Source organism: Marmota flaviventris, chromosome X (assembly GCF_047511675.1).
Source record: "Marmota flaviventris isolate mMarFla1 chromosome X, mMarFla1.hap1, whole genome shotgun sequence".
Classification (NCBI taxonomy): domain Eukaryota; kingdom Metazoa; phylum Chordata; class Mammalia; order Rodentia; family Sciuridae; genus Marmota; species Marmota flaviventris.
In genome coordinates this window covers 102,649,760-102,710,707 of record NC_092518.1, presented here as the reverse complement: position 1 = coordinate 102,710,707, position 60,948 = coordinate 102,649,760, and the positions used below count along the sequence as shown (strand labels likewise).

At 40.2% G+C, this 60,948-nt stretch overlaps 1 protein-coding gene across 2 annotated transcripts; it reads right to left on the bottom strand.

The window, feature by feature from the left end:
* Positions 1-6,094: 6,094 nt before the first annotated feature.
* On the bottom strand, positions 6,095-50,361 carry Slc25a43 (solute carrier family 25 member 43). Of its 2 annotated transcripts, XM_071606467.1 has the most exons (5): positions 50,029-50,361; positions 42,387-42,628; positions 39,765-39,937; positions 8,048-8,182; positions 6,095-7,361 (listed from the first exon to the last, which is right to left on the bottom strand). In XM_071606467.1, the coding sequence occupies exons 1-5, from the start codon at positions 50,301-50,303 to the stop codon at positions 7,161-7,163; spliced, it is 1,026 nt and encodes a 341-aa protein (XP_071462568.1). In that variant the 5' UTR covers positions 50,304-50,361; the 3' UTR covers positions 6,095-7,160. The 2 variants fall into 2 exon arrangements, with proteins under 2 accessions (XP_071462568.1, XP_071462569.1); XM_071606468.1 differs by lacking the exon at positions 8,048-8,182.
* Positions 50,362-60,948: the final 10,587 nt, after the last annotated feature.

Sequence of the window (60,948 nt, the reverse complement as noted above, 5' to 3'; positions counted from 1 at the left end):
CCTACGTGTACTTTGGCAACCCTATCAGAGGCCAAAGGATTTGAATTTCTAAGAGGCGCTCAGAAAAAGTGCTCTCAGTTCTTTCAGACCTGGCTTATGCTTCCAGTGTGGAAGATTAATTCATAATGTAATTACTGGGGAAAAATCCATGTATATAATTTGTGGATCATTCTTTTTGTGTCTAGTCTCTCACTGCTTCAGCTTCTGGAATGTTCCTGCCATGCCCACTTTTTATCACATCAACTGTTACTCAAGAACCTAATGGCTCCCTTTTGCTTACTGGATCAAACCTAAACTCCTCAGCATAGTCTTGGAAGCACGTTTTTCTTTTCCCCTCAGTGCTTAGAGGGACTTTATTTCTGGCAGGCTTAGAAAGCATTTACAGATTTCAGCCCTGGGGTAAAGGTTTAGAAGAAACAAAATAAATCTTACTGAGGTATAATTGTCATGCAAGTAGCTGGGGCCCTGGTGCATGCATATAATCCCAGGGGCTGAGGCAGGAGGACTGCAAGTTCAAAGCCAGCCTCAGAAACTTAGTGAGGCCCTAAGCAACTTAGTGGGACCCTGTCTCAAAATAAAAAAAATTAAAAAGGGCTGGGGATGTGACTCAGTGGTTAAGCACCCTTGAGTTCAATCCCCAGAACTGCCCCTCCTAAATAATTGTCATGCAAAAGAATTGTACATATTTGAAGTATACACTTTGATAATGTTTTTACATATGTGTATACCTGCAAAATTATCATAGCAGTGAACATAGTGAACCTGTCCATCAACCCCTACAAATTGAACATGCCCCTTGGTAATCCCTCTACCCCAACACAACCATTGTTCAGCTTTCTGTCATTCTAGATTAGTTTGCATTTTCTAGAATTTCATATAAATGGAATCATACGGTTTCATTTTATATTAATCATACAGTTTTTGTGGTCTCACTTCTCTTGTTATTATTTTAAAATTATTATTTTTATTTTAAAATTCATCCATGTCATTGTATGTATTAACAGTTCTTTCCTTTTGCTAAGCAGTATTGCATTATAGGGATATACCATATTTTATCTGTTCATCAGTTGATGGACATTGGGTTATTTCTACTTTTTGCCTATCATGAGTGATGCTGCTATAAACATTCCTATGTAAGTTTTTGTGTGAACATAGGTTTTCATTTCTGGGCTACAAACCTAAGAGTGGAATTGCTAGGTCATATGGTAACTCTATATTGAACCAGTTGAGGAACTTTCCATTTTTTCCAGAGTGATTGTATCATTTTACATTCCCAACAGTAGGGTACAATTGTTCTATTTCTTCCACATCTGGAGGCCTTTCTTTAGCTGCCATCCCTTCCATGTCATTTCTTGTTTCTTTCTTTGAGTTTCTTCCCATCTATTCCTTTGATGGTTTCATTCAGTCCCTCCACTTTAAATGCCATCTATCTGCTGATGACACCCAAATTTCTATTTCCAACCATCACTTTTACCTGAACTACAGACTTCTCCTATTTTGAAATAATTATCAACAATGTTCTGGTATATTAGTTTCCTATTGCTTCTTTAACAAAATTATCACTAACTCCATGGCTTAAACAACACAGATTTGCTATTTTATCATTTTGTAAGTCATAAGTCTGACATGGGTCTCACTGGGTCAGAATCAAGGTTTTGGCTGGGCTGTGTTCCTTTCCTTTCTGGAAGATCCACATGAAAATCCATTTCCTACCTCATTCGGCTTATTGACTGGATTCAGTTCTTTGTGGTCATGGGACTGAAGTCCTCCTTTCCCTACTGGCTGTCAGCTGAGGTTCATTCTCATCTTCTAGAGTCCTTCTCCATTCTTTGGTTCCCAGGTACCTTTGTCTTCAAGGCCAGCAGTGAGTTGAGTCCTGGTCATGCCTCATTTCTCTCATCTTTACTGCATCTCTGACTCACTCTTCTGCCTTCCTACACCACTTTTAAGGACTCCTGTGATTAGACTGGGCCCATATTAACAATCCAGAATAATCTCTCTGTCTCAGTGTCTAAGTGTAATTTCCTCTGCCAGATCTCTCTCTCTTTTCTTTTTTTTTATTGGTATGGGGATTGAACTCAGGGGCACTCTACCACTGAGCCACATCCCCAGCCCTATTTTGTATTTTATTTAGAGACAGGGGCTCACTGAGTTGCTTAGTGCCTCACTATTGCCGAGGCTGGTTTTGAATTTATGATCTTCCTGCCTCAGCTTCCCGGTCTCTGGGATTACAAGTGTGCATCACCATGCCTGACTTCTTGATTTCTATGTGTCCTGGGCATTTTGAATTTTACATGTCCAACATACAACATTTAATTCTTTACCTATCAAAACTCTGCCCCCTAATCTTTCCCACATCAGCAAATAGCAATATCATCTACCTTGTTAACTCAAATAAAAACCTAAAAACTGGGCTGGGGCTGTAGCTCAGTGGCAAAGCACTTGCCTAGCATGTGTGAGGCACTGGGTTCGATCCTCAGCACCACATAAAAGTTAACAAATAAAATAAAAGCATTCTGTCCATCTGCAATACAAAAAAAAATTTTTAAATAGAGCCAAAAACCTAGGTGCTATGTTTAATTCTTTCCTTTTACTCCCTACATTCAATTGTTCAGCAAATCCTGCTGAGTCCAATTCCAAAATAGATCTACCTTTATTGACACCATTGTACTTCAAGCCTTCATTTCTTGCTTGGACTTCTGAAATCACCTCTTAATTGGTTTTCCCACTGCCAGACTTGCTTGCCTCCACTCCATTCTCTACATAGCAACCAGAATGATCTTTAAAAAATGAAAATCATATTGCTTTTCTGCTTAAACACCTTCAATACTTCCCACTATATTTAGGATAAAATCAAACTTCTATCTCTGGCCTATGTGGCCACATAAGATCTGGCTCTTAGGATCTGGAGCTGTCGTTCAGGGCTAGAGCATGTGCCTAGCTTGGGCAAAGTCCTGGATTCAATCCCCAGTGCCATAAACAAATGAAACAGATCTGGTTCTTTAATTCAACCTCATCTCACAGTACTTTCCCACTTGCTCACTGCACTCTGGCTACACTCCCCAAACCTTTTCTCACAACCAGATTTTTATACTGTTCTTCCCTCTGCCAGAAGTTTCTTCTTATTTCTTTCTATGGTTGGCTCATTCTTATCCTTTGGGTTTTATCTCAAATGTTTCCCTCGGAGTGGGCTTCATTGGCTCCTTGATTTAAACCGGTTCCTTCTTTACCTCATAATCCTTTAATAAAGAACTGTTTATTACCCTCATAGTGTAACCAAAAGCTCAGTTCTTGTCCCTGATGCCAATTCAATAAGGAGGACACAGGAAAAAACTTTTATTGCTATACTAGCAAAGGAGAAACACTAGGGACTCCTGTCCCAGAGGCTGTGATTCTACCCATCCGGGAAAATGGAGGGCTTTTAAAGGAGCTATTCAAAAGCCACATTCCAGGTGTGCTCTGCAAGGGGGGTCCTAGGGCGCCCTCCTGGTGTGTTAGGATTTACTTGTTAATTTGGGAGATAAACACTTCCTAGATTCTCTGCCCGACAACTCCTCCCTATGGAGCACAGATAATTCAAGGTAATCTTATTCCCTGCCCTCAGGTTAGGAGGGGGAGAGGGAGAAAAGGAAAAGGAAAACGTGTCCTTTTTAAAAATAAGCCTCAGAACTATATTCAAAAGATCAAATGGACCACTGTTACAATAGCATAGCATTACAATGTATAATTACCTAACTTATCTATTAGCTTACATGTTTATTGACTGCACCCAATGAGTGTAAAGCTCATGGGGGCAAGAACCTTATGTGTCTTTCATACCATTGTGTCCATACTACCTAGCAGTTATTGCGTGCATGAAATGTCTTCTCACTCTATCCCAAACACTCCTTCCTTGCTATGACATTGCTTACACCCAGCCTTCAAGCTGCAATGGCTTTCTATTCTTGACCAATTAGTATTTCAGGGCTTAGTTCAAGACTCAATACCTCCAAGAGCCCTCGTTCTTTATTAGCCCACCCCCCTGTAATGATCCCTTTAATAATTTATTCAGTTAGTATATATTGAGCTCCTTGGCAGTCTTGCCAACAGTTGAAACTACATCATCAAGACTTTTCTTGTATTTGCTTTATAATCATGGTCATGTCATGCATGTATGTATGTTTTATTTCTGAAGACTGTAAGTTACTCCTGGGTCAATATTTCATCACACCTCTTTATAATCCTCATGAAGTACTTAATCTTGTGTGGTGCACACTGGAAATGATAAAATAGAGCAGGAAGACAGAACACTTCCTCATACCTTTGAGAGCTACATCCCCAGTCCTTTTTTTGTTTTTTGACAGGGTCTTGCTAAGTTGCTGAGGCTGGCCTTGAACTTGTGATCCTCCTGACTCAGTCTCCTGAATTACTGGGAATGCAAGCATGCAGTCACCAAAGAGTTGTTAGGGGGTAGGGCTGGGGTTGTACCTCAGAGGTGGAGTGCTTGTCTAGCATGTGTGAGGCACTGGGTTTGATCCTCAGCATCACATAAAAAATAAATAAATAAATAAATAAATAAATAAATAGAAAGGTGTGTTCATCTACAACTCAAAAAAAATTTAAAAAAAGAGCTGTTCGGAAATGAGAAAAACGAGGCACATTCTTTTTCCTCATTTAAATTTATTGAAAAAAATCAAAACTGCAGTTTAGGAAACATTTCTGTGATAAGTAGTAAGAGTTTAGCTATTTTATAGTTGTAGAAGAATATATAGCAGGGCCTGGGGCTCTAGCTCAGTAGTAAGAGTGCTTGCCGAGTTTGATCCTCAGCACCACATAAAAATAAATAAAATAAAGGAAAGGCATGCTGTTCATCTACAACTACAAAAAAAAAGGCATCTATAGTGTAATGACAGATTCGTGGGACCCCAATAGACCTCCAGGAGCTGAATCCGATACAATCACACAAAAGTCTTTATTGCAAGCTCAAGCCTGGACTCACAACCATTTCAGACACAGCTGTCCCAGGGAGTGAGCCCTGGTCCTTTGTTCAGTGAGATTTTATAGGTTTTGGAGGGATACTCTATGTGTCACAACATCACACAGCAAATCATTCCATACTGCGGGAAAGTCAAACAACAACTCTTAACATTGATTAGCACATTCACTTGTGGGAACAAGTTGGGTAGGGGTGATTGGTTAGTACAAGAGGGGGATTGTTTGAACTGATTGGTTTAGGCCACGAGGGGGTATACGTGCTAAACTACATGGTTTCCCAACATGTTATCAACCACCATAAACTACTGGGGGGGGGGGTCATCTGGCATCCCAGGTATTTTCCCTGTCTCATGCTGATTGGTGGTTGCTAGGGGGTTGCTATGGGTCCTCACCTAGCCTAACTGAGTCAGGGACACCTGGTGCTGTAGATCTCTCCTGTTATTTGCAGACAAACAACTCAGCAGGGTGGGTATGTGCTTAGGAGTGCTCTGTGGGTTTTTCCCAGGACAAGGGTCACGCCCCCTTCCTTAGGATAGGCCTTGAGGTAGAAGCTGGTTTCTCAAAAATGGAGTCACATCAGTATCTCAATAGCAGATATACTATCAAGTATATAACCTGAGGTTAGGATTTTTAGATTTTGTACAAAACTGTTTTTGAGGCTTTTAGAGCTTTTTGAAAGGTTGTTTGCTTCAAGGGAAAGAAAGAATGACAAATATGAACTATTCACTGGGTTAGGAATTTGCCACCCTCCAAACTCTTTAACAGATTGGGCTACAGATAAAATTGTTAACCACCATTCCTTGTAAAACTGTTAAGGTCTAATCTATATACTGTAGTGTGTGCTCTCAGAAGTTAGCAAAGGTTATGAATTCAGGAACAACTGGTATAGGTTCAGGTGAAATGAATAAAACTAGGCCAGCAGTTTGTGTGCTCTAGCAGTTGGAAAATGAGTTATTTTCATGTATCTATATAGGACAACATTCTAAGAGTTTAATATTTTTAATATAAGTTCAAGGCCAGCCTCAGCAACTTAGCAAAATATTATTTAAGTGTTTAACCATAGTTTTAAAACTCTGATTAGTAACAAATGACCAACACAACATTTTTTTCCTTTGGAAAATAAATTTAATAGCAAAAATACTTTTAACATACTGAAAAACCTTAGTGTGCGTGTGTGCATGAATTAACAACTTAATGTTAGATATTAATGTATTTTAAATGAGTAGACAGGCACTATTTGAAAGGGTATAGTTATATGAATTTTACATGAAATCTTCAATGTGGAACAATCATGCAATTTGACTTTTAAAAATTCAGTACAGATTATTAGCCTAAAGTGCTTTTATTCTGTTACATTTTTAGGGGGACTGTGTCAAATGTTCCTTTTGATTCTTCCTAGGCAACTAGGACATCTTGTGAGAATAACATGATTAAATAATTTATTTTCAGGGTAGGCTTGCAAAGCAAGTGAAAAAGGCAGAGAATTCAGGCCATTTGAACTATACATGATTTTAGTCAGAAGATCTGTGGGGCATAATTATGCAGTCATGGTAAAAACTGCCTTCCTGAAGCACAGATTCTAAGCCTAGGATGCTTCATATTTCAATAGAGGTTGGTTCTACTATGGTGTGGCTAACTTTAAAAAAGTTAAATGTTTTCATTTGGTTTCTGTTAAGGTCTAATCTATATTATAGAGTGTGCTCTCAGAAGTTAGCAAAAGTTATGAATTCAAGTACAACTGGTATGGGTTCAGGTGAAATGACCAAAACTAGGCCAGCAGTTTGTGTGAGCTTTGCATCAACTGTGAGTAACCCTGTGGCTGAGTTTGTGACATAGATTCTACTTGATCATTTCATCTACTTGTTACTTGAGCTGTCGTGGCAATGCCCTTTCGTGTTGTGTTTCTATTCAGAAGGTAAATTGCACATTTTGTCACTGCTATGTGTTGGTTATAAAATCTGGTAGGAGGCTGTCAAGACATAGTAGTGTTGAGAAACTTCATGGCACATGTGTTCACAGGGACATTAGTATGGGGCTCTAAGGACATATGTGGCCAAATTGTGTAATTTCCAAAAATGGCAACCAGAAATACCCTCTTATTACTCTTCAAGAGGATAATTATGAGACTACATTTATCTCCAATTTCAACATGTGTTTTGCTAGTGCACTTCTAGTTCCATTCAGTTCTACAGTGTTGGTTTTTTAGACTTCAGTTTTCCAGTTTTGAAGAACTTCCTTAATTCCCTTAATTCTTGGGGCTTCAAACTCTGGTCCACTCCTGGGGTCAATTTATAGCTCAAAGGAGACACGATGTAACCGTTTTGATAAAGACAGATTCTCTTGCAGAACTCAAAAGTGCTAAACATAACTCCAAAATATGGAACTACCTGTTAAAACAGAAAATGAAAATTGTGTTAAAGTCTTCAAATATCAATGTATCTGCATCAAGACAAATCAGGACAAATTGACAATAGCTGTGGGCAATACAACATGGTAATTGTTTTTGAAATTGGGGAAAGGGCAGAAAGAAGGCTGGCACAGTATGGATGGGGGGAGAGGGATGACAGCAATTGAAGGGCATGCTCTGAGCAAACAGTGGGCCTGGATTAATACGTTATGTAGACACCTGACACTGCCTGTCAATATGTATGCTGGCCTTGATTGGAATCATTTATATATCAGCTAGTGCAAAGTTAATTCAGAGTTCTTAACCTTAACTTCTGGATCATGGAGTTCTTTGGGAATATGATACACACATGCACACACACACAAAACACAGTTTTGCAGACAATTTTAGGATGAGATTAGGTTCCCCTAAGTGGTCCATGAACCCCAATATTAGGAACCTGTAGACTAAATGCTCTTCTCATCTAGGGTGGGAGAGAAGATGATCCACCACTGCACAGGGTCTCCTCTCTTTAGGGTTGACAACCAGCCTGCATCTATGGGCCTTATGCTACCATCAGTGCTAGTTGGTGTGTTTCCATGTATACTGTATGGGTGGGCAAGGTGACAAAGAAAGGGGGTAGAACTGGAAGAGGCAGAGAGGCAATGGACTGGTCACCCTTCTCACCTTCAATAAGTTGGCTGTCAATCCATTCCAGAGCCCCAGTACCCCTTGGGCCTTCACTATCTGCCGGAAGCAGTCCACTGCTCCTGAGAAATGGACATCTACACCTCCATAGTAGGGAAGATAGGGGCTCTGAGCCTGGCAAGAAATAGAAGGTGGGATGAAATTATTTAAATGCCAGGAAATAAATGTCCTAGTCAAAGAAGCCAGGGTCGCTGGACTCTGAATGTATGCTCCTGGCCAAGATGACGGCAAAGAATGGCTACCACAGGGACTTGCTCCATAGACTTAGAATGAATATTAACATGGAATAAAACCATGATGCTCTGTTCATATGCTTATGGTTTATTTCACTTGGAAGGAAGCTGGCATTTGGGACAGAATTGATTTTATGCTTACATTCCCTCTCAGCCTATGCCCTCTGGAAATGATAACAATTTTAGTGGGGATGGGGTGTACTGGGGATTAAACTCAGAGGCACTCGGCAATTGAGTCACTTTCCCAGCCCTATTTTGTATTTCACTTAGAGACAGGGTCTCACTGAGTTGCTTAGTGCCTCACTTTTGCTGAGGCTGGCTTTGAACTCAAGATCCTCCTGTCTCAGCCTCCCAAGCTGCTGGGATTACAGGCATGTGCCACTGCACCCAGCTTGGATATGATAGCATTTTAGAGTTTATTTTTCTGGTTTTGAAGAACTTCTTTAATTTTCATTAATTGTTGGGCCTTCAAAATCTGGTTCAACCCTGGGTTCAATTTATAGCTCAGGGGAGACAAAATGTAACCATTTTGATAAAGGCAGATTCTCCTATAGAACTCAAAGGTGCTAAACATAACTCAAAATATGGAAGTAGATGTTAAAACAGAAAATGAAAGTTATGTTAAACTCTTAAAACATCAATGCATCTGTAATGAAGACAGATCAGGGTAAACTGACACTTAACCTTTTTAGTGCCTTCCTGAAACTTTGTCATAACTAACCTGTCTCCTGGGAATCTATAAAGTGGGGGCTGCTTACTTATTTCCCTATATCACAGTTGTCACAAGGTGGGGAACAGAGTGATAGTGGTGTTTTTGTAGCTCCCTGTTGCTGTTCGTAGACTCTTACTCCTTCATTCTCACGCCAAAGTGTTCATCTGGGGCTCATGTTTCTTAACTGCATTTGTTGTCCTGCTATCATCTACTGACCTCCTGGCTACTTTTCCACATTCACTGAAGACTGTATGACACCTGATGGCTCACCCTCACCTAGCCTCACCATCAACTTAGATAACTTTTTTTAAAAAAAATATTTGTTATATATGACAACAGAATGCATTACAATTCATATTACACATACAGAGCACAATTTTTGTATTTCTGGTTGTACACACACTAGAGTCACAGCCTTTGTGTCTTCATACATGTACTTAGGGTAATGATGACTATTGCATTCCACCATCTTTCCTACCCCTATACCCCCTGCCTTCCCCTCCCTCCCCTTTTCCCCTTCGCCCTATCTAGAGTTCATTTAATCTGCCCCCACACACAGCATATTATGGATTGGCATTCTTAAATCAGAGAAATAATCTGGCATTGGTTTTTTGGGATTGGCTAACCTCCCTTAGCATTATCTTCTCCAACGTCATCCATTTACCTGCAAATGCCATGATTTTATTCTCTTTTATTGCTGAGTAATGTTCCATTGTGTATATATGCCACATTTTTTTATCCATTCATCTACTGAAGGGCATCTAGGTTGGTTCCACAGTTTAGCTACTGTGAACTGTGCTGCTATAAACATTGATGTGGCTGTGTCCCTATTACTATGCTGTTTTTAAGTCCTTTGGGTATAGTCCGAGGAGTGGGATAGCTGGATCAAGTGGTAGTTCCATTTCCAGTTTTTCAAGGAATCTCCATACTGCTTTCCATATCGGCTGCACCAATTTGCAATCCCACCAGCAATGTGTGAGTGTGCCTTTTCCCCCCACATCCTTGCCAACACTTATTGTTGTTTGTATTCTTAATAGCTGCCATTCTGACTGGAATGAGATGAAATCTTAAAGACCTTTGTTTTGATTTGCATTTCTCTAATTGCTAGAGATGTTGAACACTTTTTCACATATTTGTTGATTGATTGTATATCTTCTTCTGAGAGGTGTCTGTTCAGTTCCTTGGCCCATTTATTGATTGAGTTATTAGGTTTTTTGGTGTTAAGATTTTTGAGTTCTTTATATATTCTAGAGATTAGTGCTCTATGTGATGTGTGTGTGGTAAGAATTTGTTCCCAATTAGTCGGCTCTCTATTCACCTCACTGATTGTTTCTTTTCCTGACAAGAAGATTTTTAGTTTGAATCCATCCCATTTATTGATTCTTGATATTAATTCTTATGCTATAGGAGTCTTATTAATGAAGTTGGGGCCTAATCCGACAGGATGGAGATTTGGGCCTACTTTCTCTTCTAAAAGACTCAGTGTCTCTGGTTTAATTCCTAGGACCTTGATCCATGTTAAGTTTTGTGCATGGTGAGAGATAGGGGTTTAATTTCATTTTGATGCATATGGATTTCTAATTTTCCCAGCACCATTTGTTGAAAGGCTATCTTTTCTCCAATGTACATTTTTGATACCTTTGTCAAATATAAGATAACTATAATTATGAGGGTTAGTCTCTGTGTCCTCTATTCTGTACAATTGTCTACATGTCTATTTTGGTGTCAACACCATGCTGTTTTTGTTACTATTGCTCTGTAGTATAGTTTAACTTCAGGTATTGTGAAGCCACCTGCTTCACTCTTCTAGCTAAGGATTGCTTTAGCTATTCTGGTTCTCTTATTTTTCCAGACGAATTTCATGACTGTTTTTTTTTTTCTATTTCTATGAGGAATGTCATTGGAATTTTGATTAGAATTGCATTAAATCTGTATAGTGCTATTGGTAGTATGATCATTTTGACAATATTAATTCTGCCTATCCAAGAACAAGGGAGATCTTTTCATCTTCTAAGGTCTTCTTTAATTTCTTTCTTTAGTGTTCTGTTGTTTTCATTGTAGGGTCTTTCACCTCTTTCATTAAGTTGACTCCCAAGTATTTTACTTTAAAAATATTTATTTATTTAGTTTAGTTTTAGGTAGACACAATATCTTTATTTTACATTTATGTGGTGCTGAGAATCGAACGCAGTGCCTCACGCATGCTAGGCGAGTGCACTACTGGCATCAGCTATGGCTTTAAACACCATCTACAGGGACATGACTCCCAATTCTTTATTTTCAGCATTGATTTCTGCCCCTGAGCTCCAAAACCAAGCACTCAACTGCCTACTGGACCTCTCCACCTGGACAGCACTCAAAGCCTTGACACACCAAGAACTATTATTGGCTGTCTTCTTCCTGGGGTCAACTTTATTTCTTTTCTTTTTTTTTTTTTTTCTTTCTGGTGGTGTTTAGAGATGGATCCCAGATCCTTGTGCATATTAAGCAAAGCAAGCACTTGGCATTGAGATACACCCCCACACCCTTTTGTAATTCTTATTTCAGTAAATAGCCTCACCATTCAACCAGCTGCCCTGAGGCAGAAACCTGAGAGTCCTTTATTTCATTCACTCTTACTGCCCTCTCCAGTCAATCATTAAATCCTAGCATTTTTTTCTTCTAAATCTAGTATTTTTCAGATCCATCTCTTCCTCTACATCCTCACACCTTCCTTAGTTCGTGCTACCTACACCTCATGCACACATTACTGTGATCCGATCTTAACACTGTAGCCAGAATGTGCTTCTATCATTTCAATTTGTATCACTGACTCCGTCCCTGACTTTCTGCCACCTAAAGGATGCAACTCAAGCTTCTTAGAATGACATACAAAGTCCTTAAGGACAACTTTTCCAGTATTAAAAGCATTCTTCACCACAACCATACTAATTGTGTTTCTTAGCTCTTTTTTTTTGCACTCCCATTCTCTCCTCTGAAGGCTTTGTTATTACAATATTTATTGAAGGGCTAGGGGCACAGCTCAGAGGCAAAGCACATGCATAGCTTGCAGGAGGCCCTAGGTTCCATCCCCAGCACAACAAAATAGGGCTGGGGATGTGGCTCAGTGGTCTAGTGCCCTGGAGTTCAATCCCTTGTATTCCATACCCAAAATGTCACTGGTATTTTGATGGGAATTGTATTGATTCTGTAGATCACTTTTGGCCATATGGCCATTTAAGGATATTAATTCTGCCTATCTATGAACACAGGAGCTCTTTCCATCTTCTAGTGTCTTCTTCAAATTACTTTTTTGAACATTTTGCTTGTAGAGGTTTTTCACCTCCTTGGTTAGATTTATTTCTAGGTATTTTATTTTTTTGAAGCTGTTGTGAATGGAATTATTTTCCTGAGTTTCTCAATGGGTTCATTATTGGTATATAGAAAAGCTATTGATTTTTTTCCTTTAATTGGTTCTTTTTATTTACACATGAGTATTCATTTTGGTATAATTATAAAGTATGGAAAATAATTTGTTCTAACTCAGTCCCCTGTACTTCCCCTTTCCCTCCTCTCCTTCCTCCCCTGTACCTGAGAAACTGATGTGACTCCATTTTTGAGAAACCAGCTTCTACCTCAAGGCCTATCCTAAGGAAGGGGGTGTGACCCTTGTCCTGGGAAAAACCCACAGAGCACTCCTAAGCACATACCCACCCTGCTGAGTTGTTTGTCTGCAAATAACAGGAGAGATCTACAGCACCAGGTGTCCCTGACTCAGTTAGGCTAGGTGAGGACCCATAGCAACCCCCTAGCAACCACCAATCAGCATGAGACAGGGAAAATACCTGGGATGCCAGATGACCCCCCCCCCCCAGTAGTTTATGGTGGTTGATAACATGTTGGGAAACCATGTAGTTTAGCACGTATACCCCCTCGTGGCCTAAACCAATCAGTTCAAACAATCCCCCTCTTGTACTAACCAATCACCCCTACCCAACTTGTTCCCACAAGTGAATGTGCTAATCAATGTTAAGAGTTGTTGTTTGACTTTCCCGAGGTATGGAATGATTTGCTGTGTGATGTTGTGACGCATAGAGTATCCCCAAGAAACCTATAAAATCTCACTGAACAAAGGAACGGGACTCACTCCCTGGGACTGCTGCGTCTGAAATGTTTGTGAGTCCAGGCTTGAGCTTGCAATAAAGACTCTTGTGTGATTGCATTGGATTCGGCTCCTGGAGGTCTATTGGGGTCCACGAATCTGGCATAACATACCCTTCCCTCTACTTTACTGATCTTTCTGCTATATACTTATGGGTTTTTTTAATATTTATTTTTTAGTTTTCAGCGGACACAACATCTTTGTTTGTATGTGGTGCTGAGGATTGAACCCGGGACGCATGCATGCCAGGCAAGCGCGCTACCGCTTGAGCCACATCCCCAGCCCCTATACTTAAGTTTTTAAATTAGTGTCTTGTGCACTTAACTTTCTTATATGCATATATGAATATGCCACAGTGAATCTCACCATCACATACATCCATAAGCTATTGATTTTTATGTTGATTTTGTATCCTACTACTTTGCTGAATTTATTTATCAGAAGTCTTTGGGTAAAGCCTTTGGGATCTTCTAAGGATAGGATCATATCATCTGCAGGGAAATTTGACTTTTTCCCTTACTATTTGCTTCCCTTTTATTTCTTCCTTTTGCCTAATTTCTCTGGCTAAAATTTCAAGTATTATATTGAATAGGAGTGGTAAAAATAGACATCCTTGTCATATTCCTAATTTTATAGTAAATTCTTTCCAGTTTTTTTCCATTCAATATGATGCTGGCTTGTCATATATAGCCTTTATTAAATTGAGGCAAGTTCCTTCTACCCCTAGTTTCTTCAGCATTTTTAATCATGATGAGATTTTGTCAAAGGGTTTTTCTGCATCTATTGAGATGACCATGTGATTTTTTTTACCTTGATTCTATTTATGTGATATATTACATTTATTGATTTTGCAAAAGTTAAAACATCCTTGCATCCTGGGATGAAATTTACTGGATCATGATGTAAGATCTTTTTAATATGTTGTTGAATTCAATTTGTAAGTATTTTTATTAAAGATTTGTGCATCTATGTTTATCAAGGATATTGCTCTGTAATTTTCTCTACTTGATGTGTCCTTTTCTGGTTTGTGTATCAGGGTGATACTGGCTTTGTGGAATGAGTTTAGAAGTGTTCCTTGCCTTTTATTTCATGGAATAACTTGAGGAACATTGATGTTAGATATCCTTTAAAGATGGTAAAATTCAACTGAGAATCCATCTGGTCTTGGGTCTTCTTTGTTTCCTCATTCTTTATTTATTTATTTATTTATTTATTTTTTGGTGCTGGAGATTGAACCCAGGACCTTGTGCATGCGAGATAAGCACCCTACCAACTAAGCCATATCCCCAGCCCTGAGCTCTTCTTTGTTGGAAGGCTTTTCATTACTGCTTCAATCTCATTGCTTATTATCGGTCTATTTAGGTTTTTTATATCCTGTTGGTAGGTCATATGTGTTTAAAGATCTTTTACAATTAAATATTCTTTTTCTTAAAAATTGTGTTTTAGTTGTAGTTGGACACAATATCTTTATTTTGTTTATTTTATTTTTATGTGGTTCTGAGGCTGAAACCTAGTGCCTCATGCATGCTAGGCAAGCTCTCTACCTCTAAGCCACTACCTCAGCCCCAATTAAATATTGTTTGTGAGTACACAATACAAAATCCAAAAGTTGCCATAAGTGTACATTAAAAACTAATACTCCCCACCCTTTGTTCCTTAGCCACCCAGTTCTTCCCAGAGACAACATTGTTGTTACCAGTTTCTGATCTGTATCTTTCCAAACTTAGTCCATGCAAAGATCTGCATAAACATGCACATTTATGTTCTTTTGGGGGGCGGTAATCAGCAGCATACTACATATACATTTATGCACCTGTTTTTTTAACCTAAAACTGTATCTTGGAGATGACACCATATCAGTCCAGATGGATCTCTCACATATTTTTTTTAACTTGGTTATATACCTTTATTTATTTATTTATATGTGGTGCTGAGAATCGAACGCAGTGCCTCACACATGCCAGGCAAGTGCTCTACCACTGAGCCCCAGCCGTCTCTCATATTTAAAAAAAAAAATATTTATTTTTTTAGTTGTAGTTGGACACAATAGCTTTGTTTTATTTATTTATTTTTATGTGGTACTGAGGGTCAAACCCAGGGCCTCACACTAACTAGGTGAGCGCTTTACTGTTGAGCCACAACCCCAGCCTGTTCCCACATATTTTTAAATTGTGACATAGTAATCCCTAATATAATACCCTGTTTCTTTACTCCCATTTGTGGACATTAGATTATGTCCAATCTTTTATTATTACTAAACATGCTATAAGAAATATGCTTGTAATATACATCATTTCCCACATATGCAGTATATCTATAGAATAAATTCTTCTAAGTAGGATTACTTTGATCAAAGGGTATATGTGTTTTATACCTTTATACATATTGTTTAAGCTTGGCATGGTGGCTCATACTTGTAATCCCAGAAACTTGGGAGGCTGAGGTAGGAGGATGGCAAGTTCCAGACCAGCCTGGGCAACTGAATGAGACTCTGTCTCAAGATGAAAAATCAAAAGGAGTAGGAATATGGCTCAGTGGTAAAGCACCTCTGAGTTCAATCCCCAGAACCAAAAACTAAATTAACAAATTATTAATTAAATTATTTCAGTATTCATGGAAAGAATGGTAACCAAAATGTTACCTCTGTTGGAAGGCCTTTATGAAGTTTATCACAGAAATGTTCAAGTGATTTGAAGTATTTGTTCTTCATTTTCATCTCCTATAAGTTTGTTCCTTCTTTCCTTCTATATATATTAAGCACATACTATGTGCCAGGCATGTTAGTAGGCTTTAGGGATAAAACCATGGACAAGACAGAAGCTCATCACTGCCCTCATGGTATTTGTAGTTAGAGGTGGGGCAACGGGGGTAGAGACACATGAAAGGAATAATTGCACAATAGATCATTACAAACTGTGTTAAGTGTCCTGACGAAGAAATACAGGGTGACCAAAAGTGTTCAAGAGGCTCCTGACTTAGTCTGGGGATCTGAGACTACTTTCCAGAGAAAGGGCTATTTATTCTGATCAATAAAACTGATTAGCTGCTGGGTGTGGTGGTGCATACCTGTAATCCCAGTGGCTAGGGAGGCCAAGGCAGGAAGATCGCATGTTCAAAGCCAACCTCAGCAAAAGTGAGGTGCTAAGCAACTCAGTGAGACCCTGTCTCTAAATAAAATACAAAATAGGGCTAGAGATGTGGCTCAGTGGTTGAGTTCAATCCCCCATACCCCAAAACAAAAAAAAGACAGATTAGCAAGGCAGAGGAAATGGCAGAGCTGAAGTCTTAGAGGCAGGAAGGAACATGGAATCAGACTAACAGTAAAGAGTATGAGCTGAAAGGGTCTTCAAGATAATTTCATTTTAATCTCCTCTCTTGACAAATGAGGCTACAAAGGTTTAAAGAGGTAAAAGACTTGGCCAAGGTTACACAAACAGTGACAGAGCCAGGCCTGGCTCCCTTAATTTTTTTCAGCCTGCAGAATCCAGTATTCTCCTGAGAGCTATGGATCTGAACTAGACAGCTACATTTTATTAGCCTGGATAGTTGCCTGGGTTTGTATAGAAGGAGGAATTAAGTACAGGTCCTTGTGACAAGCAGCCTGATGTGCTGTTTCTTTTTACTAGCAAGATACGGTTTGGGCAAATGGAGATCTAGCATTCCAGTCTAGCAGGTTGGTTTGGTCTTTAGCATACTTGTCTCTTCTCCAAGTTTAGCTAATTATAATAATGACCTTAATAAGAGTGTTTACTTATTTAGTGCTTGCTATATGTCAAATACAGTTCTAAAGACTTTGCATGTATTAAATAATTTAATATGGACAACAATCTGACAAGGTAGGTGTTATTATTACCCCACTTTACAGATGAGGAAATTAGGGTTCAGAAAGGCCAAGGTATTCGCTAAAGGCCCCAAAGCTAGTAAGTCACTCCAGGATGTCTAGCTTTCCCCAAGTACTCTTAGTGATTTTAGCAGGCCAATGGTCTGAGCCCTGAGCTGCATGTGCTGTGGAAGGCCCACACCAATGGGTGTCAACTTGGATACATATCAGAATCACCTGGAGAGCTTGTAAAAATGCTAATGTCCAAGACTCACCCTAAGTCAGTTATATGGCAATCACTAGGGGGTGGATCCCAGCCATTGATGATTTATAAAACTTCAGCCCTGGTTAGGCTTAACATGAACCTAAGGGTTGAAAAGCACTGGTATTGGACTGCGATTGTAGCTCAGTGGTAGAGCTCTTGCCTAGTGCATGTGAGGCACTGGGTTTGATCCTCAGCACCATATAAAAATAAATAAATAAAATAAAGGCATAAAAAATACAGTAACATTAAAAAACTGTTTAAAAAAAGAAAAAAGAAAAGCATTGGTATTTAGCCTAATCATCCCTTCATCCTTTGGGGGTGACCAGTAATATATGCTTGCCTTTATGTTCTGGATACCCATTAATATAACACTTGTAGAGGCACTTATCCATACCATGCCAAAAGCTCCAGTCTTCGAATAAAGAATCCATTCAACAAGGCATGATGACATACATCTGTAATCCCAGCAACTTGGGAGGCAGGAGAATTGGGAGTTCAAAGCCAGGCATAGCAACTCAGTGATATATTTAGCAACTCAGCAAGACCCTGTCTCTAAATAAAACATTTTTAAAAAGAGCTGAGATGTGGCTCAGTAGTTGAGCACCCCTGGGTTCAATCCTCAGTACCACAAAAAAGGGGCGGGGAGCACAAGGTAGGGAGAGAAACCCAACTCAAAGCTAGAAAACAATTCTAAGGGCCTGGGGGTATAGTTCAGGGATAGAATGCTTACCTATCATGTGCAAAACCCTGGGTTCTATTCCCAGCACTGCAAAAACAAAAACAAAAAGGACAAAAGGAAGAAAAAGAAAGCAATTATAAAATAATTGAAGAAATGTGACCACTAACTGGATACAATGATGATATTGAGGAGTTATAATTTTTTTTTGGTACCACACATTGAACCCAGGGGTGCTTAAGCACTGAGCCATATATTCAGCCCTTTTTAAATATTTTATTTATAGACAGGGTCTTAAGTGAGGCTTATATTTTATTTAGGGCTTTGCTCAGTTGCTAAAGCTGGCTTTGAACTCGCAATCCACCTGCCTCAGCCTCCCAAGCCACTGGGAAGGAATTATAAATTTTTAGGTGTGATAATGGTAATCTATACAGAATATATATATATATATATATATATATATATATATATATACACACACACACACACACACACACACACACATATATATATATACATATATATATGTATGTTATATATATTGTATATAGATAGGTAGGTAGATAGATATATTCCCTCTAAGGAGCCATTATAACTTAAAGAAACATAACTACATATTCACAGTCAAATTGAAATGCTATCTGTGGGAGTAGAGATGAAAACAGATTGGCCATGTATTGCTAATTGCTAAAGCTAGGCATTGGAACTTTGTATTCATTTCATTAGCCTACTTTTGTATATGTTTGAATTTTCCACAGTACAGGTTGGGTGACTAGTATTTTGCCCATCTGAAAAAAGTATTCATACTGTTCAGGAGATGTGTGAAAAGTGTGCATGGATATAAGGTTCCTGGGGTATGAATATGTATTGGGGTTCTCCAGAAAAACAGAACCCATGAGATATGTATGTAAAGAAAAAGATTTAATTTTTTTTTTTTTTTTAGTTGTTGATGGACCCTTATTTTATTTATTTGTATGTGGTGCTGTGAATCAAACCCAGTGCCTCACACATGCTGGGCAAGTGTAGAGATTTTTATTTTAAGGAATTGGCCCACATGATTGTAGGGAATGGAATGCTGGAAATCTCCTGGATGGACTGACAGGCTGGAGACCCAGGGAAGACTTATTTTGTAGTTCAAAGCCAAAAGCAGTTGGCTGGCTGAATACCTTCTTCCTGAAGGGACTTTAGGCTTTTTTCTTTTAAGTCATTCAATTGATTGGATAAGGCCCACTCACATTATGGAGGATCATTTGTTTTATTCTAAGTCTACTGATTTAAATTTTACTCACCTAAATAAAAAACACCTTCACAGCAATATTATCCAGACTGGTGTTTAACCAAATATCTGGGCACTATGTCCTAACAAGTTGACACAGAAGATTAGTCGTTACAGGGTTGTAGTGGGAAGTGATGCTGGAAAAACAGGAGGGGGCCATATTATGAAGGGTTTTGAATTCTGTTAAATTTCTCTTTAGAAAACTCCTTTGGAGCCAGGCATGATGGTGTGTGCCTGTAATCTCAGTGGCTCATGAAGCTGAGGCAGGAGGATCCCAAGTTCAAAACCAGCCTCAGCAATTTATCAAGACCGTAAGCAACTCAGTGAGACCCTGACTCTAAATAAAAAACAAAATGGGGGGGCTGGAGTTGTGGCTCAGTGGTAGGGCATTTGCCTAGCACATGGGAGGCACTGGGTTTGATCCTCAGCACCACATAAAAATCAATCAATCAATAAAGGTATTGTGTCTGTCTACAACTAAAAAATATTTTTTTAAATAAAGAACTTAGCCTTTATTTTATTTATTTATTTTTTATGTGGTGCTGAGGATTGAACCCAGTGCCTCACCTGTGCTAGGCAAGCGCTCTACCGCTGAGCCACAACCCCAGCCCCCCACATTTAAAAAAAAAATACAAAATAGGGCTGGGGAGTGGCTCAGTGGTTGAATGCCCTTGAGTTCAATCTGTGGTACCAAAAAAAAAAAAAAAAAAAAAACAACCAAAATAACAAACAAACAACAACAAAGGAAAAAAACCTGAAGAACTGACAAGATTGGAGTAGAGTAAAATAGAGTTCTGATTCGTCATATTATATTATTACATGATATAATTTGATCAAATTGTGTTATGTGTTTGTACAAACATGGCATAATGAATCCCACTATTATGTATAATTGTAATGCACCCCAAAATTAATGTCTGTTTGCAGCATTGGTGAGAAAAGAACCAGGGAAGAAGATAAGCATGAAAACAGGAACAAGCTACAAACTTTCTTTTTATTTTTAATTTTTTGTATATATGTATGTGTGCTGGGGATTGAATTCAGGAGCACTCTACTACTGAATTACATTTACAGGCCTTTTTATTTTTTATTTTGAGACAGGGTCTAAGTTGCCTAGGCTGACCTTGAACTTTCATCCTCTTTCCTCAGGCTCCTGATTTGGTGGAATTGTAGTAGTGCACCACTGTGCCCAGATCCCTAACTTCTTTTTTAGGTGTCATAAATTGCAGGATTCTTTTTGTTGCATTTTATGAGAAAATAGAGACTTCATGTTAAGAAATTAGCTTATATATTTAAACCTCATTAAGATTTATTGAAAGTTATGCATTAAAGAGGATATAATTCATTAGTTTTTAAAATTACCTAATGTACTTCTAATAAATGAAATTTAAATAATTAAATTTTATTTTTAGCAGCACAAAATCATGAAGTAGGCATTTGAGGATGTTTTATTGTAAAAATCTCTGATATATGTAACAAATATATACTCTTCCCTAAAAACAATTAAAAAAAGAGTTCTGATTGGGACAAAAAGTGTTGGAGATATTTATTAGACTTCTGAATGCAGGTGTCAAGAAGATAGTTGCATGATCCTGTGGCTCAGAGAGATAGGAACAGCAGGGTAGAAATCTGGAAATCATAAGGCAGAGAATAGAAAGCAGGCCAGTGCAGTGCAAATGTTAGTACATGAACAAAAGAATGATAAAGTTGCAAAGATGGGCAGGGCACATCATGTAAGGCCTAGTAGCCTACAAGCAGGGTGCTAAAGCCAGCTCCTGCTGGCTTAAGGGAGCTAATACTTAACTTCAGGAAATTTGGGAGCTGGTTGACCTAACATTCAGTACTCTGAAATCAGCCATGGTAGAAATATTTACGCTTCAACTCAAGAGATTTTATTCCCTCTAAGAGACCCAGTTGGTAAACATTTACCACCATGTTGCCACTATAGCTTGAAGGCAATAAGAAATATAGATTTCCTTCAAAGTTGGGTATAAGTCATTAAAATATTTGAAGCAGATGAGTCAAAGGATCTGATTTTTTAAATCATCACAGAGAATGGTCTAGAGAGTTGGAAGGCAAGGAGACCACTAAGGAAGTTGAAGTGGTGGCCCAAGTGAATAAGGATGTTAGCTTGGAAGTGGAGGGGGAGTAAAATAAAGACATTTAGAGGAGTGTTAAAGTCTTATCCTGAATATAGATGGCCCTGGATTTATCACAAATTGATTATAATTGACCCATTATATAATTCATGTAGGGGCTGGGGCTATAGCTCAGTGGTAGAGTGCTTGCCTAGCACATGTGAGGCCCTGGGTTCAATCCTCAGCACCACATACAAATGAATAAATAGAATAAAGGTATTTAAAAATAAATAATTCATGTAGCTTAGCATCTTTTAGTTGTGGTGGTGGGGTAACAGGTTACAAAATAATTACTTTGCCTCAAGAGTTGGACCTTTTGCAGTTCTTACTAGAAACTAGCAGAAGACAAATATTATTTCCTAGGAAGTCAGGTTACTTTTCTACACAAACATCATTTCCTCTTTTCAGTATTTCAGTCACATGGTAGCAGGAGGGACTCGAAGTCTTGTGATTCTTTCTAAGGGAAAAAGAGGCTTAATATCTATTTGACAATAGCTGTCTACTGATAGAAGATGATGGGATGGAGGCCAAATCTGAACAGTGTTAAGGGAAACACTGTATGACATTTACCAAAGACCCCTGACCATTTTGGCTACTGAAACTTCAGACCAGGAGACTCAACTTGTCCATTTCATGTTCTAGTTCTCATAATCTGGCCTGTGATTGGTTGTCATTGTACCTTAAAGGAAAGGCCAAATTCAGAATTGTCACCCTTCACCTTGATGGAAAGCTCTGTATTTTTAAAGTACAGAATGTTGATCCTTTAAGCTAGATTAATGAGGAAAGATATGATAGTCATTTAATAGAAGATAAAGAACTGGGAAATCTCATTAACTTGCATGCCACTAACCTAAAAATTTTAATAACCCAGGGCATTTTAAGCAAGTGAATCATATAAACAGCATAATTACCAGAATATTAAACTCTCCCAAAAGAAACTGCTTATAAAGCCTATTGAAATACTATTTAATATTAGTAATGGCTAATTATCATTGAACACTCATAATGTTACTGGAACTCTTCTTCATTGTCTCATTTAATTTGCACATTTGAAATGAGGACAGTGAAGCTCAGAGATATTAAGGAACTTACTAAGATCAAATAGCTAGGGCTGGGGCTGTGGCGCAGCAGTAATACACTTGCCTGGCATGTGTGAGGCACTGGGTTCGATTCTCAGCACCACATATAAATAAATAAAATAAATGTCTATCAACAACTAAAGAAAAAAAAGATCAAATAGCTAGTGAGTGGAATGGAAGAGACAGTGGTTCAAACAGGTCCGTGTGATGCTAAAGCCCACAGGTAGAAGGCTGGTGCTCTACTTAGGCTTCCACAAACCACTCAACTACCTATGAAAGTAGGGCCTGAAAAGTTTCTCCACTAGGTTACTCTTCATTAATCTAGTTCTAGTCATAAATAATAAAATAGAACATTTTCCCAAATTTTTATAATTTATACTCACTCCCCTTTACACATATGCACTAGTTGGAATTAGTGGTAGTTTACTGTATGGTTTATTGAATGTCCTTATAGCGGGGGCTCATGAGCTAATGTTTAACTTAGGCAAGATGATGGCTGTCATTTCTGGGATTATGCAGCAACAGGAACTGGGGTGGGGTGTCCTACAAGGGCACGAGATAGGTAGCTGTCAGGTGTAGCCCAAGTTGTGGTTTTAAGCCTTAGAGCCTGGAAGCCAAGGTCAGAGAGCCACTGGAAGTAGGATTCTATAAAGCAGATTGGAGTAGACCAAGAGACAGAGCATCTGGCTTCTAGTCTGGCCCCTACTGCACAATAAATCGAGTTTTGAGTTAAATTACTCTTCCTCTCAAGGTTTTAGGTTTTCATCTGTAAAATGAAATAATTAGCCTGGAAGATCTTAAGGTCTTTTTCAATTTGAAACTGTGATTTGGGGATTCTGGGCTTATAGACCTTACAGTAATCACTGCTTTGAAGATCTAGGACTCAGAAAGAGAGCAAGAAAGAGTCAGATTTCGGTGATCACAGGCAACAAAAATCAAAAAGCCAAAAGGTTTGGTTTGAATCATTACAACTGAGTTTTAGCACTACTCTGAATGTAATTATAATTTTTCCTCCAGTCTAGAGATTTTTATGGAAGAGAGAGGAGAGAGAGGCTAAGTAAAATATGGTCCTAGCCATCACTGATCTCACAGTATCCTAGGAAAATGGGACATGAAGCAACTTACTATAATACAAAACAGAATAAAATGTGCTAGTAACTAGCTATGTGGATCTTGGTCAAATTGCTTAGCCTGTTCTTAAGCCTCAGTTTCTTCAACTGTAATAGGCACATTAGAAGTCAATAAAGGTTGGTAGCTATTATTAATGGCAGTAGCATTATTATGGACTACATATGTAATATTTTGTATTATGTTGTTGCATCTTAGTAAAACAGAACTATCTACAAAGTGTTGTGAAGAAAAAAAAAACAAATTTTAAAATTTATTTTCTAAGGATTCTGCATTACATTGTATAGATCTGTCATTTTTTAAAAAATATTTTTAGTTGTAGATGGACACAATGCTTTGTTTATTTAGTTTTATGTGGTGCTGGGGATTGAACCCAGTCCCTCACACATGCTAGGCAAGTGCTCTAAAACCAGCCCCTTTGTCTATCATTTTTATAATTCATGCATAAAATTATGTTAAATGCTTTGAAAATTCCAGTCTGTTCCTATCCTGAGCATTTTATTCATTCATTCAGCAAACCATTCAATGAGTACTGGAAATGTGTCAGCTTTTGGTTAAGGCACTAGAGATACAGAAATAATCTCTGTTTCCTGGTTGCCATCTCTGAGCTGGTTTTCTCCACCATACCCTTCTGCTATGATGCTCTGCCTTACCTCATGCCCAGAGCTATGGAGTCAGCCAACCATGGACTGAACCTCTAAAACCATGAGCCAAAATAAAATTTTCCTCCTTAGGAAAGAGAGACATAGACAGAAATTAATAAGACCTAGTACTTAGAGTACTCAGCCATGTTAGTTAGCTTTCTGTTGCTATAACAAAATACTTGAGCTAATCAACTTAGAAAGAGGAAAAAGTTGTATTTCACATCGGAGTTTTGGAAGTTTTGGTCATGGCTGTTTGGCCCTATTGCTTTGGAGCCTGAATCAAGGTCACATCATGGTGGGGAGTGCACAGCAGAACAAAGCCATTCACCTTATACCCAAGAAGCAAAAGATAGAGGAAAAGACTGGGATCCCACAGTCCTTTTCAAGAGCATACCCCCAGTGACCTGAATACCTCCCACCAGGATCCACCTCCTAATGGTTCCATCATTTCCCAGTAGCACTATGCTGAGGGACCAAGCCATCAACACATGGTCCTTCAGAGATATTCCAGATCCAAACTATAGCAACAGCCTACTGGGACAAACAGCCATGTAAGTCAGACATGATTAAAATACACCTGCGAAAGAGTTGTCCATATTCACTGTGTCTAATCTTTCTATTCTCATTCTCTCTTTTATTAGGGGCGGGGTGGGTACCAGGGATTGAACTCAGGGGCACTTGACCACTGAACCACATCCCCAGCCCTATTTTGAAGCTGGCTTTGAATTCGTGATCCCCCTGCCTCAACCTGCCTAGCTGCTGGGATTATAGGCGAGTGCTACTGCATCCAGCCCATTCTCTCTTGAATATATTCCAGTTAGGCTTTTGCCCCACACCACTCAATAGAAAATTCTCTTCTTATGATAACCAGTATAACCTTCATGTCTCTAAATCCAACAACCAATTCCCAGTCCTCATCTTATCTGGCCATCAACTGCTGACCACTCCCTCCTTCTTGATACATTGCCTTCACTTAGCTTCCTGGACACCACACTTTCCTGGTTTTCTTTCTACCTTACTGCTCTTTCTCAGTCTTCTTTGCTAGTTTTCCTCTTCCTCTGACATCTAAATGTTGGCGTATACTTGGGCTGAGGCCCTACTCTGTCTCTTGGCTTTAAACACCATATGTGTGATTTTTTTTTTTCTTTTGGTACTGGGGATTGAACCCAGGGATTCTCCATTGAGCCACATCCCCAGTGCTTTTTATTTATTTTTATTTTTTTAGAATTTTGAGACAGGGTCTTGCTAAGTTGCTCAGAGCCTTGCTAAATTGCTGAGACTGGCTTTGAACTCAGGGTCCTCCTGCCTCAGCCTCCTGGGATTACAGGCATGTGCTGCCATGCCCAGTGCTAAGATTCACTTTTATTTTTATTTATTTTTTTTTAAATCTATTTTTAAATTTTAGGTGGACATAATATCTTTATTTTTATGTGGTACTGAGGATCAAACCCAGGTTCTCATACATTCTAGGTAAGCACTCTACCACTGAGCCACAACCACAGCCCCTAGGATTCACTTTTAAAGGCTTCTATACACATTGAGTTTTATTCAAAACTTTTCTCCAGAGTCATGTCAGTTTGTAAACATCAAAGCCACAATAACCTACTTTGATGGTTGAAATGTTTTGCTTCAGGAGTAAAGAATATGTTTTTTTGAAAAATGCTTACATTAAATAATACAATTATTATTTTTAATTTCTTTTGGTGGTGGTGTTGGGGATTGAACCCAGGGCCTCGTGCATGCGAGGCAAGCAGTCTACCAACTGAGCTAAATTCCCAGCCCCAATTATTATTTTTAAAAAGAATATTCTGCTGTCATGTATACCTAAATAGAACAGATAAGAAAAAAAGAACTTTAAGAAGTAGAAATAAAGTCAGGCACAGTAGTGTATACCTGTAGCCCCAGCTATTTGGGAGGCTGAAGCAAAAGGATCACTTGAATACAGGAGTATGAGGTGAGCCTGGGCAATATAGCAAGACCCTATTCTGAGGGGGATGTGGGGAGAGGCAGGCAGGCAGAGATAGACAAAAGAAAGGAAAAACAAAATTAAGAGTCTGCTAGCTCGAGCAAAGAGGAGGTCAGAACCTTTCAATTTGTCATTTGGAAGTGATCTTTATCTTCTGTAGATGTGCAAGATTCAACATGAAGACAAAGCTGTCTACTTTCAAAACCATCTGAGATGTATATATGTGGAAGGCAGTTGTGATAGGCTTGAATCTCTTGGCAAATCCCCAATAATCAAACAAAAAAAGCCAATTGAATTGGAGCAAACAGACCCTTCTATCCTGTGAGCCACATGACCCATATTTCTCTTGGCATAGCCATGACCCAACTAGATGTCATTCTACTGCTGGAAAGTCCCTAGTCTGCAGTGGGGATATTCACACAAGTGGCTTTAGGCTGCTGCCCTTCCAGCACAGCATGCTTACAAGATTATTTCCAGTCCCTCCAGAGTGAATGTCTTCCATTTCAGCAGCAGGCCAGAGTGATGATTAGCTGATCACTAAGCCTGCCATCACCATGGGGGGAGTGGGCAAATGACGGCAGGTTAGTATTCTGCTTGGGCAGAGAAAAGAAACAGTAGGTTCCTGTGTGGCCACTGGGGTAGAGGTTGGGGAAGTCTAAAGGGCCCACCCAGGCCTGCTCGGAGAAAGCAAGTTAGATGCAGATGAACAGAACATGCTGCAGCTGAGGCCCAGGATGAGGCAGCCCCATGCAGAACAGCCATGGCCAACTTTTAGAAGATCCAACTTTGAGAGTGTCATCTTGACTGAGGGCGAGAATGTGTAGGACCAGCAAAGAAAAAGATTTGGAAGATGACAGTTTTTAGAAGGCTGGGAATATCCAGATATACTCAGGACTTGTTTATGGTGGCCTCTCAGTAAATGCCTATTAAACTAACCAAACAAAAGAAAACGAATTCTCTTACCATCCCTGCTCATCATTAGCTATAGAAACTGAGGTTTTATGATCTTGGCTCGTGTGTGGGTTTAGAGTAAACACAGGAAATAAACACACCTGGACTGGCTTTTATAGTTCAAATCAGGCCTTCCATGCTATGCATAGATTCTGAAGAGATGCTGCAAGCTCATAAAAATACCATTGATTATGTGCCTGGCTCTGGATCTGCAATAACCAAATTCAATCTTTTCTGTATGTATATGAGGTAGGCACACTTCTCACTCCCATGTTTTACAAATGAGAAAGATTAGGCTAAGAGAAATTGTGTGGCTCACCTGCAAGAGTAAGGGGCAGGCTGGGATCCAGAGTCCACACTGTGACCCATTGAGCTTGTGTGTCCATTAGAGCCTTATTGTGAACACAGACACTAAAAACAAATAATTGGCAGCTATGTGGAAAAAAGGACATGAAATTGGTGCTTCATTTCCAAAGCTGGCTGGAAGCCAGTGCAAAAGTCAGCAAACTTCAGTCTCCCTATCCTCCTCAGAGCAGGGGCTTTCTATGCATGCTCATGGCTAGAAGCGGGGCTTAGCTGGTTGACAACAGGCATTTTTTTGGACCCTTTTTCTTTTGGGGGGGGGCTACCAGGGATTAAACTCAGAGGCATTCAACCACTGAGCCACATTCCCAGCCCTATTTTATATTTTATTTAGAGACAGAGTCTCACCGAGTTGCTTAGCACTTCACTATTGCTGAGGCTGGCTTTGAACTCATGATTCTCCTGTCTCAGCTTTCTGAGCCACTGGGATTACAGGCATGCACCACTGCACCCAGCTGGACCCTTTCTTTCACTTTCCCCTACCACTGTCTTCACTTCCACTCTGGGTGGAGGGAGGTGGGCCGAAGCTCCTATCTTAGCTGCTGTTACTGTTTAGGTAGAGCACGAGGAAGCCTGCCTAGCACAGGTGGTCATTTTGATTTCCAGGCCTTTATCCCTTCAAAGTAGTAAGTCAGCTAGGACCAGGGAAAAAGGGCAGAATGATTTTATATTTAGTGGAATTAGGAAGGCTCCTCCTTACTCCCTCCTTGCCAGCTCCCTAGGGACAGTCTTGTTTCCATGATCAACAACTACCATCCCTGAAGTATTTAGGGCACTGTATACCTTTTGGAAAAACAAAGGGGGAGAGTTTTCCTTTTCCTTCACTTTAACAATGAGGTTTAAAAAAGCTACCTTGCCTAAGGAATATCCAGGTATCCACCTGGATTGGAAAAGCATCCTTTTTCTACAATAGCGAAGGCAGTGCCACTCACTTAGGCAGAAGTTAGTCCTCAAAGGGAACAGACCTCAAAGCAAGATGACAGCGAGGGATTAATTGAAAATGCAACAAAGGTAAGGTTCCCATCGTCTCTCACTACCCTTAGAGATCAGCCCTCAGCAGTGTTTCTACTTCCACACAGGTAAGTCGGCTCTGTTAGGAAAACAGAGGTCTGATCCTACTGAGAATAGGTACTATGCCAACCAAGAGAGGTTGCAGGAGGCAGAAACCCTGAAAATCTGTTAACATGTCTTACCAAGGGTGATGATAACAATTTTCTCTCTTCTCTTGGGGCTTTGTCCTTGCTCCCCCAATGGCTCAGAGAGCCAGTGGGGCTCTCTTCCCAACCCTTCAGAACAACCATGGTCAGTTTATGACTGGCCAAAGGGTCTGTGGCTGTTGAATGATCTATGCCTGTGGCTCATTGTTCCTCATTATGATCTGATCTGATGGCTTCAAGTCAAAGCTGCCAATTTGGCCAGCATTCTGTTGCCAGGCTGCCAGGGACTAAAGCAAGCCCTAGGACAGCCCCATTTTCCTAAGATTTTTTTTCTTTCACTTGAGTTAACCATTTCCTGGCCAAAGTCAGGCCAATGTTATGGTCTGAAGGTTTGTGTTTCCTCCAAATTCTATGTTGAAATCCTGACCCCCCCCCCCCCCCCATGTGATGATATTAGGAGGTGGGGTTGCTGGGAGATGAGTAAGGTATCAGGGCTCCACCCTTCTGAATGGGATTAGTACCCTTACAAAAGAGGCTCCAAGGGGTGGCTTTGCCCCTTCCATCATGTGAGGACACAGAGAGAAGTATACCCCCTGCCACCTCCCCCGCCAGAACAAGGAAGCAAACCCTCACCAGACACCAAATCTGCCTTGACCTTGGACTTCCCAGCCTCCAGAATTGTGAGAAGTAGATTTCTGTTGTTTATAAGCTACCTAGCTTGTGGTATTTTTAACATAGCAGCCTGAAGGGATTAAAACAAGGCCCCTGCCTGTCAGCTTCTGAGCTTGCATGGTATTATTTTTCTCAGCTTCTTTTGCATGGAGGATTTCAGCTCCCAGTTCTCAAGGTGTGTCTTCCCTCTCTCTCATCCCTTACTCCCACACTAAGGGCAAGGGAACTAAAGTAAAAATTAATCAATTACCTAACGTGTAGGAACAAGTCCCTGGATTCCTGGTCGACAAAGGAAGGACCTAAGGAAGGAGAGACCCAGGTTCAAATTCCAGCTCCACCACTTACCAGCCATGTGATTTTTGGGCAAGTGACTTACCCTTTCTTGCCTCACTTCCTCATCTATAAAATAGGAATGATAATGGCACTTATTTTTTAGGGGTTACAGAAGATCAAATGCATTAAGAAACATCTTGTACAAATTAAATGACAAATATGGTAGTTAATATTATATCACTACAATTTCTTAATCTCAGGGGAGGCACTCCTGTCATTATCTCCCCTGACATAACTTGTCCCCATGCTTATACCCCTGACAAAAGCTTCTCCACCAAAGAAGAGCACAGATTTCCATACATTCATTTAGATCTGGTCACATTTACTGAAAGCAATCAACTAACAAATATAAATTTGATGATGCTATAATTTTCCAAGAAATTCCAGGTACCACACATAACAGTGAGAGGCTAGATGGAGAGAGAATATAAATCAAAATGGTGTGAAGTTTTTTGTCTTCTGTCCTTTCAGAAAATTTGCCTGCCTTGAATTGTTATCAGCTGTTTGCTCTAGGCTGCACAGAACCTGACTGCTAAGGTAGGAGATGGAAGATGTGCATTGTCATAATGAAGCACATAGGCAGTCTCAGGCAGGGGATAAGCAGAGGTTTCCTTGGGCTGAGGAGGAGGCAGGCTTGGATGCCTTCAACTAGGGTAGGTACAACCATGTGGACATGGGGCTTAGTCAGCAACAGCTAAGGTTGAATTTTATACTTGCAGCAAGATATTCTAAGCCCACCCTAAACTTATTTTTTATTTTTATTTATTTTTTTGGTACCAAGGATTGAACCCAGGGGCATTTAACCACTGAGCCACATCCCCAACCCTTTTTTTATATTTCTAAATTTAGAGACAGGGCGTCACTGAGTTGCTTAGGGCCTCAATAAGTTGCTGAGGCTGGCTTTGAACTTGCAATCTTCCTGTCTCAGCCTCCCAAGCCACTGGGATTACAGGTTTGCACTACCATGCCTGACTTAAATTTAATTTTTTTTTTAACAAGTATGAAGTGCCTGCCATGTGAAACTATGTATTGTGGGGATATATAAATGTGTAAGACATACATCCCATAGACAAAGAGCTTGCAATTTAGAGAAAATAAGGAACACAAAAGAATGTAATATAAGGAAGCATGTGACCTGGGCCATAAGGGAGCTTTACAGGTTGACTATCCCTTCTCTGTAATGCTTGGGACTAGAAGTGTTTCAGGCTTTGGATTCTGGAATATCATTACATGTAATGATATCTTGGGGATGAGATTCAAGTATAAACATGAAATTCATTTATGTTTCATGTATATCTTATTTGCACAATATGAAAGTAATTTTATGCAATATTTTTAGTGTGCCTGCATTTTTGCTGCAGCCCTTTATATAAGATCAGGTGTGGAAATTTCCACGGGGATGTCCTGTCTGTGCTTAAAAAGTTTCGGATTTTGAAGTATTCTGATTTCAGATTAGGGATGCTCAACTTGTAGCAGGAATGAGCTAAGGCCATTGAGAAGAGGGAGACTACTTCTGCTGGGGAAGTGAGTGATGACATCAGGAGGTGGCTGTGACAGTGAAGAGACAGCAGAGCAATGGTGCTGAGATGGGAAAAAGTGGGGGCATGGAGAGAAATGCTAGGGAAAAGAAACTGGCTGCATTAGAGGTCACATACAGGCTCACAGCATCAACTAAAAGGAGTTATTCAACCATAAATCTTTTGGAACCAAATAACTGTGCTCTTGTGTGTGGTGTGGGGGAGTCCATGAAAACCCGGAATCCATAGTTATAGATGGAGCACGCTGTTTGTTAACTCAGCCTCTTGCCCCAGAATCCCTACCCTCGTAGTCTGGAGCAGCTGCCCTGTGATTCTACTTCCATCAAAATTAGATAGCTGTTTTAGGAAAGTCAATATATTTATCAAACAAACGCGTTAGATCCTGCGACAGTAGGTCAGGAGAGACAGCCCTCACTGAGGCAAACTCAGAAGAGCCTTTAAGTAGACAGTAGAGATGCTGAAGCACAAGGAGCCATGTGAACAAAGGCAGGGTGATTGAAATGTAGAACACACTTAGTCTTCAGGGATTGGGTGAGGGGGACTAAAAAGATCACTTGGGTGAAAATGGAGGCTTGAGTAGAACAGAGGTCATTAAAAGGCATGTTTTGTTTAGCCCAGTCAGTACTTAATTGTTATTTGTAACACTGAAAAACTGAGAGACTTACATAAAAATCTGGATTTTCAGCACCCTTGAAAACTAGGCCTGCATTTTGAAATGGCAGCCATCCTTTGGATAGGAGGGGCTTGTAGCTTGCCTGCAGCCTCCACTGGCTCATTTCATTCCTTTCTGCTAAACATATTTAAATGCTAATCACATTTTGTGAGCCCAGTGAAATTGAGCTCTCCAAAATGCTTTCAAACGCCATGATGGCTTGAAGCACAGGATTATTCTTTAGGGCTGAGTGTGTGTTCTCTGGGTTACTCCACATTCTCTTTTCCATGTTACTTCTAAGTTCCTACAGACATTTGATTTTGCAACTCCTGATACAAAGGGCCTCTGTGTGATGAAGATGGCAAAGTTGGTAAGGGAACATGCCAGGCCAAGGGGCTCAGACTTTATTTAAGGGCAATAAAGAAGGACCAACACAGGCAGATCTTAAGAAAATTTGTCTGGCAGAAGCCCATGGGCCAGGCTGGAGGGGAATGAAATGAATATTGACCTTGGAGACAAGCTACCTGGGCTTATATCCAGTTCAGTTACTGGCTGGTATACCAGCAGGCTGCAGAACCTTTCAGTGCCTCAGTCTTCTCATTCATAAAATGGGCTCAATAACAACAGTGCCCACCTCATAAAACTGTAAGGATTAAATGAGATAATGAGCATAAAGCACTTAGGACACTGCCTTCTATATCATAGTGTTTGATGTTTATGATCATTTTTAGAATGAATCCTGGAGACCAATTAGAAGATTGCTGTAATAGTGTAGATGTGAGCTGATAAGATTCTAGATTGGGGCAGGGGGCAAGAACAATAAGAGACCTGTATGGGAGAGTTAGGAATGAAGGAGTAACTGGGCTTAAGGATGACTGGGTTGGCAGAAAGATGGTCAAACCTAACTTCTGGATTTCCAGCCTGCCTAACTGGGACAATGATCGTATTGAAATGGAAAACTCTGAAAAAAAAAAAAAAAAGAAATGGAAAACTCTGGGAGGAAAGTTTTTGGGGACAGAGAGGTCAGTTTGATACATGTTAAATTAGAGATGATGGTGGTGACATGATGGCTAAATGCTAATGTCTGGCACAGTGTGAGAACTATGGTATTGGGGCTCAGGAGGGAGGTCAGGCTGAAGATAGAGACTGGAGCATGAGAAGCAACCATGTCCAATCCAGCAAGGGCAGCTCAAGGTGGAAACCACCTCACCTAGATATGGAAGCTCTATTTGAGCAGGCTGGGGCCTCTGTTTATTCACTGACCATGTGTGTTCTGCTCAGTCAGCTGTGCCACTCGGATACTACCTTTGTCCTTCATCTTATGTGCTTTTAGTTCAAATGCTGACCTGGCCCAATGCTGCTTACCTTGTGAGCTGTGGTGATGGGGTCAAAGTCCACTGGGGTATAAAGCAACAGGCTGACACTTGGTTTTATGTTTGATGAAATGGAGACACCTAATACCGGCAACAGGGGAGGGTACTGAGCAGAGTTGTGCGTGGACCACGCTTGGGCCTGCTGCCTCCTTCCTGATTCTCTCAGAAGGCCTATTAGGCTCTAAGGTTCCTGCTTTCTCAGCTGCTTCCTGGAGGTTCAGGACAGTGTTTCTCCACCTGTCTACTTCTTCATATGCACCTGTCCCCAGAACCATATTCTGGTGACTCCCTGGTCCTTTTTAGGAGCCCATAGATTAATTACATAAATTAATCTTTGACAGTATTTCCCCCTCCATACTTGTTTTCTCAATACACTAAGTGCTGCCAGTCTCTTCTGGCCCACATCTGGGCCAGCTGTGGGAGATACAGACAAAAGGGATGTACCTTGAAGAGCTTGGACTATAATGTACAGAAATTTGGAGAAGGGGATTTCAGGCAGGGTGGTACACTAGGTGGAGGCATCTCAATTCATTTGTGCACAGGGTTGACCCACCCCCTCCCATCAAAAACATTCTATCAAAACATGCACATGCATAATTTATTTACCTCTCCATTCTCTAGCATGCCAGACAGGAGCCAAGGTAAGAAAAAGGGGGAAAAAAGGAAAAAAAATGAGTGTAAGCATGGTGAAGGAAGGGCTCAGGTGGTTAAACAAGACTTCTGATTACTGTCATTAATGTTCAAAAGAGTTCCAACCTGATGTGGCATTAAATGGGTAGATTGTGTGTATATGTGTGTATCTGGATAAAAGCATATTAGGAGAATGAGACATTCAGACAAAGGGGCTAGTCATCGTGGGGGATGAGAAAAATTCCCTGTCCAGTTGCTGGTCCACCAGACACCTGCTACTGATTTGCTTGGTGCCAGGCAGTGCAATGGGGAAGGCCACTGGAATGCAAATGTTACCATTAACATGGTTTCAGGTCACAGCAGCCTGGTTGTCCTGCAAAGGTCACTTATTACAAATTCTGCTGGCAAACACTGCCTGCTCCAGTGAGGCAGATAGTTCTTAAAGTTCTCTCTTCTTGGTGAATTTGGATTTTGTGGTTTGTCTGTTGTCATTATGAGGATAAGGATAATAATTGGACAGAGATCCCTGAGATACTGGCTCTAGTACCCTCAGATGGTGCTCAGATAATTTCCATTTACTGCAGCGACACCTAATGGCCAGAGAAAGTAATGCCATGTTTGCATTTAAAAGCAGCCTGTGATTTTATTTGGGGTGTTAATTTTTTAAAATATAGTATGGACAAGGTATTATTATATTTATTAACTCATGAAAAGTAACAGTTTGAGGGGCTTGGGCTGTAGCTCGGTAATAAAGTGCCTGCTTTGCATGTGTGAGGCACTGGGTTCGATCCTCAGCACCACATAGAAATAAATAAAGATACTGTGTGTTCATCTACAACAACAACAATAACAACAACAAAATAAAATTAAAAAAAAAAATAAAGTGGGCTGGGGATGTGGCTCAAGCAGTAACGTGCTTGCCTGGCATGCGCAGGGTGCTGGGTTTGATCCTCAGCACCACATAAAAATAAAATAAAGATGTTGTGTCCACCAAAAACTGAAAAATAAATATTAAAAAATTCTGTCTCTCTCTCTCCTCTCTCTCTCTCTTTCTTAAAAAAAGAAAAGTAACAGTTTGACTGCAACACTGAGAATTTTATTTCTATAACCTTACATGACATGATATTCATAATTAGCTGCTGATCCTATTTTGTGAAGCAACACAATTGTCTCTTTGGATTTTTAATTTTTACAACTATCATGATTTTGAATTTATTAGAAAGCTTTTATTGAAGCTCTTTGTATGCATTATCTAGAAGGTTCCCATAAAAGGGAAAAGATAATCAGGATTGCCCTCAAATAATCTACTTCTAGTGTATCTTACCCCAGTTCTTGGCAGATTGTTGTGGTCAGTATGTATCCTAGTATAGAACACATCCTTGGCTACATTCTCCCAGAGGAAGTCACTATTCTAGCTCCCAGTAAGAGAAAGGAAAGCTAAAGGTTTATGGAGAATACTGAAACCCCTCAGCTCCACATTTAGATGTCAGTGAACTTCATCTGAAACCTTTCTCACAACAAGTCCTAATCCCCACCACTCCCCCAGTCTCAAGGCCTTGTTTTTGGACAGGACTGCTAGGGGAAGGAAGCTGAGCTCACCAACTTTTAACTATGCATAAGGAATACTAAATTATAAGAGGTGGCAGAAAGTGCCCTTATTATTTCACTGCCCTTGGCAGTGAAAGAAATTCTTAGGGCCAGGATTTTGTGGTACTGGGGACTGAATCCAGGAATGTACTATCTCTGAGTTACAGCACCAGTCCTTTTTTAAAATTTTATTTTGAGACAGGTTCTCACTAACTTGTTGAGGTTGGCCTTGAACTTGTGATCCCTCTACCTCAGCTTTCAGAGTAGTTGGGAGTATAGGTATGCAACACCACTCCTGGCAGGGCCAGGATTTTTAAAAAAATGAGTAAATGCTTGTAGTATATCATACCTCCTTCCCAACTTATCGCTGCTCATTTTATGTTTCCTTCCCTTCCTTCCTTCCTTCCTTCCTTCCTTCCTTCCTTCCTTCCTTCCTCCCTCCCTCCCTCCCTCCCTCCCTCCCTTCCTTCCTTCCTTCCTTCCTTCCTACAGGGATTGAACCCAGGGTAACTTCATCACTGAGTGACATCACCAGTTCTTTTTCTTTATTTTTATTTTGAGATGGGGTTTCGCTGTGTTGCTTAGGACCTTGTGAAGTTGCTGAGGCTGGCCTTGAACTTGGAATCCTCCTGCCTCAGCCTTCAAGTCACTGAGATTATGGGTGTATACCAGCATGCCTGGCAACATTTTTTTTCTTTTTAAAGAAGGTATCTTTTTTAGAAAGAGCATAAATACCATCTGAAGAAAATACCTTTTCAAGGGTTGAAACATATGAAATTGCCATTTGAATATGTCAAAATGTGGGATGCTGGCAATTTCATTTGGTTCAACCTAAAAAAAGAAAGCTAAAGGATATATTATATTCCTGAAGAAGATAGAAAGTTTGACATAATTTATTCCATGTTTATAGTTTAATATAAATAAAGTTCTAAGCACAAGGTAATTCTAAAGTTTATCAGGAAGAGCAAATCACTGAGAGTAATCAAGGAAGTGTTTTAAAAAGTGCAACGAAGATAAAAGCCATTTTAAAGCTATAGTAATTGAAATAGCATGGTACTGGCACAAGAACAGACTGACAGATTAACGGAACAGAATATACAGCCCAGAGATAGAGACCCTAGAATATTTCTAAACATTTAGCATGTGGCAAAAGTCAAATTACAAAGTAAAAGTTATTAAAAAATAGTGCTTATGGGGCTGAGGATATAGCTTAGCTGTTATAGTGCTTGCCTCACATGCACAAGGCCCTGGGTTCAATCCCCATCGCCACACACACACAAAAAGGTGAACTAAGAGTTAGATGACTGCCTCATATCATGCCCCAGGTAAATTCTAAATGCATTCAAATGTTAAGTGTGAAAACTATGACAAAACATATTTAAAGAACATATAAAGCCAAGCTCAGTGTCTCACGCCTGTAATCTCAGCAGCTCTGGAGGCTGAGGCAAGAAGATTGCAAGTTTGAGGTCAACCTCAGCAACATAGCAAGGCCCTAAGCAACTCAGCAAGACCCTGCCTCAAAAACAAAAACAAAAAAAAACAAAAAACAACCAAACAAAAAAAACAGCTGGGGATGTAGCTCAGTGGTAAAGTGCCCCTGGGTTCAATCCCCAGTACTAAAAACCAAACACCAAAAAGTCAACATATAAGTGAATAATTATTCATAAGATTAGTATGAAGTAGACCCTTTAAGCAGAAAAGCAAAGTTAGAAACAAAACAGTAATAAAAATACATACAACAAAACAGCAACCCAGGGCTGGGGATATGGCTCAAGTGGTAGTGCGCTTGCCTAGCGTGCATGAGGCACTGGGTTCGATTCTCAGCACCACATAAAAAATAAAATAAAATAAAGATATTGTGTCTACCTAAAACTAAGAAAAAAAAAAACTCAGAAACCCATAAATAGAATTAGAAGCCAAATGTAAAACTGGGAAAATATGTGCACTGTGTGACAAAAGGTTAATACCTTTAATATATAAATATTTCTATCAATCAATAGAAAAATCTGTGTGTCCTAGAAAAATAGGCAAAGGACACAAAGAGAAAATTTATAAAGAAATACAAAGGGCCAAATGATATATGGAAAATGTGCATCCTCACTTAGAAACAATAAGATACCATTTTTTAGCTATATGATTTAAAAAGTAACAATAATATAGGTTGAGAATTTAGAAGATGAATCACTTTCCCTTACTGCTGGTGTAAGTGTAAACTTACAAATTTCTGCAGAGTAAATTTCATTAAGAGCCTTAGAATAATTTATATCTTGTGTCTTGTTCATTAATTTCTAGGAGTATATCCTAAGAGTACTATCACAGGTCTGAAAAAAACATAAGGGTTTTCACTGCAATGTTATTATACTTTAGAATTTGAAAAAATTACTCTTAAAAAATGAGAAACTATTAAATATTTTCTGGCACATCAATTTGGTGGAATATTATACGATAATTAAATACTTAACAGCCTGGAGCAAAGCTCATTATATAATAAGTGAAAAAAGCAGGAAATTCATTTTTATTTACCATCAAGACACAATTCTATAAAAAGAAATAATCTTACATATATTTACATATATACTTATATTTATACATACATACATATACATAAGAGAAAAACTCTTCATCATTATAATCCATGGAGTGATGGGATGGGTAATTTCTATTTTTATTTATTTATTTTGAGATCAGATCTCATTATGTTGCTCCAGCTTCTCTCACATCTGTGAGCTCAACTGATTCTTCTGCTTCAGCCTCCCAAGTAGCTGGGAACTACAGGTATGCCACCATGCCCACCTATGGATAATTTATTGTGGTTTTTTTTTGTACTTTTATATATTCCTCCAATTCCCTATATCCTATATGCATTACTTTTTTTTTGGTGGCCAAACATATATAGCATAAAATTAACTATGTTAACCATTTTAAGTATGTGTATATAACTTTTAAAATTAGAAACAATGCTATTAATAAATAAGTATGCACTAAGCAGCCTCTCAATTTGCACCCACACTACATTTATAACAATGTGACTGTTATTTATCTGGTCAGGGACAGGGAAGAAACATAACCCAGACAGATGAGAAGTGTCATAGACTGAAGTGGCAGAAATGAATGTGATCATGTGTGTTTGTCCAAAGGCAGCTTTGATAGATAAGTACCTTCAGGCTTTTTAGTGCTGAGGTAAGCAATGGCCCAGATCAGCAGAGAATACTACAAAGTAGAAGCAGGAAGTGGGGAGGGGCACTGAGCAAGCAGGCGGACAAGTCAGTCACATGGAAAAATGAATGACTGAGACTAATAATTTAAAATTGCAAGTTGAGTGCAGTGGCTCATGCCTATAATCGCAGCAATTCTGGAGGAGGATTGCAAGTTAGAGGCCAACCTCTGAAACTTAGCAGTGGGGTATATGGTTATGGAACAGAATAAAGTAATTAGCTCTGTCTCAAAATAAAATAAAAATAAAAAGGGCTAAGGATGTAGCTCAGAGGTAAAGCACCCCTGGGTTAAATTCCCAGTAACAAGAAAAAAAATTGCATTCAACTGACCCCAAATTCATTTTTATGCAGCTCTTCAGGAATATATCAATTATATAAATCAGGAATTGTCCAGAAGAGGTAAAGGAGGGAGACAAGCAAGCCAATGGAGGTGTAATTTTAAGGGAGAGATCTTGATTAAAGGAATATGCAAAGCCTCAATCCTGCTTGGATTGGGAGCCTGCTCCTATTATGCACATGTGGCTATACTTCCCCAGCCTTATTTGTACCAGTCTGATTTTTCTTTGATCAAAACTGGCTCATTCTAGGATAAACCAATTATTCAGTTTGAAAGCTCTGCTACTAGGCTTGCCTCTATGGTCTATAGAAAAAAATGCAAGTTTCCCCAGGTAACAATTAGGACAATGCATGGTCAATCCCACTAAGATGTGGCCTATTTTAACCATTAGTCCTGCAGTTAGTCCTCAGTGAGGGCGTCAGGGACTAGTGGATCCTTGCTGGCTAGAATTGTTGGCTTATTTGTCCTAGGCAGTCAATTCACTGAGGCAAGGTGCACTGATGAAGCACCTATACTACTATGTGAATCTTGGAGGAAGGAGAATCACAATGATGTATCCAGGAGGAGAGGACTGAAAGGGGCCTTATTTGGAAGCTTCATAAAAGACTGAGAACAGAGTATGGTATCAGGTGGCAGCTTGGGCTCAGGCCGAACAGCCCTGAGGTTAGCAGCAGAAATGCCACAGAGTTGGGGTTTGCATAGTATTTGCACAAGCAGTCATGAGCTCCTCGGAAGTCTGGCATTACTTGGGGCTGGTATTCTTTGCTGTTGTTTTTATCCACCCACAAACACTTCAAGGCATCGTCTCACCTGCATCTTTCTCTTCACGGTGTCAAAGGGAAAGGAGAGGGTCTGGGTCACAGCAGCAGCCAGACAGACAGTGGTAAAGTTCTGCAGCAGAGAGAACTGGTCTCGGGGTCTGTTCCAGATTTTCTCCAGGTTCATGTAAACAAGAAGGGAGCCCACGGAGAATGGAAGAGCACCTGCAAAGCAACAAGAGGCTGCTGTCTGAAGAAAACAAAGTTTAGGAGTGGGGTATATAGTTATGGAACAGAATAAAGTAATTAGCTCTATATGGATTGAACAGTCTGTTAAAACCATATATATATATATATGGTTTTAACACACACACACACACAATTTTTGTACCAGGGATTGAAACCAGGGGCACTTAAAGACTGAGCCACATCCCCAGACCTTTTTATATTTTATTTAGAGACAAGTCTCCCTGAGTTGCTTAGGACCTTGCTAAGTTGCTAAGCCTGGCTTTGGACTTGCAATCCTCCTGCCTCAGTCTTCTGAGCTGCTCAGATTACAGGCATGTGCCACCATGACTTCTATATTTTGATAGGGGTTGTATCATTAATCAAAATGCATCAAATAGTTCATTATAGGTGAAGGTTTGTGTGCACTTTACTGTATATAAATTCAACATAAATACAAATGTAAATATTGAACTTGAGTTAATGATATACATTTTCAGTGTTCAGGGATGAAGGATCAAGTGCACTGATGTTCAAAAGTTACATTGAAATTGTCAATAAAAAGATGAGGGATGGGGTTGTGGCTCAGAGATAGAACGATCCCCTAGCATGCTCACCTAGATTGTGTGAGGCACTGGGTTCGATCCTCAGGACCACATAGAAATAAAATGAAAATATCAAAAAAAGATGAGCTGAAGATTAGGATGGATAGATATGTGATAAAGCAAGAATGCTAAGTGAGCTGGGTATGATGGCACACACCTGTCATCCCATCTATTTGGGAGGCCAAGGCAGGAGGACCAACCTGGGCAACTTAGTGAGACCCTGTCTTAAAAATAAAAAGGACTGGGGACATAGCTCAGTGTCAGAGTGCCCTTGGGCTGAATACCCAGTACTGCAAACAAAAACAAACCCCCACAAAACAAAACAAAAACAACCAATCCCCACCTCCACCCTGGCAAAATGATAAGTGTAGCATCTAAATGGTAGGTATATGGTGTTTATAAGTCTTCTAACTTTTCTGGGAGACTCAAATAAAATGTTGGGAAAAAATCACTCCCAGAAAAGGAAAGTTAGTGGGCAGCACTTAAATTACATTTTGGAGCTTAGAAGGGACTGGTCTCTAGCTAAGAAAGTGTTTTGTGAAAACTGTATTTGGGGAGGATATCTGACCTTGCTTTTGAGAATGACACAGTTTTATCAGGGCCCAGTGGGCACGCTACCTTGTGAGGCATCCTCACCTTTCTAGTAACTAAGATGGTGAGACACTAACACAATAGGTGGCCCTCTTACAAACTTCCAGAAATTGGGCGACATCTTTGGCTTACAGAGGGACTAAATTTCTCCCCCAAAATGAGATTGAAAAGAGGAGATAACACAAGTGGGATTGCTTATCTTTAGATCAGGTAATATTTATTTAATGAACATATTAAAAATGAATCACCAACCTCCCTTTTACCTTTATTCAGAAAAATTTGGAGAGTTCATGGTATGTGCTGGGCCCTATGCCAGGTGCTGGGAATACAAGGGTGCAGGCCAATTCCTGGAGATAGTTATCACTGAGGGCAAAAGATCCCAGAAAGGGCCAGGGTTGTGGCTCAGTGGTAGAGCACTTGCCTAGCATGTGTGAGGCACTGAGTTCGATCCCTGGTGCCACATAAAAATAAAAACAAATAAAATAAAGGTATTGTGTCCATCTACAACTAAAAAAAAATAAAAAAAAAAAAGATCCCAGAAAAACTAATAAGGGTATGGTCTCTGATATGCATCATAATAGGGGCCTATACAAGATGCTTTAGGTACACAAGGATTGAAAGGATTCGGTTTGACTGGGAGAATGAGGAAGGACTCGACAGAAGAGAGATCTTTTAAACTTGGTCTGGAGGAATGGGTAGGAGTTCATTAGGCATAAAGAGAGTGGAAAGGCAGTTCAGGCAGAGGGAATAGCATGTATGAAGGAATAGTATTTCTGGGAAACACAAGTCCTGTATGGTTGCACATGAGTGCAGGTGGAGGCATGGCACCAGATGGGATAAGGTGAACTAGATTGGCAGGGGCAGGTCTGAAGGATTTGAAATGCCCTAAGGAGTTTGAGTTTTCCTCCTTAGCTCAGAAGAGCCAAGGAAGGCTTAAAAAGGGCAGGTGGTGAAACAAATGCACTTGAAAAGATCATGCTGCCCAGCAGCAATGTTGAGGTCTGCTTTTCTACCAGTATAGCTGAACCACTTGTATTCTGTACTCCTCTCTTCCACGGAATGTGACTGGCCAAAGTTTAGGAGTGGGGTATATGGTTATGGAACAGAATAAAGTAATTGGCTTTATATGGATTGAATTCATACAAACTTGACCTTGGTGAAACTGATTTCACTGGTTATAAAGGTATGTAAAACATTCACATATGCCAGAGAACATAGCCTTTTCTTGAACAAGGTGAAATGTTCCATCTTACCTAAAACAGTGAGGGAAACCCCTCGATAAAGGGCCAGGAACCCTTCCTGTTGATAAATAGTAGAAAAAGCATGGAAGATTCCCTTGTAAGTCGGTTCCAGCATGTTCTGCACAATTAACCGGGTTTTGATGAGGTCTGTAGGATATGTCACAATGGTGGAGACTATGCCTGCGAGACTCCCAGCCACAATAGAGCTCTGCTGGGAAATATGGCCTGAGTCATCTGTGAACAGCCCAACAAACCTGGGAGAAAATAGGGAAAATCCCAAAAGAATCAGATATGGATTGTGTTTACACTACTTCTCAAAATAAGTGCTTTATAAAGTGGTAATTTCTACTATTAGAATTGATGAATAATGTATTTAAATCCTATATTTTTAATTCTAATTTGTTACATATGACAGCAGAATGCATTACAATTCATATTACACAGATAGAGCACATTTTTTTTGTATCTCTGGCAGTATATAAAGTATTTTCACACTATTTGTGTCTTCATACATGTACTTAGGGTAATGATATCCATTTCATTCCACCATGCCCCTTCCCTTCCCCTTAAATCTTATATTTTTATAATGCTAGTTAGCAATAAAGAAAAGATACCTAACCCTTTTATTTATTTCTACCATAAATTCTTCCCACTTCATTTCAAGCAGTTTTCCCCTTCTGCTTTTTTTGGGGGGAGTACCAAGGATTGAACTCAGGGGCTCTCAACCACTGAGCCACATCTCCAGCCCTATTTTAAATTTTATTTAGAGACAGGGTCTCATTGAGATGCTTAGCACCTAGCTAAGTTGCTGAGGCTGACTTTGAACTTGAGATCCTCCTGTCTCAGCCTCCTGAGCCACTGGGATTACAGGTGTGCGCCACCCTGCCCCACTGCAGTTTCCCCTTTTATCTGCATATCTGTCAAGTCTAGCTTGCCTGTGAGGTATAAACGCACAGAAGTACTTGGCAAATACTAAATTGGAATGCACTCTCTCAGTTCTGTTAAAACCTAAAAGGAATAGAATTTCTTGAAATGACGACTTTGAGCATCCCAGAAATTGAGTTTTGAAAATATAGATTTAGTAATGTTAAAGTTTTGTAGGAGGTCATGGATTTGGATTGAGCACCTATACTGGGCCTAACAGACCTGATACAGAGTTTAACCATAGTAACTGGGCTTTCGCTGCAGATGGTCCTATAGCCAGTTAGTTAACTTATTAGGCTATAAATAATTAGCCTTAAGGTGTAACCAACTGATTAATTGATTGACTAGGCTGTAGCTAATTAAGTTGTTTTCTAGGCTTTCCTTCTATTGTACTATAAATGGTGTCTGACCACACTGTTGTTTGGAGTTTGCCAAGCCTGCTTGATTCTGGGAGCTGTTTGATATGTGAATTTTGTATTTGTTTTGTTCAAATAAGCTCTACTGACTTTAATTGATCTACAGAATTTTCCTTTTAACAATAATTATAAAAGAAGATGCTCTGTCTCAGTAGTTACCAGAAAAATGACAAATAAAACAATGACAAGATACCATTTATCACCAAGAAGATTAGCAAAGGTCAAAAAAGTCTGATAATGTGAAATGATGGTGGGAATTGGCTTTCAAATTTGGAAACAAGTCTCACCCATTGCTGGGAGGAATAGAAATTTGGCCACTTTGCAGTATCTATCGAAACTGGAGAAACATCTATCTTTATTCCATTAATTCCATTTGTAAGTGTACATTCTAGAGAAACCCTTGCAAGTATATATATGAAGACATACTACAGTAGTATTTATAAATATGAAAAGCTCATGCAAACTAAACTTCCATGGGTAAGGAGATGGATAAATTGTGGCACTGTCATACCATAGATATTAAATAACCATTAAGATGAATGAGCTTGGAACTATTTGTCAATATAGATAAATCATAAAAGCATAATGTTGAATGAAAAAAAGCAAGCTGCAGTGATATATAGTGTATGATAACCATCTATTTAATTTAGAAACCCTTACAGCAATGTCTTATACTATTCATGAATAAACATATATGAAGAAGTATGAAAATAAACCTCCAGGAAAGAGGAGAAGGAATGGGACTGGAAATGAGAATGAAGAATTCAGCTTTTTCTGTTACATCTTTTTGTATCTGAAAAAGAAATGTGGCTGCCCAATGCAGTGACCCATACCTGTAGCCACTCAGGAGGCTGAAGTGGGAGGATCACTTGAGGCCATTCAGTTTGAGTGTTTGGTAGACTATTCTTTTTATCTTTCTGCAGTTTTACAATTTAGTTAAAATGTATTTGGGTGGAGTTTTCCAAACCACAACATAAAGCTTCTCTGTTACAATTCTTCTAAGAAGGGCATCCCCAGTCACAAGGGCCTATCCTGGCAGAAATCATTATAAGGGGACTTTTCATCCACTCTCTGGCCAGGAAGCAAAGGGATTTTACTCTTTGCTGATGAGAACAAAATACTAAAGGGCTTGAAGTCAGAAAAAAATAATATTTTCTGCCAGATAGTGGAAATAGGGAGGGAGATAGTGAAGGTTTGAAATATAAGTGAACATAGCTAGACTAACATAAGTGTTTTATTTATTTATTTATTTATTTAAAATGAGCGCATCCCCAGTACTTTGGCTTTCAAACCTCTAGCGAAGAGGTTATTTCTTGCTCATTCAGCTGTCAGCAGGCCTGGGCCCTGTGCATGATGAGTGACTGTTAAGGTGAAACCATCTTAAAAGGTTCTAGGCTAACACCTCTGCTCCTAGAAAACATTCATTGATTAAACACATCTCTTCTGAGTTGTAGAACAAACAATCCTTTGAGTAAACCAACTATTTTTTTGGAGGGGGAGTACTGAAATCAAATGCAGGAGTGCTTTATCACTAAGTTATGTCCATCCCCAGCCCTTTTTGACACAGGGTCTCAAAAGTTGCCCAGGTTGGCCTAGATGCCCTTCAATAGATGAATGGATTAAAAAAATGTGGCATTTATACACAATGGAATATTACTCAGCACTAAAAAAATAATAAAATCATGGCATTTGCAGGCAAATGGATGGCATTAGAGCAGATTAAGCTAAGTGAAGTTAGCCAATCCCTAAAAAACAAATGCTTAATGTCTTCTCTGATATGAGGGGGGTGACTCAAAATGGGATAGGGAGGAAGAGCATGAGAAGAAGACTACCATTAAATAGGGAAGAGAGATGGGAGGGAAAAAGAGGGAGAAGGGGAGTTGCACAGAAGATGGAAGGAGAACCTCATTGTTATACAGAATACATATATGATATTGTAATGAGAAAAAGAAAAAAAAAGTGTGTCACATTAGATTGGATAGAGAGGAAGAATGGGAGAGGAGGGGAGGAGTAGGAAGGATAGGAAGGGCAGCAGAATAGAAAAGACAATATGATTGATTTATGTACATTCCATGTATGTATTATATATCAAAATGCATTCTATTGTCATGTATGACTAAAAAAAATAAATAAAAATTAAAAAAAAAAGTTGCCCAGGTTGGCCTCAAATGTTCAATCCTCCTGCCTCAGCCTCCCAAGTAGCTGGGATTACAGGTGTGTGCCAGTGCACCCAGTGAGTTAACCAACTACTTTTTAATAATGCATGTAACTGAAGCTGGCATTCACCAATATACTATTTGCCTCATTCTTACTGTCTATATCCTTCCTCATTCCTCTCCCCTCTCCCTTGGCACTGCTGTCAAGTTAGAGGGGTAGGGAAGATACAGGAAGTGGAAATGCTTGACTGGATGTTGGCAGCAGCTGGAACAACCTAGAAGGTGGAGTATGAATTGCCAAAAGAGACATCATTCATTCTCATTGTCCCACCCTTATTCCCCATTCCACTTGGCCACTTCTAGGACACTGATTAATTACACATTTGTTGAATATCCATAATGTGCCAGACACTGTGCTAGCTCTCAGCATAGATCATATATGAGAGCTGAACAAGCCTGATAAGGAAATGACTAATGGAACAACCAGTGGGAAACAGGCCCTTGGTCCTCTCGATGACTTGAACTAGAAGTAGAACCTTATCTTATATCAGTCTATTTTATAAAGTAGGGTCTTACTATTTTTTATATATTTATTTTAGTTGTAAATGGACCTTTATTTTATTTATATGCAGTACTGAGACTCGAACCCAGGGCCTCACACATGCTAGGCAAGTGCTCTACCACTGAGCCACAACCCCAGCCCCAAGTAGGGTCTTACTATTAAATATACAAAATTAAAAAGAAGAACCAAAGGTAACCCTTTCTTCTCAGACTCCTATCATCTGACATAGGGACAAGGAACACCAATCTCCCATTAGAATTGCTAAATCAAGACAGGCAACCCTGATTGGCCACCAATGACATTATCCTGGTCCCTACATCTTAAATGCTTGTCTGATTGGCTGGGAATGCTGGGGTTCCCATTTCTGTTCTTCCTCCCACCCCCACACATACATACATGCACAGAAGCTTCCCCCCCCCCACCCCGGGGAGTCTGGATAAGCTAGTGAACTGCAGTAACCCCTTCCTTTCAGCCAGCACAGACATTCCACACACCTTGGATACGTGTGATTAGAATGGCTAACACTTCAACCTAACACAGGCTAGCAGCAAATGTAGCCAAACACATGCTCATGGAGCAGTTGTTCAACAAGGAAATGGCATTGGTTCTAAACAATTTCAGAGCTGCAGGGACCCAAACCAAAGTTTAGATAGAAAAATAAAGTTGAGAGAGGTTCTTCTATTTGATGTATTTTTAAGCCATCCATTGTGTTATCTATCATTGGTTTATGACAGGAACCTACCTACTGATAGACACTATCAAGTGGACTCTTTTGATCTTTAATTTGAATAAGCAGATATTTCTGCTGTGAAATGGTGGACAGAGCCCTGGAGTGGCTTCAGGAGCCAGAGGACCCAGTTTTAAGTTCCAGCTGTGTCATTGTGTTTGCAGACAAGTGGCTTAAGCACTCTGTTTCCTGAACATGCCAAATGTTTATGCTTTGTTCAAACCCACGAACAGAAGCAGTAACATTATCCCATCCACCTGTTTTATAAATTTGTCGTCAGGAAAAGAGCAGAAATGAGTCAGTATAATGATGAATCATGAATATCATCTTTAGGTAGGAAGGATGACATTGTGATTAATCAACCACTTTGCTTTCTGGCTATGCCTTGCCATTTATTGAAATACTTCTTTTTAGCTTCCAGAAAGAAAATAATCCTGCAGGAAGAAAGATATTAGCAAATCTAGCTCATGTAACCCTCTGTTCTCCCATGCATTGTTCTCTTCTACGGTCACTAGCCTATTTCAGGTGCCCTCAGTTGCCATGTGGACTAGAGCAACAGGTTCCTAACTGGTCCTGCCACCCTAACCTTCCTCCTTTCTAGTCATCCTACCATGCTACCATATGACAATCATTCTACATGAACTGCTTTAATCACAACACTGCCTCCCCCACCCTGCAAAAAAATTTCCCACAGCTAACCTTGCATACCAAGTTGAATCTAAATTCCTTAATCTGATCCTCCAAGATCATATCCCAACCTGCCTTTCCTGCTGCATTTCCAGTCATGCTGCATGCCTTCCCGCCTCTGGCCTTTGCTGACATTACCTGCAGTTCTTTCTCCCGATCTTTACCTCAAGGCCAAACTCAAATCTTTTTCCTCCTCTGTGAAGTCTTTATGCCTTCTTTGTTTCTTCCCTCATCCAAAGTGCACATTTCTATAGCACTTTATCCACAACAATTATATGCTACTTCATATGTTATGGTTAGAGATGCACCTACTAGTCTACTGGTCTTATTCTTATATTACTCTGTAAGCTCTTGGAGGCAGAGAGATCATCCCCTCCCATCCTTGCATTGTTCCCAGCATTATGCACACAGTGAGTACTTCATGTACCCTAAGTAAATTAATGTCAAATAAATTTGGAGAGAGGGGTGGGGAAGGGAGAGTGAGGCGGCAAGATGGAATAGAAAGAGTATGAGAAATGGAGTCAGAGAGCCCCGTGGTAGCACTCAACTCTGTCACTGATGTAGTATACCAGTCTGAGCCCAATTCTGCATCTGTCAAATGGACATAATTCTTCCTGTCTAAAGACCTTACAGGGCAGGAGACAGGAGTTGTAGAAATGTAATGATACACATACACACACACGGTGATTAGCAGAAAAGCCACAATACTTGAACCTGCCTTTTGAAATTCTGCTTCCAGTTCTGTGGTACACATTTCTATCCCACGCAAAGGAAGATTTCCATATCACTTTGTGGAGAAAGGGTGAGGTGAGGAGAAATTCAATTATTAAAACCTAGAAGAGATTATTTACAGACTGCAGGCAGATGTTGCTGAGGGCAAGGGGGGCTGTGGAGGGAAGACAGCCTTGACAGATATGGCACACAATCCTACCCATGATTCTCTCCTCAGAGAAGGAGAAGGGAATGCTCCTCCCAGACAGAAATAAAATGAATGCCAGCTGAGAGGACTCTGTGAGAAAAATTTTGTTTGACATGTCAGGTGAGCCTTCCAAGTGACAGCATCAAGGCAAAAATCCTTTGACTGTTAGCCACCAAGGCTAAACTATGAGGTCAAGGCTCACCAGCTCTTGAGACTGGAGTTGTAGCTCAGTGGTAGGGGCTTGCCTAGCATACATGAGGCTCTGGGTTCGAACCCCAGTGCTGCAAACAAACAAAAAATCACAAACAAATAAAGACTTATCTGCTCTCTGGGCTATGTGCTGTTTGTCTAATTCAGAGACAAGGCCAGTGTCCACTGAATAAGAATACAAGGAGCATCCTTCCAAATACAGAAACTGTTCCCTTTCCTAGAATGCCATCACTTCCAGTTTTCTTTTAGGCTGCTTTTCCAGTTCCAAGGCAAATATCTCTAAGCCCCGAGGAAGCTTTTGGGCTCATTCCACATGTGCATATCTAGATTTTTTCCTAAGGAGTAGCTATGGATGCAGGAGAAGGTGCAAAAGCCCAAAGAACAAGGCCAGTGGGCAAGGGGGTGAGGTGAAGCATTAGGCCCAGGGAACCCTTCACAGCTTAGGGACAGGGAAGCTGCAGCCTTCATTGGGGTCTAAAGTCAAGCTTGCATTAGTCTGGGTTTGGGGCTGGGGATGAGAGTGGGCAGGAATCTTTGGCTTTTGTGAGGTGAGGAACCAGTCCCTCCCACCCAACTGAGACGGTTTTTTTCTTGGGCATTGGCCACACAGACCCACTTACACACACACACACACACACACACACACCTTCAAGAGGGTCTCTCTCCGAAGCCAGCCAAAGCAAAAATTTCCAAGTTGTTGAATTGATGGGAACGGTCAGGAGTCATCTTTGGAGAACTCATTCCTTTACCCCAAATCTCCATTCCACCCCGTCACCCCTTTCACCCGGGGAAACTCCCAGGGCCTGGGCTGCGTGCCACAAAACTGCATCTTCCAGGGCAGGAATCCCTGGAAGTGAACAACTTAGGGACTGGGCTTTGGGGCTCCAGGTGTAGCCTTGTGGCCTAACTGCTCCGAGAGTCCCCATGTGATGTGGAAGGGGTCAGGCCCCACTATAGGGCCCGACCTCAGACAGTAAGGTGGCGGTGAGCCGCCGCACCGCACCGGGCCCAGTCCCGGCCTCCCTGCCCCACCCGCGCCGGCCTGGCTCTTACTTGCGGTAAGCGGCGAGTTGCACAGCACTGCAGGGGAAGAGGCGCAAGCACGCCACCCCATTCCCCTTCCACAGGGCTCGGGGCCCCTCGGCCCGCCACACCCGGCGTCCTATGGCCCATGGTCCCCGGGCGTGGCCTCGTGCGACGCCGACCTGGGCCAGCACGGTGGCGAGCTCCAGGGGCGCAGTGAGGCTGAGACTGAGCGTCCCCGCCAGCCCCGCGCACAGAAGCCGCTGACTGCCGGTCAGCCGGCCGTCCCGCCTCCACGTAGCCATAGAGCCCGGCCCGGCCCGGCCTGGCCCGGGAGACCGCGTGGCTCGGGCCTGGGGTTCGTGGGCCACCAGCAAAGGGGGCGGGCCAGGCCCCGCCCGGCGTGGGGCGGACCCGTAGGAGGAACTGAAACACGGTCCACGCCTGAGCCTGCCTTGGGGCTAGGGGTGGGGTCGAGGGCCTGCTGACCCGGGGCGAGGCCTCCTGGTTGAATGGCATGGGGCCTCTTCAGTTGTCATGACTCGGTTTTCAGTTGAGAACAGTTAAGTCTATTTTCTCAAGGCCTAGCCAGCTAGATTTTTTGTTTCCTAAGTGTTCAGAGATTCCTCTGCCCCTCTTCAGGTTTGTCCCTTTTCTCATGCCTCCTGGACCTCTTCTTCCCCCTGCTCTTTCCTCTTTCTCCTTTTCTCTCCAATCTTTTTTTTTCCTACCCCAATAAATAGCCCAGAACGTTATGCAGTGTAGAATGGACAAACCAATTCACAACCATGGCCGCTACCTATCAGACACTTGCAAAGTCCTGGACTTTACAAATATCATTTTAGTTAATCCTCAAAACAGCCCTTAGTAGGTATGACCTCATTTGGAGAGGCTGTAGGGTTGGTAGTTAGAACCTGGAATCTGGATCCTGCCTTAGAATCTTGACTGCAATTTGCCAGCTGTGTGACCTTGGTGAAGTCACTGAATCTCACTGTGCCTCAGTTGCTTCATCTGTGACGTGAAGATTATGGTCGCTTTCTCCTAAGGGTTGTTGTAAGGATTAAATGAACAATGACTGGGACAGGTAAGCAGTACATATGTTAGTTATGGTGGTACTTTACAGCACAGAAAACTAACATCCAAAGACATTGACTTGCTAAGGGTCACAATACTACTAGAAGGCAGAGTCAAAATTTAAATCTTGATCACTTTTCTGCCAACATCTACTAAGAGCTACACTACACATTCATTAGTACTGTAGAGTGTAACTCCAGTAGGGACATTATCAGTGGTTCTGTTACTTACTGGGACAACTAGAGGCAAAGAAGGGCTCTAAGAGTGACTTGACCAGAGTCCAAAAAGGATTTTATTTATTTATTTATTTTTTTTTAGAGAGAGAGAGAGAGAGAGAGAGAGAGAGAGAGAGAGAATTTTTTAATATTTATTTTTCAGTTTTTGGCAGACACAACATCTTTGTTTGTATGTGGTGCTGAGGATTGAACCCAGGCCACACACATGCCAGGCGAGCGCGCTACCGCTTGAGCCACATCCCCAGCCCCAAGAAGGATTTTAATAAATTTTAAAAAACTTGCATTTTTGTCTTTTTTTTTAAAACTGGAGATTGAACCCAATAGGGCTCTATCATTGAGCTACATCCCCAGTCTTTTTTTTTTTTTCTTTTAAGACAGGGTTTTGCTAGGTTATTGAGGGCCTATTTACATGGCCAACACTGACTTTAAATTGTGATCCTTCTTGTCTCAGCCTCCCAAGTTACTAGAATTATAAGTGTGCACCACTGCACTGGGCTGGCTCCATGACTTTTTTTTCTTTTCTTTTTCTTTTTTTTTTTTTTTTTGCACTACTGGGGATTAACTACGGTGCTCTACTACTGAGCTGTTCCCCCAGCCCTTTAAACTTTTTATTTAACATGCCAAGACTGTCTTGAACTTGGGTTCATCCTGCCTCAACCTCCCGAATTGCTAAGATTACAAGTGTGCTCCACCATGTCCAGCTATCTCTCTTTTTAAAAAAATCCATATCAATAATAATAATTACAAGGACAGGGACAGTGAACAGTCTATTAGTGTGAGCAAGATGTCCCAGGGACCAGTTGCTTTCAGGACTGTGTATTACTTTGTACATCAACTAACAATAAATGAATTCTTTTTTTAAGTGTGTGTGTGTTTGTTTTGTGTGTATTTAAATTGACACATAGTAATTGTACATTTTCATATGGTGCAGTGTGATACTGGATACATGTATATAATGTATCACTGTATTAGCATATCCATTGCCTCAAACATTTATAGTAATTTATTGTATATTTTAAAATTGCTAAGATAGGATTTTGAATATTTTTGAATATTTCTGACACAAAGAAATGAAGGAAGTTTTTCTAGAAGGCGCTGCAGGGCTTTGATTGGGAGAACTTGTTATATTTACAGAATCCCTGCTCTGCCCTCAGCAATTGGGAAATGCTTATTTTTCATGTTTTGTGAATTATCCTGCATTCCTGTAAGTTAATTTTATAGTTGTGGGAAATTGGCAAAAGTAGGTCTATGACTGGAAATCAGAGGACAACAAATTTTTAAAGGACTTGAATTGGGATTTGGGACTGTGATAAGGAAATCTTCAGGCACTAGCCTGTGCTAAAGCATTCTGTTGTCAACAGGACTGGATCCTAAAGCCCTTGCAGGGAGCTTGGCCTGGGACTGGAACAATTGATGCAATACCCTATTGTATGGAGATGGGATCAACTGAGCTATGTCATTTGGTTTTGTTTTAAGGCAACTTATGTGAGAGTTTCAGTTGTACCAGTCTTGAGAACTGAATACTCTTTTCTTTAGCATTGCCAGTACCCTGCCCCCTCCCCCCTCAGCACAAATAAGATTTTCAAGTGAGCCAGATGCAAGAAGGGCCATTTTAAGTCTTCATAGCTAGAGGCCAAGAAAGATAATGAGCTGATGGTTTATTTTAATCTCAAAAGTATATTTTAGTATATTTTCTCTGCAGATAATGAACAGTAAAATGAGTAACAGCAAAGTATATATCTGATGCCTTCTGTGTTTTCATGATAATGTGCTAACAAGATGTGTTCATATTTGATTCAGCTAGTCTCATTCATTTACTAAGCTTCGGGCAAAATATGTGCATTGATTTGTGTTTGTGTGTGTGGTGATAGGGATGGAGCCCAGGGCCTCCTTCATGCTGTGGGGGGGGGGGGGATAGGCAGTCAGTTAAAATATTTTAGAAGTACAATTGTAACAGGAGAAAGGTAGTTAGCTCATTCCAGACAATCACCTTATTCAGGCTTTGGGAGATGCTAATAGTTTGTTATTTCTCCAACTCTAACTTTTCTGTTTCCTTTCTAACTGCTCACCATATTATCTAGTGTAACTTGCTAATATTTCTCTTTAAAAAACATTTATTTATTTTTTAGTTGTAGTTGCACACAATATCTTTATTTATATGTGGTGTTGAGGATCGAACCCAGGGCCTCGCACATGCTAGGTGAGCGCTCTACCACTGAGCCACAACTCCAACCCCCTAATATTTCTTATAATCTATTTTACAGCATTTATACTAATGCTGATTGAGTCCTACTCTTCTAATTTTTCTTTTATTCAACACTCTTATGGAATTACACAAATTACAAAAGTGGTACATATCTGTTGTACAAGATAGTACAGAAGTGTACTAAGGAAAGTGACATCTATGCTCTGAGATAACCACTGGTGATATGTGTATGCATACTCTGTGACTTTGTGCTCAAATAATTTTGAATTTATTTGAGGTTGTTTTCTTCTCCCTTCACTTCTTTCTCCTCCTTCTGTCATTCCTCCCTCCCCCCACCTTTTTTCTCTCCTCCCTCTCTCCCATTCGTCTTTCCTTCCTTCAAAATAAAAATGAAATTATTTCTCCAGAAGGATATAACAACAACAACAAAAAACAAATCCCCAAACCTGATAATCAGGTTATCTTTGAGGAAGGAAACCAGAATATATGGGAACAGAGGTGGAAGAGGGATTGTGTTTTGACTTCACTTTCCCCTCTCTTTTCTTTTCTCCATGGACATGTATTATCAATTGAAAAAATTCTATCCTCCCTCAATTTTCTATGAAGCATTCCCATCAGATAGTTTTCTGTGGTACTATCTAGTCATTGATGAGGTGTTTTTATTTTTATTTTTTAAAGCAAACAACTCTTGATTCTGAATGGAAGAAAACACAATCTTCCTTCTATTTACATGGTGCTTGCATTAGAAAATACCATGTATACAAACACTGTGCAAAACATGTTTTGTTTTTAAGGGTAAAGTGGAATTAAGTTCTCAATCCTGATAAACAGGTTTTCTATCTACATGGTCTGGTGGGATCTTTGAAAGCCATGCAGGATTATCTTGTGCATTACAGATGTGCAGCATCCTGGCGTTTGCCCATGAAATGCCAGAAGAATCTTGGTGGGGTGGTGCTTGCCTGTAATCCCAGACTTGGGAGACTGTGACAAGAGGCTGAGACAAGTTCAAGGCCAGCATCAGCAATTTAACCAGATCCTGTCTCAAAATTAAAAAAAAAAAAATGGCTGAGGATGTGGCTCAGTGGTAAAGCACCCCTGGGTACAATCCCCAGTACCCCCCCCCCCCAAATGCTAGTAAAATACCCTGATCATTGTCCCCTCCCCATTTGCAAATGCTTCCTAGAAGGGGATGTCTTTCATGTTGAGAACTGCTCTCTACCTGCTGTCCCTGCTTGGAATGTTCTGCCCCCTGTTGTTTGCAGAGTTGGTTCTTTCTTGTCATTCTGGGCTGAGCTTAACTGTTACCTTCTCTGAGATGGCTTGCCTGACCACCCAACCTACAGATCCCCCCACTTACTTTACAACATTGCTCCATTCAATTCTCTGGATAGCATTTATTCCTATCTATTATTTTTTCTTTTCTTTTCATTGTCTGTTTCCTCCTAGCAGGATGTAAGATTCATGAAGGAAGGGATCTTATCTCTTGTTCACAACCCTGCTGTGTTCTTATTAGATGGAACAGTGCACAGGAATTATAAGATGAATGAGTAAAGGATACAAGGAAGGCAAGAAGAAAGGAAAGAAGAAAATCTCCAGTTGTTTGAATTGGAAAAGATTGGCAGAACACAATGTCTTCATGAACTTATTTATTTAGGGAATATATCATAAATATATTATGATCAGCTAAATTCATAAGACTGGTAGATTAATTTGCAGCAAATAACATCAATCCTGTCAGAAACTGAATATTTGCATTTTAAGTTTCCCACCACTTCTCAGGACTAGTATATGACAGAGACATTTGCTTTGCTTCCAAATCATCGTTTTCACCATTTCTTTTGTAACAATTTTGGCAAGTGTGTCAAGCAATGACTTCAGCAGCTCTGTATTTTGCAGTTAAATATAATACTCTAAAATGTGGTTTCCACTGCTTTTGCATTTGTCCCAGTGTCTTTAACTTTATGCAGTGCTTGAATGTCCTTTCATTTGGTTTCAACATTTTTGATGACATTTGAAGTGGGAAGGTTTCACATCAAAACATAGGAAACTTTTACTCACTTACTCACTCATTCACTCATTTATTCATTCTAAAAATGTATACTGAATAGTTATCTGTATCAGGAACTGTGATAGGGATACATGTCACATAAGGAACTTAATTTACTCCCATCACCAGGCCATGATAATCCATATTTGTTATTTTTTTTTGGTATTCACATTATGCTTTAAGTTTCTTTTTTGCTAGTATTCTTTTCCCAACACTAGTAGGTGGCCCTACCTCTGTAATACTTAACCAAAGACCTAGGAATAAACTCATCAAATGAGGATTTATCATTTAAATTGATACATATTAATTTTACATATTTGTGGAATACAATGTGACATCTCAATACATGTATAGAATTGTTATGATCAGAACAATGGTATATGTATCACCTCAGATACTTATCAGCTCTTTGTGATACATTCATAATACTCTCTACAAAAAATATACTTTCTGCTAGCTATTTTGAACTATTCAACTAATTGTTGTCATAGTTATCCTCTTGTACAATAGAACATTCAAACTTATTCCTGCTATCCAACTGCCCGCCATACCCTTAGCCATCCTCCTCCCATTTCCCCCTCTCCCATACCCTTCTCAGACTCTAGCAATTACCATTCTACTCTCTACTTCTATGAGATCAAATTTTTAGCTTTCACATATGTGAGCACATGCAGTATTTGTCTTCCCATGTCTAACTTTAATGTTCTCCAGTTCCATCAATGTTGCAAATGATAGAGATTTCATTCTTTTTATGGGTGGAGAGTATTTCCCCCCGCCCCCTTTCTCTGTGTGTGTGTGTGTGTGTGTGTGCACATATATATAATGTCTTTATCCATTCATCCATTGATGGACTCCTAGGCTGGTTCCATATCCTGGCTGTTGTGAGTAGTGCTGTAATAAACATGCATGGACAAACAAACAAAAGCCTTCCATCTGAATGCTCACAAGAATGAGTAAGTGAGTAAAAGGTTCACATGGTTTGATGTGAAACCTTTTGCTTCAAACATTATCAACAGTGTTGAAACTGAACAAAAGGACATTCAAGCCTTGCATAAGCATGATTAGGATTGAATTTGTATAGCCCTTATTTTTGCTTGTAGGACATGCTTCATCAGTGTTCTACTATTGCAAGAGAAACTGAGTGTAATGATTGCAAAAACAGTAGCTGCAGCACACATTACTTGAAAGAGATTGTGGGGGCTGAGGCATTAAATGCTTCTTATTGTCTGAATTATCTAGCTGCAAATTTTACTGAAGAACTGGCTGAAAACATCTTGATCATAATGAAGAGACTCTTGAAATGCTTGATTAAGTATCTTCTAAAGAATTTCCCGAAAGTGGAAGGCAGTGGCGAGTGGCTAATTGTGTCAATTTGGGTCCTCTAGGAAGCAGATGCTAACATGGAGTTAGGAATGCATGATGCTGATTGGGGATAATGCCTGTGAAAGATAAAAGGGCAGGTAGCAAGATCAGGCAGGGAAAGTCTTCAGATCATAATGCAGATCTGACACATGTGAAAGCTTGAGGGGAAGAAGCAGAATTGGGCAGAATCTCCTTAGACTCTGAGGCACATGTGACAAAGTCTTGGTCAATTCAATGGCAAGTTCTGGAGGAAAGACTGCCTGTTACAAGTCCCATGTTGGATGGAAATGGTCAGGCCTTAACACTACTAGTCTGCTTAGTCATCAACTGGTGGTTGCACAGGGAGTGAAAACATGGCCTTGTCAAGAATGCTGTGGCTGAGGCCTGAGCTGATTGCACTCCTCACAGATATATGGCAGATTATTTGTTGAAGAGGGAGCTGAGCTGTACACTTCCATGCCTGCCATGAACCACCCTTTGTGATGTGTAGATTAACTCCTCCAGATACATCCAGAGTTCCTGTGGACACCTTTTCATGAAGGAAAACTTAGAATAGGGGATTAATAGGAACAACTACAGCTCATCTTGCTGCAGTGGTCTCAGGGCTGCCACTGGTTCTCATCTTGTCTCTTCTCCACTACCCATTCTATCTCTGTATTGATTTTCTGCCTGCCTGATCTATTAACTACTGACACAGGGGTGTTGAAATCTCCAAAGTAATGGTGGATGTATCTATTTCTCCTTTGTGTCCTATCAGTTTTTGCCATATATATATTTATTTATAGAGGGACACAATATCTTTATTTATTTATTTTTATGTGGTGCTGAGGATCGAACCCAGGGCCTCACATGTGTGAAGCAGGCACTCTACCACTGAGCTATAGCCCCAGCCCTGCTTCATTTATTTTGATGCTTTGTTGTTAAGTGTATACACATTTAAGATTGTATAGTCTTGACAACTAACCCCTTATTCATTACATAATGCCATGTTTTATTATTTAAATCTTTTTTTAGTTGTAGACAGGCAAAATACCTTAATTGAATTTATTTATTTGTACGTGGTGCTGAGGATTGAACCCAGTACATTACACATGCTAGGCAAGTGCTCTACTACTGAGCCACAACCCCAGCCCTATTCTTGATAATATTCTTTGTTCTGAAGTCTACTTTTCCCTGACAGAAATACAGTTATTCCAACTTTCTTTTTTAAAATATTTATTTCTTAGTTGTACACAATACCTTTATTTTGTTTATTTATTTTTATGTGGTGCTGAGGATTGAACCCAGGGCCTAGCACGTGCTAGGTGAGCACTCTACCACTGAGCCACAACCCCAGCCCTTTTTATTGTATTTTTTTCAAATTTTGAGACAAGGTATCACTAAATTGCTGAGGCTGGCTTCCAACTTGCTAACATCCTGCCTCAGCCTCCCAAATGGCTAGGATTACAGGCATGCACCATTGAGCCAGGCCTGTTTTATCTTCTCTATAATGATTGCTCTAGAGTTTATAGTATACATTTTTAACTAATCTAACTTTACCTTCAACTAACACTATATTACACTTTAACTAATACTAGTGTACCATAGATACTTTATCACAGAATATTTCTAATTCTCACCTCCCATTCCTCTGGCCTCCAAAGTGCTCTGGTGGCAGCTGTAACTCATAGTTCAGTGGCACTCCTGCTGTGTCCTGTGGGGGAAGTACCTGTTACACTTCAGAGCTCTAATTGTGGAGAATGAAGGCTGATTTCTTCCTACTAGTAGGTTGTTGGGAATGATGATACTCCTACTCTGCTTCTTGGTTCCTGCACCCATGCACTGTAGTTTTCCTCTTGTGGAGATGGTGCCATATAGAGCTCTCTCATTTAGTGTTTGCACTGCACCTTGGATGATGATACCATATCTTTGTAGAATGTATTTCATAGCTGGTGCCCCAGCTGTACATTCATCAGGCCATTCCATTGCTCTTTAGGGCCAGCTACTTATGAATGCTATGGAATATGACATGCCCAAGGAAATCCCATTGTCAGGGGCACAATCTCAAACTCATTACTATGAAATAAGTTCCTTGGTCAGTTTCTGTGCTGTTTGCATTTCATGTGTGGAGCAGACACTTCTTAAGCCCACTAAGGTACTGGATGAGGTTCTGGGGCAGGAAAGGCAGAACCATGCCCAGAACAAATGTGCATATCTGTGAGAATTGCTGGCTTTCTAGGATGGCAGAAACCCCATCATTCCCATTATTGGTTATAAGCCTAACCCTGTGATTGCCCCTCCCACTCTCTGTCCTGACCTGCAGAAGAGTCACACTGAGCTTAGTGATGCTGGTGCCCCTCTCACCAGCACATTCCTCATGGCCTGAGTAAATGATACATGCTTCTGACCTCATATGTCCACTCCCACATGCCCACCTCCCAAAGCCTTTTACTTCATTTCTTCACTGTCTATTGTGGCAATTCAGGCATTGCTACCTTACTTAGTGTGGACAACATGTCTTTCAAGCTTCTAGGATTCATGCTACCCCATGTTTGCATTGGGGTCTTTGCCAGTGTGTTAAATTCTTTATCCACAGAGGGTCCTCTTATATAGTGGTAAACTATCTATTATCCAAACCTGGAACCCTTGCTATAGAGAGACTTTGGGCCTTTTGGTTTCAATCTCCAGTAGTCCTCTGAATGTCTCTTCTTGGTGTAGAATCACCCAAGTAAATGGTCACAGCTTCCCTCAGGGAAGGAATAGTACTATTATTTTGTATATATTTACAGGCCTCTTCTTTTTGGGGACCTAGTCACATCTTCAGTCAGTGGGTTCTGGGTCAAAAAACCAGCTCAGATCTAGAAACTGGGCAAAGGATCATGTCTATCTATTGAGGTATTGACCCTTGGCCTCCTGTTCCATCTATTGCTACTTTTAAAAAATGAAATAATATCCTTGCTGGAAAAAATCCATATATTTTGTCTCTAGGGACACCATGCTTTATTAATCCTCTTGATTTCTTTAGGTTCAAGCCACCTTGGCTCCCCCCATGACTGATGGTCATTATGATAACTGTGACCTCCTAGCTTTGGACAGTTAAACACAGCCACATGGCCCTTATTATTTGGATCTCTATTGACAAGCCCAGCTCTTGTGACTGCGTCTTCTCCCATTCTCCTTGTAAAGAAGAATCACTGGAATTTCTTGGTGATGCTGGTGCTTCTCTCATGCAACATAATTGTCTAGTGGGTCTTCTGGCCTCTGGGTAATAGATCCACTCCAGCATGCTCATCTCCCTGAGCCTTTAGTTTATTTATCATCTGCCATGGTAATTCAGGCATTTCACTATCCCATTACTTTCCCCAGGCCTCTAGGAGCTACCCAACAGCAAGTTTGCACCAATCCCTAGAATCCTTGCCAGGTTAAGTTCTGTATTCCAAGAGAGTGCTCCCAAATCAACAAACTTCCTCTTGTCTAGTCTCATATTCTGATCCCATTTATCAAACACCCTGAAAATCCAATCCATGGGCCCTCTCTCTCCTTCCAGTATATGTTGGCTATGTCTTGCAGCTTGTTTTGGGGGTGTAGACTCTTTTCTTTTCATACCTTACTCAGCACATCTCTGATTGGATTATACTTTGTATTAAGCATTGTTACTGTTCTTGTAGCCAGAAGAAGAGCTGGAGGCGTATCTTGTTTCTTTATAAAGGTGAGAACTTTATACTGTTTTTCCATAATGTAGAAGACCTTAATAGGGAGGTGTGAATTATCTCTGCAGAATCTAGTGGTTCAGAGAAGAAATGTTTCAGTGCTATGTGCCAAGATCCTAGCTTCATTCAACTAGAGCCTTGGACACTAGTTCACTAGTTGGAACTGACTTAAATGAACATTCATTCATCTTTGAAGTTTGGTGACTCTGAGTTCTATCTTTAGTTTTTTTCCTGCTCTCCCAGTGAAGGAGATAGGGACCTCTTTGTGAGCTAGAAAAGAGTTCTTCTGGCTTTCACAATTAATTTTCAATTGTTAACTGCCCTCAGCAGTTCAAT

Bases quoted from the DNA above. Each gene is read 5' to 3' on its own strand.
- Slc25a43 (XM_071606467.1), bottom strand. From the start codon at position 50,303: ATGGCTACGTGGAGGCGGGACGGCCGGCTGACCGGCAGTCAGCGGCTT. The intron at 8,183-39,764 runs GTGAGACGATGC...ATTTCTTGCCAG, and splicing joins CCGTGAAGAGAAAGATGCAG to GCTCAGAGCCCCTATCTTCC. The intron at 7,362-8,047 runs GTGAGAAGGGTG...CTGTTTTAACAG, and splicing joins TGACAGCCAACTTATTGAAG to GTAGTTCCATATTTTGGAGT.